The sequence below is a fragment of the Prunus avium genome, chromosome 2, assembly GCF_965620075.1.
Source record: "Prunus avium chromosome 2, drPruAviu1.hap1.1, whole genome shotgun sequence".
NCBI classification, from domain to species: Eukaryota; Viridiplantae; Streptophyta; class Magnoliopsida; order Rosales; family Rosaceae; genus Prunus; species Prunus avium.
The window spans coordinates 27,600,408-27,664,051 of record NC_142285.1 but is presented as its reverse complement, the minus strand read 5'-3'; the positions used below and the strand labels follow the sequence as shown (position 1 = coordinate 27,664,051).

General features: G+C 37.5%; 3 protein-coding genes and 1 pseudogene across 7 annotated transcripts; 2 read left to right on the top strand and 2 right to left on the bottom strand.

Annotated features, from left to right (window-relative positions):
• Window positions 1-20,422: 20,422 nt before the first annotated feature.
• LOC110771047 (rust resistance kinase Lr10-like) lies at window positions 20,423-22,877 on the bottom strand (annotated as a pseudogene). Its single transcript, XR_015834145.1, has 3 exons — window positions 21,970-22,877; window positions 21,804-21,839; window positions 20,423-21,714 (listed from the first exon to the last, which is right to left on the bottom strand). The product of XR_015834145.1 is annotated as a rust resistance kinase Lr10-like (transcript).
• A 172-nt stretch (window positions 22,878-23,049) lies between these two features.
• Window positions 23,050-27,009, top strand: LOC110771056 (LEAF RUST 10 DISEASE-RESISTANCE LOCUS RECEPTOR-LIKE PROTEIN KINASE-like 2.4). The gene is made up of 3 exons (XM_088249697.1): window positions 23,050-24,180; window positions 25,182-25,337; window positions 25,806-27,009. The coding sequence occupies exons 1-3, from the start codon at window positions 23,337-23,339 to the stop codon at window positions 26,948-26,950; spliced, it is 2,145 nt and encodes a 714-aa protein (XP_088105823.1). The 5' UTR covers window positions 23,050-23,336; the 3' UTR covers window positions 26,951-27,009.
• A 303-nt stretch (window positions 27,010-27,312) lies between these two features.
• On the bottom strand, window positions 27,313-34,834 carry LOC110754813 (uncharacterized). 3 transcript variants are annotated; one of them, XM_088249701.1, is made up of 10 exons: window positions 34,454-34,834; window positions 34,263-34,318; window positions 33,737-33,811; window positions 33,323-33,417; window positions 33,093-33,215; window positions 32,906-33,001; window positions 28,537-28,624; window positions 28,274-28,358; window positions 28,036-28,135; window positions 27,313-27,756 (listed from the first exon to the last, which is right to left on the bottom strand). In XM_088249701.1, exons 5-10 carry the CDS (start codon window positions 33,201-33,203, stop codon window positions 27,673-27,675), a joined length of 564 nt encoding a protein of 187 aa, XP_088105827.1. In that variant the 5' UTR covers window positions 33,204-33,215; window positions 33,323-33,417; window positions 33,737-33,811; window positions 34,263-34,318; window positions 34,454-34,834; the 3' UTR covers window positions 27,313-27,672. The 3 variants fall into 3 exon arrangements, with proteins under 3 accessions (XP_088105827.1, XP_088105828.1, XP_088105829.1); XM_088249702.1 differs by having other exon boundaries at window positions 33,093-33,212; XM_088249703.1 differs by having other exon boundaries at window positions 34,423-34,774.
• Window positions 34,835-38,354: 3,520 nt separating this feature from the next.
• Window positions 38,355-42,651, top strand: LOC110773632 (rust resistance kinase Lr10-like). Of its 2 annotated transcripts, XM_088249699.1 has the most exons (4): window positions 38,701-39,558; window positions 40,528-40,614; window positions 40,711-40,809; window positions 41,034-42,574. In XM_088249699.1, the coding sequence occupies exons 1-4, from the start codon at window positions 38,751-38,753 to the stop codon at window positions 42,176-42,178; spliced, it is 2,139 nt and encodes a 712-aa protein (XP_088105825.1). In that variant the 5' UTR covers window positions 38,701-38,750; the 3' UTR covers window positions 42,179-42,574. The 2 variants fall into 2 exon arrangements, with proteins under 2 accessions (XP_088105824.1, XP_088105825.1); XM_088249698.1 differs by lacking the exon at window positions 40,528-40,614 and having other exon boundaries at window positions 38,355-39,558; window positions 41,034-42,651.
• Window positions 42,652-63,644: the final 20,993 nt, after the last annotated feature.

Here is a 63,644-nt window from a genome sequence, read left to right as displayed (position 1 = left end):
TAGCTAAATCAAACACATTCTCATATAGAACTAGGTCAAATTCTAGATTGATTTCTTCAAGAATATGGTTTCTTTAAGAAATTGATTATTTCATTTTGAATCCAAATTTCTTGTTCTTGTTTGGAGTTGAGCTGTGTGAGCTGGTGCCATGGGATGAACAAGCTGAGGAGGAAGCTGCCATTGCCATGAAGAACTAGCTGCAAGCTTTGCTAAGTTTGGAAAAAAAGATTGTATGGTGGAGGTATACCTCATTTTCTAAATAGATCTAGGTTTCCTTGAGCTTGCTTATGATTTCTTTGTAAGAATCTTCTTTGCTTAGTGGATTGCCTGATCGGATGATGACTCCCAATTTTTCCCAATGGTGGGTTTCTAGGTGAACAATTTTCTGGGTTTGGTGTTCATGTTTTTCTGGTGTTGTGTTTTTGCTGTTAACTAGTCATGATCTGAATGTTGCTATATATTTGATCTTGATGTAGTCACACACACTACTCACCTTAGTTGTTGCTAGCACAGGGGATGCCTTGATTGACGGGTCCTTTTGAGTGCCTAGGATGTCACAAGTGATCTTCTAGGCTTGCAGGTATTGGCTGTTTCATCTGTGTGTGTAATTGTTGCTAGTTTATGACTAATAGTTGACTAGTCATATTGATCTCAAGTTAAGATTTGTGTAGTTTGTAAGTGTTTAAAGTAACAAATTTACCCCTTTTCACCTAAGCACCAATTTCATTCTTCCAATTCTTCTTCGTCCAATACTTTAAGAATGTTTTCTTATGTCATAATTGGCTTGAATGGCTGATCGGTTCATAATTGTATATCATTTTGTACCCTTCTAGCTTATGATTTGGTTATGTTTTTGAGTTAAACTTGTGCTTTTAATCCTTTTTGTGTTTATCTTTCAGCTTTAGGTAACAATGATGGCTTTGGATAGGAAATGATGCAATCCATGCATGTTAAAGCCTGATTTGGATAAAGGGAAGAAGTGCTTAAAGACAAACTCATTTTGGCTACAGCCCCCTGCCAGTCCAGTTCCGTAGGTCATATTGCAAGCTTTTTTTCAGCAACCTACACAGCTCGGATGAGGTATCATTCTTCATGAAAGTTGTTCCAATGGGTGTGTAATATAACATATCCAAAATTCAGCCCCATTGGATAAATATGGAGTCTGTTACCTAGCAAACACAGAGCCATGCTCAGGATGGATTTTATCAGCGCGCAAAATGAGTTAGCAATTTGTTTTGGCCTTAACTTCCTCCTCCGACCTTGGATTGGCCCAAATGATATATGGCTGGAAAGAAGACATTCTGAACTTCAAGTTTGAGTGCTTAAAGTCTTAATTTGCTTAAGGGAAGCCCAATTCGTAAGCCCTTGAAGTTGCTGGTCATGCTGACCTCAGGATGAGCTATTGTTTCTGGTTGGAAGCTTGGTCATGGTGAGCTAGGCATGAGCTATTGAGCTGGTTGGAAGCTTGGTCATGGTGAAATGAAGATGAGCTAGGGCTGCTGGTGGGATTTATTGGTGAAGTGCATCAACCAATTCATATTTTCTAATACAAGTGTTGTATGCATTAGCCATATCAAATTCAGATTTTCACTTCCCCTAGGCCTATAAATAGGGATGTTCTCTAAGCTTGTAAACACACCCCAAGGGGGGGAGCTCTCAAACACTTCTCTAGAGCTCCCTTCCCTTCTCTCCCTCAAATTCTCTTAATTTTGCTTTCTAGTTCTCAATTCTAGCTTTCCTTTTGCTTCTTAGTTGTAGTTTATTTTTCTTTGTAATGTAAATTCTTTTCTTTAGTATTCAAGTTTAATTAGTTTCCAAGTTTCAATTATGGTTTTTGTTCTTATTCATTATGCTTATAAGTTAATATGCTAGTTTGAATGATTGATCACCATTTAGGCTTGCATGTTAGCTATCTTGGTTTGAATTAAGAGTATACACCATGCTTTAATTCGAATTGAACTATGAATAGGAAGAGTATGTATGGACATTCGACAACAGGGATTAGATACATGCTTGGTTGTTTAAATTGTTCTTCTATGCTTAATGGGTTCCTAATGCTTAATTTTAGGTTAGACAACAAATGATCAAATTAGGGAATTAGGAACACAAGGTTAGGACCAAACACCATGGCCTAATCATACATTAGCTAGAATCAATCCGTTAATCTAATTGAACTTGGGAACTTATTTGCTTGAGTTACTTATTTCTTTCTTCCTTGTTTTATGTTCTTTGTTTTTGTTTCTATTTTGTGTAGGGAAACTAAATTGGATCATTCAATCACCAATCCCTGTGGAATCGACCTCGCACTTACATACGCTAAACTACCAACGGTTCGTGCACTTGCGAGTATCACAAGTTGAGGATGCAACTGAATCCATTTTGGTGCAGCTGAAATCCACACAACAAGTTTTTGGCGCCGTTGCCGGGGATCGGTAACATTGTTTGATTCTATTTGGCTTTCCTACTTTATTTTTTTTTCTTAACTGGACAATTTATTGTTTTAAAGTTAATGACGTTAATGGACAAGTTGTGTTTGTAGTCCAACAGAAAAGGACAATTGCCCAACAAGCAAGAGAACTGGGTTGAAGTCCCCTTATCATTTACATGTTCTCAATCATCTTTACTTTGCTTTAACATTGAGGACAATGCTTCATTTAAGTTTGGGGGTGCTGGAAAGTTTTTAGCTTTTGTGTTTGTGTCTGAAAACGTAGGCTTCTTCATTGCTACAATTTTTTTTTCTGCTACTGTTTTGAAAGTTTGGTCCACGCTGTGTTCTTCATTTTTTCATGCTGAATCCAACGACGTAAAGAACGTTAAATTTGACCCAGTGGTTTGAAAGTTACATGTCAAAACAGATTATATGTTGAAATTGAGCAGAATAGCAATTTGAAACCTCATGTTTTTCTTTTATGTTTCTTTTCTTTGAGTCATTTTCAGTTTTCCTTCCCACACCAATGATAAATCTTGAGTCTAACTTCTAATATGGCTCTTAGGAATTTGATAAGCATTGTGTTAGGTCTGAATCTTATTCTTTTGCAAGCTAAGTCTCACATAATTATGCTTGAGCTTTCTATGCACTTTAGCCATGATTATACAACTCTTGCATGTCTTACCCAATTGTATGCATTTTTGCTTGTGTGATTCACTGGAATGTCAAGTTTATAACTAAGATATGATTTAGGCCATCTTTGTTAAGCCTCTTTCTTTTTCCTCCATCAACCCATACAATACATATTCCATTGTAAACCCTTTTGTGCCCAAACACTTAGCCATTTCTTTCTATCACCTTATCATCTATTAAATATCCTACCATCTAGGGGACATGTAGAGTATGATTGTATTTGAGATTGTAATGTATTCAAGGCAATAAATGAGCTATAAAAATCAAAAGAAAAAGAGAAAAGAAGTGTGGCCAATGTAGTCACGACCCTAGGGTGATATAAGGAGAAATCAAGGTGATCTAGGGTAAAGAGCCGCAAAATTGGGCCAAATTTTATACAAAGTGTGTAAATGTCAAAATCAAATTTTGAAGTGATTCAATTGCAAAATCTGGTGTTGTGAGCTTTTCAATTTATGTGCCTTACATTTCAAATGTCAATGATCTTGTTTACATGATATGCTCTACTTTGTTCCTTAGACTTTGTGTTCCAATATCCATTCCTTTTCTAACCATTTCATTACATCCATGAGTAAAGTCCTATTGATTATGGTTTAGCTTGGCAAACTTGTGTTCATTCTTGCAGGAATTCATATCGTTGTTTGAGAAGCATGAGTTGTATCTTCATGGCTATTTCACACACACACCTTGAGCATGATTTTTGTGAGATTGTGGTAGCACTTGAATAATGTTTGGAACTTCCTTAGTGCTTGTTTTGTTCCTTGTTGAGCCATGTCTATGAAGTTTAAAATTTCTGTTCGGTTGGAAGGTTAACGTTTTTGTTTTTGTTTTGTTTTTATTTTTTGTTTTTCTTAAGGACTAACAAATCTATTAAGTTTTCTAACCACTTTGTTTTGTAGAGTCAGTAAAACGTTTGTGGGTATCGTATCTGTTAAACCCTCAGGAGACACAACCCCTCCTACTAGGGATGCCTAGAGGTTTAAAGGCTTGTTGCATACGCTCAATGCAATCGAGTTACCTACGAAAGTGGTATAGTTAACTTCTTATTTTGTTTTATTTTTCTTCGTTTTCCTTTTGTTTTGCTTGAGGACTAGCAAAATCTAGGTTTGGGGGTATTTGATCGGTTCATAATTGTATATCATTTTGTACCCTTCTAGCTTATGATTTGGTTATGTTTTTGAGTTAAACTTGTGCTTTTAATCCTTTTTGTGTTTATCTTTCAGCTTTAGGTAACAATGATGGCTTTGGATAGGAAATGATGCAATCCATGCATGTTAAAGCCTGATTTGGATAAAGGGAAGAAGTGCTTAAAGACAAACTCATTTTGGCTACAGCCCCCTGCCAGTCCAGTTCCGTAGGTCATATTGCAAGCTTTGTTTCAGCAACCTACACAGCTCGGATGAGGCAGCATTCTTCATGAAAGTTGTTCCAATGGGTGTGTACTATAACATATCCAAAATTCAGCCCCATTGGATAAATATGGAGTCTGTTACCTAGCAAACACAGAGCCATGCTCAGGATGGATTTTATCAGCGCGCAAAATGAGTTAGCAATTTGTTTTGGCCTTAACTTCCTCCTCCGACCTTGGATTGGCCCAAATGATATATGGCTGGAAAGAAGACATTCTGAACTTCAAGTTTGAGTGCTTAAAGTCTTAATTTGCTTAAGGGAAGCCCAATTCGTAAGCCCTTGAAGTTGCTGGTCATGCTGACCTCAGGATGAGCTATTGTTTCTGGTTGGAAGCTTGGTCATGGTGAGCTAGGCATGAGCTATTGAGCTGGTTGGAAGCTTGGTCATGGTGAAATGAAGATGAGCTAGGGCTGCTGGTGGGATTTATTGGTGAAGTGCATCAACCAATTCATATTTTCTAATACAAGTGTTGTATGCATTAGCCATATCAAATTCAGATTTTCACTTCCCCTAGGCCTATAAATAGGGATGTTCTCTAAGCTTGTAAACACACCCCAAGGGGGGGAGCTCTCAAACACTTCTCTAGAGCTCCCTTCCCTTCTCTCCCTCAAATTCTCTTAATTTTGCTTTCTAGTTCTCAATTCTAGCTTTCCTTTTGCTTCTTAGTTGTAGTTTATTTTTCTTTGTAATGTAAATTCTTTTCTTTAGTATTCAAGGTTAATTAGTTTCCAAGTTTCAATTATGGTTTTTGTTCTTATTCATTATGCTTATAAGTTAATATGCTAGTTTGAATGATTGATCACCATTTAGGCTTGCATGTTAGCTATCTTGGTTTGAATTAAGAGTATACACCATGCTTTAATTCGAATTGAACTATGAATAGGAAGAGTATGTATGGACATTCGACAACAGGGATTAGATACATGCTTGGTTGTTTAAATTGTTCTTCTATGCTTAATGGGTTCCTAATGCTTAATTTTAGGTTAGACAACAAATGATCAAATTAGGGAATTAGGAACATAAGGTTAGGACCAAACACCATGGCCTAATCATACATTAGCTAGAATCAATCCGTTAATCTAATTGAACTTGGGAACTTATTTGATTGAGTTACTTATTTCTTTCTTCCTTGTTTTATGTTCTTTGTTTTTGTTTCTATTTTGTGTAGGGAAACTAAATTGGATCATTCAATCACCAATCCCTGTGGAATCGACCTCGCACTTACATACGCTAAACTACCAACGGTTCGTGCACTTGCGAGTATCACAAGTTGAGGATGCAACTGAATCCATTTTGGTGCAGCTGAAATCCACACAACAATGGCTCCATAATAAGTTCATTTGATTTGGGGGAGTCCTGCAAAATAACACAAATGGTTGCCTTCAACATTTGTAGATGACCTGCAACATGTGGAATGGTTGAGGGAAACTGTACGGCCAATAAGGGTAAAATCGAATGTCGTTCAAAAGGTATAGTGCATGATAAGTCCATAATTTCATACATTTGCATGCCTTCTTTACTTAGTGATTTTGCTTAATTTCTCTTTATTTTGAGTAACTTACCTCTGTTTGTGTGTTTTGTAGGTTAAGATAGCAAGAGATCACATTTGATGCAATCCATGCATGTTAAGGGCTGATTGGGATAAGAGGAATATGAGCTTAAAGACAGACCCAATTTGGGCCACACTCCTTGTCAATCCGATTTCGTAGGTTGTCTTGCAGGCCTCATTTCAGCGACCTACACAGCTTTGATGAAGAGACATCCTTGATAGAAGTTGTTCCAATTGGTGTCTATTATAACCTATCCAAATTTCAGCCCAATTAGATAAATCTGGAGCCCTTAGCACGTGAAACACTCAACCAAGTTCACAGGAAACACATTTCATTTCATCCATTACTCTCATACACACATTCAGATTCACCACAAGAGATAAGAGAGCTAGTTGCAAAAGAGGAAGAGCTTGGAGCTGTCCTGGGAACTACCTTGCTGCCACCAGCTAGTTCTTCTCTTCTCTTTATTCTATCTATGTATTTCTTATTTTTTGTATTCATAGTTATGTCTAACTAATCCATTTAGTTAGGGCTTAGGATGAATCCCTAGTCATGAATATTCAATGTTATGGATAGTTTCATAGTTAATTGAATTCCTTGCTTTTATTATCAAGTTGTTAATCTCCAGTTCTTTATGTGCGTGATGTATGTTTTCTTGGAGTAGCTAACTAGGATTTTATGCATCTACCACAGGTTGGGAAGGGGTTTAGATTCACCAATTCTACTCTCATTTCACAAGCAACACATGAATGGCCTAAAAATCATTCAAGGGGTTAATAACCATAGGTTGACTAGGACAGATACCATGTTCTAGGACCTACGTGATTATTGATCGGTGCATAAATTACATATCATTTTGTACCCTTTTAACTTATGATTTGGTTATGTTTTTGAGTTAAACTTGTGCTTTTAATCCTTTTTGTGTTTATCTTTCAGTTAATTGAGCTTTAGGTAATAATGATGGCTTTAGAGAGCATAATTCATGCAAATTCAAGCATGTTAAGGCCTAATTTGGATGAATGGATGAAGAGCTTAAAGACAAACTCATTTTGGCTACAGCCCCCTGCCAGTCCAATTCCGTAGGTCATATTGCAAGCATTGTTTCAACAACCTACATAGCTCGAATGAGGCCACATTCTTCATGAAAGTTGTTCCAATTGGTGTGTACTATAACATATCCAATATTCAGCCCCATTGGATAAATCTGGAGTCCGTTACCTAGCAAACACAGAACCATGCTCAGGATGGATCTTATCAGCGCGGAAAATGAGTTAGCAATTTGTTTCGGCCTTAACTTCCTCCTCCGACCTTGGATTGGCCCAAATAACATATGGCTGGAAAGAAGACATTCTGAACTTGAATTTTGAGTGCTTAAAGTCCTAATTTGATTAAGAGAAGCCCAAGTTGTAAGCCCTTGAAGTTGCTGGTCATGCTGACCTCAGCATGTGCTGGTTGGATGCTTGGTCATGGTGAGCTAGGTATGAGCTATCATTTCTGGTTGGAAGCTTGGTCATGGTGACATGAAGATGAGCTAGGGCTGCTGGTGGGATCTATTGGTGAAGTGCATCAACCAATTCAAGATTTTCTAATACAAGTGCATCACCCAATTTAGATTTTCTAATACAAGTGCATCAACCATTTCAGATTTTATAAAACAAGTGTTGTATGCATTAGCCATACTTAATTCAGATTTTCAGCTTCCTTAGGCCTATATATAGTGAGGTTTCCCAAGCTTGTAAACACACCCCAAGGGGGGGAGCTCTCAAACACTTCTCTAGAGCTCCCTTCCCTTCTCTCCCTCAAATTCTCTTAGTTTTCCTTTCTAGTTCTCAATTCTAGCTTTCTTTAATGTTTTCTTAGTTGTAATTTATTTTTCTTGTAATGTACATTCTTTCTTAAGTATTCAAGTTTAATTAGTTTCCAAGTTTCAATTATGGTTTTTGTTCTTATTCATTATGCTTATAAGTTAATATGCTAGTTTGAATGATTGATCACCATTTAGGCTTGCATGTTAGCTATCTTGGTTTGAATTAAGAGTATACACCATGCTTTAATTCGAATTGAACTATGAATAGGAAGAGTATGTATGGACATTCGACAACAGGGATTAGATACATGCTTGGTTGTTTAAAATGTTCTTCTATGCTTAATGGGTTCCTAATGCTTAATTTTAGGTTAGACAACAAATGATCAAATTAGGGAATTAGGAACACAAGGTTATGACCACACACCATGGCTTAATCATACTTTAGCTAGAATCAATCCGTTAATCTAATTGAACTTGGGAACTTATTTGCTTGAGTTACTTATTTCTTTCTTCCTTGTTTTATGTTCTTTGTTTTCATTTCTGTTTTGTGTAGGGAAACTAAATTGGATCATTCAATCACCAATCCCTGTGGAATCGACCTCGCACTTACATACGCTAAACTACCAACGGTTCGTGCACTTGCGAGTATCACAAGTTGAGGATGCAACTGAATCTATTTTGGTGCAGCTGTATCAACGCAACAATTATCATATTCTCAAGGAGCTTAATGACTCTTGTATGCTTTATTCTAAGTAGATACTATGCTTAGGTTGCATATTAGAGATCACGTGTTGTGTAGAAACCATGCACAATTACATGCCTTAGGAGAATCATGCATCCTGCACCTAGATACCATAGGCTTGAATGCGATAATCTATTGTTGATGAAGCTTGAGTCAATTTCTATGCATTCATAACTTGGATAAGAAGACTAGTGGTAGATTCCAAGGCTCTAACACCTCTCAATCATTGTTTCACAACTTGTTGGTTGTTGCCATTGTTTTGTTCCAGTACTTTCATTCCACTTTGTGTATTCATTTCAACAACAAACCCCCCCCCCCCCAAATTTCGAGTGCGTGTGTGGTGCTAGAATTCTGTCCTAGACCTTGAGTAATTAGCAAAGGTCATTGTTAAATTTGACCTTGCCCTTAGTTAGTTACTTTGTTCCTTTGTTTTCTGTTTTTCCAGCATTCTAAGTAGTTTAACTTGTAACCATGTTACCATTCTCCGTGGGATCGATCTCGTATTTACATAAGCTAAACTATAAATGGTTCGTGCACTTGCGAGAATTAAAGTTGCTATGTTTAATAACTCATTTTAGTTGTTAATAATAGGCTCAACAGTGCATATGTTAATGATTTCTCTGTTCATACCAAAATTAACACAGGTTAATTCCTAGAGTTAAAAGGCCAGTCTCTTGGTTAATTGACTGTGGCCCAAATCGTCAAGAGTTTACCCAGCATTTGAAAAAAGCCCAATTAGCGACTAGCACGGTCCAAAGCCCTTTGGACAAGTTGCAAACATTGACTAGCATATGGTCGGACACAAGTAGCACTTCGGACACATGTGGCCCAAGCTACAATGCATGGCTTCGGACACCAGTGTCCGACACTACAGTAACACTTCATACATAAGAGATGTCCGATGCTACGATTCCATTTCGGACAGAAAATGTATGAACTATAGTAAAAGCCAATTAAGGTGTATTAATAACCAATTTAAGTGGTTTTTAATCACAGTCCATTTAACAAATAGCATGACCTAATTGGACAATAATTTAAGCTTTGGGTCGGAAACAATTCAAACCGCTTTGTTTATACATGTGGTGCACACTGATTTCTAGCAAAGCAATAAAAAAGTATGCTTTGGCAAGGAATATTTAGTCCCTAAAATGCAAAGAACGGTAAAAAAAACTCAGAGTTGGCCTGTTGTGGTGCCTCATGCAGCCACTGATCAACTGAAACGCATGCGCGCATTATCTTGTAAATTATTTATGGTTTGAAGCAGCAATGCCCATCAAGTCATCCTTTTTTTCTGAAGACTTTGAAGCCTATAAATAGAGGAAGAAAGCTCAGTATCAAGAATCCAACAAGGAATCAATCAAACCTATTTTGAACAGCCTTCAAAATATGCTTACTCTCGACAATCTCGAAGTAACCCAAACTCAAACTCTTGCAAAGCGTCTCCCTGCAGACCAAAGCCAAGTCTTGAATCGAATCCTCTCCGTTTCTTTGAGTTCCCAATTGACAACTCTTGATTTAAATTCTATTCTTTTCCCAAACACATACTCTGTCCAGTTCCCAGTTGACAACTTTTGATTGGAATTATTACTATTGTTTGTAATCTATATGCTCTGCCAGCATTGCTTGGTATGATTTGATAGTTGGTCTCGATTTCTAGCTCACTTATATGAAAACTTTTATCTGTGGTTCGGACAAGTTCTGACTGCAGATATTCTGACAAACTCTCATCGAACATACCTTCTGCACTATCTCAAGTAGATTGCAGTTATGTCCGATAGAATTTTTTTCTGTCCGATAAGGCTCTTGTAGTTTTGTTGAAACTAGCTTTATTTTTATTTGTATTTATTATCAAGTATCTGTTGGATATATGATTGCTTCCTAGTATTATGTCATCCATCGGACACTTCTCATGCAAGGCTCGTTATTGTACTCTTTGTTCGATGACAGTCTAAAATTATCATCCATCTTGCGTTTTATTCCACAACAGGTGAAAAATTAAAGTCCTCTTCACTGAGGCATAGAAAAGAACCTATCGAAAGCCAGATTCCCCTCTTTAGAGCACAATGACTTTGATTAGAAGATAAGAAAACAAGGGCGCAACACTTTTGGGCTTGGATCACTCTCGTTTCGTTTCCTTCACCAACAAGCCATGTATGGCCTACTAGAGGCCAGAGGCATCGCAGTGTTCAAAACTTGACGAACATTCTCTTATTCAATAATTATTAATGCTAAAGTCACTAAAATTTTTTTCTCTAGATATACCATTCAAAAGGTATAGTGCATATGTTTCCTCCATCACCACCCATCATGCTTATTACCACTTATTTATTCATTTGACTTTATAATATGCAGTTGTTAAATGCCTTGGGAAAATGCATGTGAACTCATTTCCCATGAATTTCTTTCTAGAACGAAACACAGCCTTAGTATCAATAGACTTTTGCTGCCATGTTCTCTGTAGTTTATGTGGAGATTGATATATTACAGCTATCCCCTAGATATATTATTTGTCTTTTCACTGCAAATAATTTGGTGATCATAAGGATACTATAACACGTTGATTTCTTTCTAATATACGTGTGTGTGTATATATATAGGGGGTGGATCCTTGGCAACATATTTGTGTTGAATTTAATATTTAATTTCAAATAAGTTTCTAAATTAATTCCTATATCCATTACAACCATTTGGAGATCTTTCCAAATTCAACGTGTGTCATTACCCCCCATAACACATTAACCTATAAATAGGGGTAGTTTTGGAATTTGAAAAATACAATAAATCAGATTTTAAGTTATATTAGGTAACTTGCTTAGTTGGATCTTAATCATTGGGTATTATTTGAAAAAATTGGGTATTTATAGAAAAATAAAGGGAAGGGTTGTAGGTGATTTAAAATGAATTTTATGGGTCTAAGCTCAATTTACTATTTTTTTTTTTAAACCTGATTCTTCTCTCTCTCTCTCTCGCACAAAGAAACCCCCCCTTAAACACCTGCCACCGTTTTGACCCACCACCACCACATCTTGCCACCCTAAGCGACAGGGCCGGTACCAAAAGAACCAGCACACCGTCTTCTTCCCACCTCACCCCATCCTCGCCGCTCCAGCCGCCGGAAAACGTAGAAAAACCGCCGGTTTTTAACCAAAACTTTCGTCGTCATTTCTAACTATTCCGGTCACCAAATTTGTCGATCCAGGTATACTTTCTCATCCTTTCAACATGATCTAGCTGATGGTTGGGTTGGTTAGGATTGATTTTGAAGTTTTGAAACACGTTTTACAACTCAAAGTTTCAACCTGTTTTCGGCTCGAGTTTCCGACAAGTTACGACCACTTTTTGGTCGTGACCCAAGAACAAAAGTTGCTCCACTAGTTGTCCTGACGACATAGGTAAACATATTGTTGGGTGTTTCAAGAATTTTCTGGTTGCCGGAATTTTCTCAAGACACCCACTCTCTGCCGATGCGAGTGGTGGCATGTGGGCTATGTTTGGGTGGCTCATTTGGTTATCGTTTGACCATCGATCGGATTTAAGCATATTAGGCGTTATCCGGGTTCGATATGTTCGGACTGTTGGATCGACTCCATTGTCAAATATGTTTATCTAGGTATCTCTGGGATCATGTAGGAATTCGCGGATCGTGAATCGGAGTCTCTGATGCTCCGATTCAATGACTTAAAGTTTGCGTAAAACGGTGACCGTCCGATCATGGGATCATGAGAGATCTGACCATTCGATTCAGACCAAACTTACAGGACGTGTTTAATAAACTTCATTGAACCCGTAGGAATTTTCAAATTGGAAGTCGGAGGTCCTAGGCCCCGTGGACCCTGTTGACCAAGTTTAATAGGTTTTGACCACTCGGTTGACCGAGCATCTTCCGAGGTTTTTCCACCATTCGAAATATGTAATTGGACCTTAGGAACTCCTCGATTGTCATGTGCACATTTGAATCTTGGGAAAACTAGGAATTTAAATTAAAGTTCTCATTCGAAGTATTTTATTTTAATCTAGCCCTCGTATTCTTAAATAGGTACTCCGGCCCAGCATACGCAACAGGCGGGACCCTCTCAGGGTCAAGCATCGTGGGATTATCTGGGAGTGGACTTTGTTTTAAATAATATTCATTATTTTTCAAGATAGGAAAATATGCATATTGAGTTCTTTGAATTATTGAGTTTAGTATATATTTAATTGTTGAATATAATATTTTCATGAAATTATTGGAAGTATATTTGGATTTTGCGAATTTGGATTGTATGGAATTGATATATGTCATTCTTGAGAATTTCCATCTATATTTAGATATGTGTTGGGTACATGGGTTTGTTGGAAAGAGTTTATGAAATGTGGATTGGGTTGTGGTTTAAGTTAATTTTGAGTGCTAGTAGCACTACCCTGTGTACCTCCCCAGATTTGGAATTCTTGGTTTGGATATTTAGAATTATGGGATACTTGAATATGTCGGAACCCGGGCACCCTTGACAGGGTGTTTCGTAGACCCTTAGCAAGGTTAGTCTGTGCACGTAGGACTTGTCACAGACGCACGAGTGTTGAGGATACTGTTGTGCGTGCTGGTGAGCCTAGTCCCCCGGTTGGATGGCTCGTTCCCTAGCCACATGGTCAATTGAAGATTATTCCATGTGGTCTACTCAAACAGTCCCCCGGTTGGATTGTTTCCCCGGTACAAGTTTGGTAGTGGTCATACTTATATATATATAGATATATATTATATTATATTATATTATATTATATTACATATTATTTATATACCTATTTATTCATTCTTATTTGTCGGTGAGGGTCCGTCCTTGCTCGTCGTGCCAATGGGCACGCGTTTCGAGAGAGTAGTTTGGGGAAAATGGGAAAGGTTTTGAATGGGATGGGTGTTAGTACACCATTTCGAGAATACGGATTTCACTTTGGTTTTGGCTTAGCTATATATATATATATATATATCTATTTCAGTTTTGAATGCATGCCGTTTTCAGCATCAATTTCTAAACGGTGGGGTTATTAAATGTTGTTTTCAAAGATAACAAATTTTGTTTTTGTCTTTCTTTTTGTCCACTCACAATTTTATGTTTTGTGCCCCTAAGCAATAGATAGACTTGAACCGAGCAGCCGAGCCGAGATCTTTACTTCCGAGCCCCGAGCTTCCGTAAGACTCTCTTTTACTCTTTTTTTTTTTTGTTGAATTATATATTTTTCTTGTAAACTGAAATTCCTTAGATTGCTTTGTTACCGCCCATATTAGGGTTGGATGTAAGGTCGGAGGCCATTTGTGCAAATTGCATGAATTTACATTGTGCATGTTGTTGTTGGGATTATAAAATTGTGTTTGAACAGGTTGAAAATTTTGGAAAATGTCCATTTTTCAAGGGAGACTCGACCGAAATTTTGGCAGAAAGTCTCGTTCCTCTTTTCCTTAATTTGGAAAAAGAGGCTGTAATGTTAGTAAGTGGGTCCGGCATCAAATTGTTGTTGGATAATCTACAGGATTCGTCGTAAATTCTGAGGCATTCGGGGTGAGTCTTGTCAATAACACTCAAGTGCTAACCAATTATTGAGTTAATACAACGATAACTATATGTTTCGCTAAAACTATGAACTTTCACATCAACTTTTTTTTCTTTTTTTTAAACCAATGCTTCACATAAACTAGGAGAGTAATCATTGGTCAACTTCCCTATTTGAAAGAAATGAAACTTGTGCCAATTGATTGATGCATACTATATAGAAGTGGAAAAAAATCCCAAAAAAAAAAAAAACATTGAAACGGAAGTGCAAGAAGCAAACGAAACCGTCACTAAAAAGTAAACATAATAGTTACCACTAATCTAACCCATTTACCACAGATAACTAAATTCGCAAAAATTTAAAGCAACTTACTGTAAGAGGGATGCGGAGCGCTTGGAGCCCTGAAATCCCAACTAATTTCTTCTCAGTTCTTCCAAAATTGCAGCACCTGTATTTCTCTCAGCTCTCATCTATGGAGTTATAGGATTTAGGTTAAACAATGGTTGAGGGTGACTTTTGGGGATTTTTGTTCTAACTCGAGCTTCGCAACGCGTGCCCAAATTGGGCGCAATTTAGTTTTTGTGGAATTGTCAAAACCTAAAATACCCTTCAACTGTCGTACGCTGAATGCCCAATCCGCTGATGAGGTGGGTCACACGGGTGCCACGTCAGCATTTAACGATTGACTATGTGGTCAACTTAACGGAAGAATGAAATTGGATGATGATGAAAACATAAGGGTGTAAATTGATAAAATTAATACCTTGGGGTCCATATTGAGAACCACCCCAAACCTGCAGAGTGTCTGTTGTCGTTACCCGAGTCTCGCTTGAGTTCCCAAATTACCCTTGAATTATGGTTCTAGATTTTCTTCCAACATGTCACAAGCACTAGGAGCCCAAAGTCCAAAGTCCAAAGCCCAAAGCCCATTTGGGCGTGCTTCAAAGAAAGAGACCACGACACTTACGGCTATGGCCATGATGAGATGAGAGAAAAGGGAAGGGGAGGGGAGTAGTGAAGGGGAGAAAGAGAAGCGTGAGAAGAAACCAATTTAGTCCTGAATAATTTAGTCAAATGTGCATCATGTGACCAATTTTGAGAGCAAATGTACTAAAATTGACTTCAAGAGCTAATCAATTAAATAAATAAAAAAAGTGAGCATCTAAAAAATTTGGGTAACCACAAGCCCTCAGCTAACCCCTTAGGGGTCGTTTGGTACGGCGGACTGTCATGGACTGGACTAAATCCTGGGACTGTCTTGGATTAGCTCGGATTGGACTAAGCTGGATTAAGTACTGACCTACGTTTGGTGCTGCGTCGGACTAAGAAGCTGGATTGTAAAAATAGTGAAGACCTATGTTTGGTGCTGTGTCAGACTAAAAAATAATTCTTGTAATATTTAAATTTAATTTGAAATTTTGACCTAAAAATAAATAAATGCTACAAAGAAACACAATTCAAAGATTTAAAACAATAAAACAAATAAAATTATGATTGTTTATGAAGAATAAAATTTTGATTTTTTTTTTTTGGCTTCTCAAGATTTATCTTAGTTGCTCCTTAGCCTTGCCCCAAGACTACTACAAATCTTCTATTTTTTGTTGGTCGAAACATTACTAAGGAGCTAAACTCACTCTATATAATTCTACGTCTTTCATGGAAGACCAAGTAAAAAATAATTTAAAATATATATATATGTGTGTATAATTTTTGTATATTTGACTTTTGACTTTAAACTGAAAAATATAATTTAACAAGGTAATAATTGCTTGCGATAAAGAAAGCAGCACATCATGAATTATTAAACTTGTTTCAATATAAAAGGAATATCAAGCATTTGTCAATTATTATAGTTTGATTTTCCAGCACATCATGAATTATTAAACTTGTTTCAATATAAAAAGAATATCAAGCATTTGTCAATTATTATAGTTTGATTTTCCAAATACAAATGTGGTCAAATGCAATATCAAAATAATTCTTGTAATATTTAAATTTAATTACGGATTTTGACCTAATAAATAAATAAATGTTAAAAATCCCAATTAAAAATTTAAAACAATAATAAAAAGAAAACAAATAAAATCCTAATATTTTTTAAAGAGAGGAGTCGGACTAGCGTGTTCTATTTAGGAACGTGCTATTTAGTGAACCACTTTTCGGGCTCACTATATTAGACGGGCGAGTGAGGCCTTTTTTTCACTATTGGACTATATAGTCTCATTTAAGTTAGTCCCGTCTGTTACCAAACATGGGTTTCGAGTGCTATTTAACCTAGTCCAGTCCAGTCCAGTCCAGTGAAGCGTACCAAACATACCCTTAGTGTGTTACAGCATTTCTTCATTCAAAAGTACAACAAGGTGTTTTCTACGATATTGTGCTCGAGTTAAAATAATAATAATAATTAATATTTTGTTTTTAAAATGTAAAGTTGAAAATTTTGGCCAAAAAAAAAAAGTTAAGTTAAAAAGGACTTATATGTTTCACCGAAAAAAGGACTTATATGTGAAAAGCCCAAACATTTAATTGAGGGAGAGAAGTGAGATTCAAGTATTATTGATCTATTTTTCTAACTATTGTCCACATGTGGTAGGCGAAAATTTTCAAAATCAACATCAGAAAGAAAAATTTGTTGCCTTTGAAATTTTTCGCACAGGTAGACAACACTTCAAGAAGTAGAGAATAATACTTGGATCTCTTCCAACTTTGAAAAGAGAAATATCATTAGAATCTTCTTTAAATTATATTTGTACTTTTATTATTAAGGTGTCCAAGTTCTATCATTTACAATTTCTATAAAAAAAAAAATTTAAACTTCCTCATCCAAACACACTGTAAAGAAATTTCAACGCCAAAATTAGTAAAATTTCCAAGAAATTTATCTGTATTTCTTAAAGACTTGTGCCAATTTGATGCATACTATATAGAAATGGAAAAAAATCCCAAGAAAACTACAAATTGAAAAGGAAGTGCAAGAAGCAAACAAACCATCACACCATCACACCTTATATATATATAATAACTAAAAAGTAAACAGATTGGAATCAAAATGAGCACCAAGTCAATATGAAAATGATTGACACAAAGAAATCCGTTTGAAAACTATTTCAATTTTAGTTTTAAATTTTTATTTTTTGTGCTTGCATATAAAGTAAAACGAGAGAAAAATGGAACTGAGAATGAGAATAAAGATGAAATTGGAGTGTAGATGAACTTTATCATATAAATCTTTGATTGTCAATTTACTGTGTTCACTGTCCATGGTACACGAAAACACCCTTCATTGTCTCATTCAATTATCATAATAACATTGTGCACTAATTTTTTATTTGTAAGACATAAGAAATAATTGGAAATCCTGCTGAGGACTTTTGACCCCTCAAGGTCTTTGGTCTTGCACAATGCCAAGATAAAGAAAACGGATTGGTTGGCAATACAGTCTATTCGCAGATGATTAAAATATTCATATATAAAAAATTGATATATTTAGTCTATTATTGGAGTACTTCTCGCGGATTGGTTGGCAAAACTATTTATATATTTTAGCCATTATTCACAGTTATAATAGTTTTATAATAAAATTTACCAAATAGTTTTGACATTGCTTTTTGTACTAACAACATTTTAAAAATATTATTTAACAAATATGGAGCTGTTTTACTCTACAGCTAATTATTTTCAAAGCATATCAGAAATAACTTTTTTTTAAGTAACAACAATTCCAAATTGGCCCTTAATCCAATGACCTTTATTAAATAGGACCTCACATTACCTTATTTTTAGATCCTTAAGTGAGCGGGACTGTTTCATTATTATATACGACTTATATTTTATTAATTTTTCATCTAAATTCTTTTGAAAAATTGGGTGATAAAATGGAAAATGCATTCACACCTTCATCACTGATTGAAAACGAGTCTAAAGATAATGTGGTCCAGTCTAATTTAAGCAGTTGATACTGTGTCACATTGTTGTTTACTCACATTGTTGTTTAATCAGAAAGCACATGTTGGTCAAGTGTGAATGTAGAAAAAACAGAACAATATAAGTTAGGAAGAAAAAATCTTAAATATATGTTGACTGCAGACCCAGGTCTTTGTCTTGGTCTTCTTTCTACTTATTTAATATTTAATAATATTTAATCGTTGATATATTCATTATATATAATTCGCCGCCTAACAAAACTCGCCACTTAAACTTCATTAGCTACGCATGATAGGAAAATAGAAATTAATTTATAATTTTCAATATTTGAGGGTCCACAGTACAGATTTTTTCAATATTTTCTCAACAGTTACAAAATTTTAATATAAATTTAATATGAAATGCTGAAGTTTGGGGAGAGTTACAGCAACTTCGAGGCAAAGTGTGACCAGGTGCTGAAGTAAATGCCCTTTTGCCTTTCTAACTTTGACAAACAAAAATCATTCATTACATTTGATGAGTACGACAGATTAGTCTCCAGCATGGTATCCGACAATGGGACGTGTAATCCCTGCAGCATTGACAAAGTGGGAAAGCAAAGTTGATTGGCAGCATTATGTGCATATGGCTTTTAGCTTTGGTCTACACGGGTGGGTAAGGGGTGGGTAAGAAACAATAATTAGAGTTTTATTGTTGACAATGAAAGGGTTGGTTTGGAACGTGGAACTGTATTGATTAATTTTTGTCAGATAGTATTAATATATTCAGAGAGTATTGATTATTTATTTATAATATTATAAGATATTTGGTGTTGTTCTGGATAAATGCCAAGAAAAAGAAAAAGGATTGGTGGGCAAAACAGTCTATTCGTTGATGATTAAAATATTCATATATAAAAAATTGATATATTTAGGGCTAGTTTGTCATTGTTGTGCTGTGAAAATAATCTCTGTCAGATTTGCTGTGAGAGAAATCAGTTTGGCGTTTGGTAAACTTTTTGTTAAAAGTGTTGTTGGTACGGATTTCCATATAATCAAAAAATGATTGCCGCATAATCATTAAACCCAACGCCTCTTCGAAACTGATTTCTGCATAATCAGAAAATAAAAGCACCTTATTAGTTGCTTTCCCTAATAGCTTTCTCTCACAACAATTTTTAAAATAAGTGATTTTCTCATAGTTTACCAAACGGGTTGGGCTTCCCAAAATTTTAAAAAATTACTTATCACCCCAAATAAGCAATACCAAACAGGCACTTTCTATCTATACATTTGAGTCATTATTCACAATTATACAGTTTTATATTAAAATTTATCAAACGGTTTTACCAAACATGGAGCTGTTTTACTTTACAACTAATTATTTTCAAAGTACAACAGTAGCAACTTTTTTAAAAAGTAACAACAATTCCAAACTGGCTGGTAATCTAATAGCCTTTATTAAATAGGACCTCACATAACCTTATTTTTAGGTCCTTAAGTGAGCGGGACTGTTTTATTAAATACGACTTATATTTTATTAAATTTTCATCTAAATTCTTTTGAAAAATTGGGTGATATTCATCACTGATTGAAAACGAGTCTAAAGATAATGTGGTCTAGTCTAATTTAAGCAGCACGTTGTTGTTGACTTATGTCAATCAGAGAGCACATGCTGGTCAAGTGTGAATGTAGAAAAAGAAGAAGTTGGGAAGAAAAAAACGTTAAATATATGTTGAGTGCAGATCCAGGTCTTGGTCTTCTTTCTACTTATTTAATATTCAATAATATTTAATCTACTTTGTAAAAATGGATCGAATGATATGATGGTTTCTTTCTTTTTGTCTTTCTTTAAACAAAAAGCGTTCCTCGACTTTTCATTACAAGACCGTAAGTCACCTTTTGAAAATATTGATTTAAAGTAGTCTTTTTCTTCGAATTTCAACTACCAATTATGAAGCAAAACTTGTTGGAAATGGGTATGTTGAGAATTGTGAACTGAGTGGGGAACTGACTCAATATAAATTCGTCGTCCTGCCTTCGATGAATAAAGCATCGATGGAACTGAATTAAAAGCCATTACATTTGAAAATAACAAGATGAACTGAAAATAGTTTAGAAAACCAGCTCGACTCACTAATATAGAGCAAATAGTGACATTGTTATGGAAAATGTAAAGTCCTTGAATGAATTATGGTTGAGGAATGTCCTTCTCTAACCGAATGATTGCAGCAAAACTTAACTGGAAATGATACATCAACTGGAAATCTTACTAACGTGGGGAAATGATTGCAAAACGATCTACAATGTAATCTAGAATCTGTGCGGCCTAAATAAGGCTTGAAATCTCTAAGGAAACTCTCTGGGAAATATCAAAAATCTATGAAATCTGGATTGATATTTGTTTAGAAATTCAAACTCAAACACTTAACACATATTACAATTTGGCTCATGACAAATTCAAACCCAAACACTTAGCATATACTACGATATTCAACACCATATGTTATTTAATATTACAGTGCATGATCTCATATCAAATCATGGTAACTGGTAGAACTCTTGAGGTACGCAAATGTCCAGATGCCTTGCAGACAGTATGGTTGTATTCACTCAATTCGAAGTAGAGCAGAAAGGATTGGGTGGTATGGTTAGATTGTCACCTTCTCTTTCTAACATTTGAACTACAACTTTCATTGGAGGACGATCTATTGGGTGCCATTGGACGCACCATAGACCCACGATGGCAAGTTTCTTTGCAATTTCAGCATCTCCTTCATCCTCAATATGGATCCTTAGGTCGTCCCCTTGTTCTAAAAGGTTATAAATCCATTCCGGGAAGTAGACTTGGCTGGTGGAGTCCTCCATGACCTTAAAGTTTTTTCTGCCACCAACCATTTCCAGCAACATCATCCCGAAACTATAGACATCTGACTTGTAGGACACGCTACCGAAGTTCCTAGAGAACACTTCGGGTGCAATGTAGCCCATGGTCCCCCTGACGGTTGTCATGGATATTGCGCTTTGATCCCTTGCGCATAACTTGGCTAGACCAAAATCGGAAACTTTCGGAGTGAAATTCTGGTCTAGCAAAATGTTGTGGGGTTTGATGTCGAAATGGAGGATTCGGTGGTCACACCCTTGGTGAAGATACTCAATTCCTTTGGCAATACCTAAAGCAATATCTTGCAACTTATCCCAACCAAGGAAAGAATTTTTATTATCTGCTGATGATAAAAAGTTTTGTAATGAGCCATTTGGTAAGAATTCATACACAAGAGCTCATATAAACCCATCAGCACAAAAGCCAACCAAGCGAACCACATTGACATGGTGCACGCGACCCATTGTTCCCATTTCATTTGTAAAATCTTCTCCATTATTTTCATTTGAATTGTTGAGGATTTTCACAGCAACAAGCAATTCAGAGGAAAGCTTCCCTTTAAAAACTGTTCCATAGGCCCCTTGCCCCAACTTGTCCTTGAATTGATTTGTTATCCTCTTAATATCAGCATAGGAATATCTGCTTGGCTTCTGAGCTATGTAATCTTCCAAAAATCTTTCAATTCTCAACTGATTTGTTTTCTCTGTTTTGTTGGAGCTATAGGCATGGTAGATGACGAGAGCCCCCACTGCGATAAGAGCCACAGAAACTGTGCAAACTGCAGATAGAGATGACAAAAATTAACCTAATTATATTTGATTCAGATTTATACATCAACACAAGTATTTTAATTTATGGACAACTCACCTGATATCTTTATGCGTGTCCCTCTACGGCTACTACCTGTAAAAGTTGTTACTTAAGCTAATAAGTACTTTTGCTATGAAATCGATAAAATTTTGAGTCCTGACTGAAAATAAATAATATTTGCTTGCAAAGTACTGCAACAAAGCCAAGTTTAGTTAAATGATACCTTCAGGGAAATGTAAACATTCGCTTTCTGCAGTCTTATTAACATCTGCAAGACTATATTCACTAATCTTTGATCTACATGCCTTGCCCATCTCTTTGCAATGTCGACATGATGGTTTGGACCAATGCAACTTCATTGGAAAGGATGATATGTCTGGACTTGATGTATAGTCATGCAGCTTGGTACAAGACTCTAGGGGCAGTCTATCAACAGAACATTGAGTGTTGACAGCATATATACCGTTTTCAGGATTGTCAAGGTCGGAAGGGCTCAATTGCATCATACAAAAGCTTGTGTATGCATCCCTTTCCCTAGGATATGAACAACTAAATAGGGTATAATTATAGTTATTGTGTCCAGGCACAAATTGTAAGGGAGAAGAAGATAAACTGAAGTAAAAAATATTTCCTAATGGGTAAGATATTTCAATCTCCTGAGATGTGTACTTAATCTTTTCAACGAAGAGCTTGTTAGATGAAGATGGCATCTCGAGCAGAGTCTGGTTGTCGTTAGTGCATGACAGATCAAAGCCATGGTAACCGCAATGGATTGACTGCTTACCTTTAAGTCGAAATGGGAATCGGATGGCGGGGCCGTCCGGTTTACATCTTGCTTCTCTGCAAATTTCAAGGCCTACTCCGCCATGGACTGCATCGACATCTACTACTATGAGCAACCAGCATAAGAAATTGATCAGAAGCATTATTCTAACAAAAAAAATGGATTGCAGCATTCCGGTCTCTTGCTAAGTTATTAATTGATTGTATACGACAGATATATGGATAAGATTTAAGCATTAATATCGTCTACTCAGATATATAGCATGATTGGTTTTATGATGGATGAGTCTCCAGCATAGTAGCCGACAATGGGAAGTGTAATCCCTGCAGCATTGACGAAGTGGGAAAGCAAAGTTGATTGGCAGAAAAAGTGGGAAAGCAAAGTTGATTGGCAGACAAAGTGGGAAAGCAAAGTTGATTGGCAGCACTTTCATTATGTGCATGTGGCTTTTGTCCTTCGGAGAAACGCAGAGTTTTATTGTTGAGCTGTTTAAGAGAACTAGAGCAAGGCAAACCGAGAGAAAAGAAGAGAAGTGAGGCAGAGAGCAGAGAAGAAAAGGAGCCGCTGCTGTGGGAGAATAAATAAAATTCCAGTTGTTTTCTTCTTCATTTCCTGCTGCACAAGAGCGTTGTTCTAGAGACACTATTCTTATTTGCCTCTCCTTTATTCTATCTTGTATTTGTGAGTGTGAACTTGCCTTCAAATGGCCATTTCTGAAGTCACTCCTTTCTTATTTGCCATAGGCATCTAAGTTGTCTAATTAATATGCCCTCTTCCTTAATTTCGACAAATTCCTATTGGATTGAATGCCTCTTCCCTTCCTCCTAATATTCTCTCTCACTATGTCTAGAGGAAGTCTCCTATTTGCTGCACACATAGCCCTTCTCCTTCTCCTTCTTCCTCCTTCCTTCTGTTTCCAAACATCCACCCTGGAAGATAGTGCCCTTTTTTGTGGCAATATTAACATAAGTTCTCCATTCTATTTAAATGGAGACCTTCAAAACTGTGGCAACAACACTTTTGAGCTATATTGTGAGGAAAATGTTACAGTAATATGCTTGTATTCGGGAAAGTATTACGTAAAGGCGATCAATTACAGTGACTGGACAATCCGAGTTGTGGATGCTGGTGTTCAGAAGAAAGACAACTACTTCTCCAACCCACTTTACTCTTTAACCTCCTACAACCTTAGTGCTCATGGGGATCCTTTTTCATCTATTTTTTATAATAGCGACAAAGATATTCTAGAACTCCGACTGTATAGTCTAGCGATACGTGAAGTGTCTATAATTTTTATCAGCTGTGCAAATCCAATGCATTCTCCTCGCCTTGTTGATACAGCTCCATGCATCAACAATTCTGCCAATTCTTCTTTGTCCAGTGCTTTAAGAATGTTTTCTTATGTCATGATTGGCAACATAAGTTCATTCGATTTGGGGGAGTCCTGCAAAATAACACAAATGGTTGTGGCGTCACCTTCAACATCTGTAGATGACCTGCACCAGTACTTGTCCTGTGAAGCTATATATAATGAAATTGCGCATGGCTTTGAGCTCTCATGGTTTAACGGTGCATGTAACTTATGTAGAAGGGATAAGGAGAACTGCACGCTCGACAACGTGGATAAGGAGAACTGCCCTTCAACGAAAGGTACTAAAGTGCATCTGTTAATGATTTCACTTATTCAATAATGCTAGCTAGAGTCAACATATTTGTTCTCTCTCCTCCAGATGATGTCAATAATATGCAGCGCTGTTAAATATCTTCTTCACCACCCACCAAGCCTTATTTATTCATTTGACTACTGTTTTTTTTTTTTTTTTTTTTTTTGTTGTTGAGAAAAGAGTGATAGCATTATTGATTGATAGAGGGAATAAGTAACAGTACCAAAAAATCGGACCATGTCGTTGGGGATTAGGCGAGTTTATCTACACATACAGGCTTGGTCGTATGACTAGCTGAGTAGTCTTACCAGCTCAACCGCAAAGCGGGGGCAGGAACCTAACCACTGATAGAGTACCCCATGTCCCTCTAAGATCATGCCCGTAGAAAAATTACATGTTACATTCCTCAAATAAGAGATCACTAATAAAATCTGGAGGTTCCTCGAACCAAGTAACGGTAGAACCCACCCATTTAACTTTAATTCTTCATATTTGGTTAATTTCCTTAGTTGTCAATTTCTCCCTTGATGGTATTTTTGACTTTTATAGGTTACCATTCTTAGTTTCATCTTGTATATCGAGCTTTGCCCTTTTATATAGACACAGAATCATGACCGAATTATTTCACATTAACATGGTATCAGAGCATGCTCTCTATCCTCGGTTAATCCCGTGAGAAAGATAAGAATGTGATGGATATGAAACTTTACACATTGACAAGATTTTGTTGTCAAATAACATTTCACGCTGTTCTCATGTGTGGAAAGGACATGTAGGCTTTTGCTTCCATCTGTGTACACATTCATATATTACAGCCATCTACTATAGATATATTATGTTAGAGATACTTATGTATCAACTAAGTACGGGAGGCTAGTTTATGGTGTTTTCACTACAAATAATTTGGTAGTCAAAAGGAGACTATGACACATTTCTAATATATACTTATGTATGAAAATATGAATCTTATTTTCTTTTGCAATGCAGAACATTTGTACAAGGTGATCTTACGCTCTATACCATTTATAGTAGCCAAGTTTTTCACGTCAGTATACTATTTGTATGTCTTTGCGCTCACCAACAGGTGCAACAGGGATATGTCCCTTGAGTGGCTTCCATTAACCTGTGTAATCTCTTACCTAGGTAATGTGAACTACTTGAAATCAGTTACTGTGTAGCATTTTTCAGTTTTAGCTATTGATAACTGAAGAATAAAAGCATTTTGTTTTTTTTTTATCTTTTCAATATTTGGTTTTTAAGTTAAAGAGATAGAGAGACAAAATGAGAGAGAAAGGAGGAGAGGGAGAAAATGGAATGAAATGTTGCACAAAAAGAAAACTAATTAAAAGCAGTTTCAAATACCTTTTCTTTTCAAGTTTTTGTTTCTTACATTCTCCTTCATTTTTCCATTCCCCATCTCTTCTTTCTCCAATATTTCTCCCATATATTTGTTTCTCCATCTTTGCTAAAAAAGTAACAACTAGAAACTAAACACGAAAAGGTTACCAGAAGAAAAGGCCCTTGATTAATGAAAAATGTTGTACTAAGGAAAATAGTATTGTAGCAATCAATTAATGTCTCTATTGAGTCCACTTTTTGTGAACTGCGCAGGAATATTGCACACAGTCATGTATGTGTTTGGCTTTCCCTGTGCAACTGCATTAATAATATACAAATGGAAAAGGAGGCACTTGTCAATGCATGACAATATAGAAGACTTTTTGCAGAACAATAAGCTCATGCCAATAAGGTACTCTTACTCAAACATAAAAAAGATGGCCAAAGGTTTCAAGGAAAAATTGGGTGAAGGAGGCTATGGCTCTGTATACAAGGCAAAGCTTCGTAGCGGTCGCCTTGTAGCCATCAAGATGTTGGGTAAGTCCAAAGCTAATGGGCAAGACTTCATCAATGAAGTTGCTACTATTGGAAGGATTCACCATGTTAACGTGGTGCAACTCATTGGCTTTTGTGTTGAGGGTTCAAAGCGTGCTCTCGTATATGACTTCATGCCTAATGGATCTCTTGATAAATACTTATTTTCTCAACAAGGAGGTATCTCTTTGAATTGTGAGAAAATGTTTGAAATCGCACTTGGAGTGGCTCGTGGTATTGAATATCTGCACAGAGGATGTGAAATGCAAATTCTGCACTTTGACATCAAACCTCATAACATTCTTCTTGACGAGAATTTTCTTCCCAAGGTGTCTGATTTTGGATTAGCAAGGCTATGCCCACTCGATAATAGCATTGTATCTTTGACGGCAGCAAGAGGAACTATCGGATACATAGCACCAGAGTTATTCTATAAAAACATTGGGGGTATTTCATACAAAGCTGATGTCTATAGTTTCGGAATGCTGTTGATGGAAATGGCTGGCAGAAGAAAGAATTTAAATGCAACCATAGAGAAGTCAAGCCAAATATACTTTCCAACATGGGTTTTTGACCAATTGAATGATGGAAAGGACATAAAAATTGAAGATGCCACAGAGGAGGAAGAGAAAATCATAAAGAAGATGATCATTGTGGCATTGTGGTGCATACAAATGAAGCCTAGTGACCGTCCTCCTATGAATAAAGCAGTTGAGATGCTTGAAGGAGAAATTGAGAGCCTTGAAATGCCTCCAAAGCCTTTCTTGTATCCACAACAAATGCCAGAAGTGGTTCTTGGGGACAATTCAAGTACCACAAGTGCATCAACAGTTACAAATTCTACAGAAATCGTTTTGATTGCTGATGCGAATCAAACAATGTAATATATAGCAATCTTGATGTGCAAGGGAGATTATGTAATGAATAAGCACAATTAGACTTCTGTTTGCTACCTTTGTTTACTACATTTGGAAGGAAATAAATTGCAGGATTTTCAGAAACGCTTCTTGCCCCTTTGCTGCAACACTCAAATTGTATGATTTTCAGTAATTGCAGAATTCTATTAGGTAGGCTGTGCTCTCTAGCGTTTAAAACCTCACTTGCTAACTCCTATCTTGTTGCAGATTGGAAGATCTCTATGAGCTAATTGCTATTAGGGTTTGTTGTATTGTTAGCTTGGGATTGTCTTCTATTGGTAGGATTTGCCCTCCTTTTTGTTAATACATTCATTTAATTACAAAAAGAATAAATAAAAAAACAAGTCCATTTATTCTACACTAAGAAAACACTTTGAAGCTAGAATTACATTTAGATATGTGCAAGTAGCAGTTTCCCTAAGAATATTGCAAATGGGGCAGCAGGTCAAAACCACTAACCCCCAAGGCTCAAGCTAAGCTGATTCACAATGGAATCATACAAATATTGTCTTACCCCCTACACCACTAAAGTTTGTCCACCTTCCCATCAAGCTAATTTGAACTACAATAGTTTATATATAATCTAAAATGAAAAAGTTACAAGCTCAAATCAAACTGTATTCATGCCTTCAAACACATTCATGAGAAACATGATAGAAGTAGATCTCCTTTGCTGAAGGTCTGTCAGCTTAAGGATCTTCAGGTTCTTCATCCTTATCTTCTGCATCCACCCACCACGAAACAGGGCCCAAACCATCAAAATCAATTGATCCCTGCAAAATAGGAAACTTAATTGGAGGTTCACAGAATTCATTAGAAATCTACTTGCCAAAAGAGAACCCTCATTTAATTTGAACAAAGATGTAACAAAAGAATTGGTGTTACTCTACATAAAGGAATTAGCACAGATTTTAAAGGGAACGAAGTTTCACAAAGCAGCATTTTTGCAATAGTTCATTGCCTTTGGAGAATTTTAGAGAACTAGTGATCAAGTGATGCTACAGCTAGATGCAACCACCAGTCGTATGATAAGATTTAAAGCATAAACTTACTGTAACCACCATAGGGGCAAATGGTTTTGAGTCGTCTATCCCATCAATAACAAGTTCTTCATCTGAATCAGGAAACTTCCATATCCACACGACTCTATCCCTGTAATCCTCAGCAAATATTATAAACTACAAATTAAAGGGTGTTTAAAAATATATCAATATACAAGAATTCATGCAGGATTATAAATATAACGCTCTATTTGTACTTATATCAACCAGACATGGAAGGGATGGTCACCTCTTTCCTGGGTCAGGCACCGAATGGGATGGAACAGGCAAAAGATGAACAGGTACATAAATATCATCGAAAAATTCAAGGGACACTGCCATTTAAAGATTCAAAATCAGACTAAGGGTAAGACATAGATATGCTTCCTTATCAAAGAGGAGTCCATCAAAGCATAGAGTGAGAATTGCTTGCACCAAAGAGAAACTAAGAAGGAAAAACTAAATGAGACGTAGAATTAAGCTACACTCAGTTCATCTCAGTAGAATACATACGACGTAAACCATTTGCAGTAGATTCTTTAAGTTTTGCAACAATTATCTCCCCCACAAATGGACGAAACATAATCAGTGTGAACTCCACCTGCCAATTGTTGAAAAAGGGGAAAAATAAAACAAGAAACTTTAGAAAGGAAGAAGAAGAACATTGCATAGTGCATACTCAAATGAAGGGAGTATTCTGACATTAATTTCTCTGGTAATCATCTCTGCAAATCAGACATTAATTTAGGCTGAAAATCTTAATTAGTCTAAATGCCTAACAGTTACCCATTTAAGTGTAAAAAACAAATACTCAGCTTATACCAGTGATACTCACTCTCAAGGTAATTAGGCACTTCAATTTCATAGAGAAGAAGACACGCCCTAGTTGTCAGTTTTGTCACCCACAGGGAATGAAGTAAATCAAGCTGAGAACCGAGAAGAAATCCAAGTGAAAAGATTTAAAGGAACCTATGTCATAGTAATGGGAAAGAGAGAAGAAGCTGTCCATTTCTTTCTTTGTTCCTTTTTTCTAGGGTAAGGGTAGCAGTGGGGTTAGATCTCAAGAGCTTGTTGCTCTGATTCCATGTTTCAGAAAAACAAAACAAACAAAATTAGGATATAGAGAAGAAGATCATTGTATATTACATATTATCATATCAAATGAAGGTAGAGTACATTAATTTATGTACATTAATTTATGTAGGATCCAGGAAATAAATTCTCCGCTAATCTGCAGCTCCCATTTAAGCTAACAATCAGACATTAAGTAATCAATTTAACAAGTAATAAATGGCTAGCTAGCAGGCAGGCACTGACTAAGAAGTAAAGAATTTAAGTGATGAATTCTAATTACACATAAGAGATATCAATCTTCTGCAGCCAGTGCACGAAGAACAATGATATGCTTCCTCGTTTCGAAATCATTTTAAGTCGAAAACTCTGACTCAAACAACCAAACAAAACTCGTTTGTGTTTTCATACAACAAATAATCACATAACTCAAAGTCAGTCAAAAAATCAAAATCCAGTAGTTCAAAGCATTCCTTACAGAGAAGTATTTTATCAAATATGAAAAAATTGATTAAAACCAATCAAATCCTGATAAGAGATAAAGTAAAAAATGCCAATCTTTCAATCAAGACCTGTACAAAACAACTAGACCACAATGGAAGACGAATCATCAAAATAGATGCAATCACCAAATTTAATAATTATAAGTTAGAAAATCCACAATGGGCTCCCTAAACCACCTCCTTACACAAATTTTTGAGAGCAATTGGAAAAATACAACTCCAACCATACTTCCTATCCACCTCCTAAAATAGAGAGATCTCTAGGAGCTCCTAAATCTGAGAAGAGAGAAAGGACTCCTAGTGGCTCCTTATAATTTAATGCTCAATTACTTTAATAGTATTTTAACCATTTATTTAATGCCAACTATTTTTTGTTGTTGCTTTTGTATCTATACTTTATCCAAAAATTGAATTAAAATTTATTAAAAGCATTTATGACTCTTTAAATTAGAGAGTATGGTTGGAGTTTGAAATTTTATAGAGAACTAAAATAGTTTTATAGTGTTTTTAGCTAAATTTTAACTAAAAAATAGAGAGCATGATTGTGGATGCTCTTACAGACTGACACTTAATGCCAATGCATTGAAAACTAAACAAGTATGCTCTAAAAGCCATACAATTTGTTAATAATATGTTAACTCGCAATTGTACGGGGCAATTAGTAGTATAGCAAGACAAGTACGAGGTCGTACCCACGAAGACTGAGAAGTTCAAATTAGTTATGTACTTTAGATTACCAAATTCAAGAAGTTAGGAAGTTAAATCTAAAACAGAATTTAAAGCAAGAGTGAGTTTGAAAACAAATGCAGCAAGATTAAAATGAACTTTGAAGTGAGAATGCTTGTGATTATAGAAAGAAATGAACAAACTGAAATTGCAACGGAAAGCAAGTAAACAAAAGTAACAAAGGGTGGTTTTGAAAGTTAAAACACAGGTTTGGAGACTAGGGCATTCGATTCACCATAACAATTCAATTCTGGGTTATAAAGATTCAAGTAACAAGTCTAATTCAGATTCAAAGATTGATTCTAGCTAAAGTATGATTAGGCCATGGTGTTTGGTCCTAACCTTGTGTTCCTAATTCCCTAATTTGATCATTTGTTGTCTAACCTAAAATTAAGCATTAGGAACCCATTAAGCATAGAAGAACATTTTAAACAACCAAGTATGTATCTAATCCCTGTTGTCGAATGTCCATACATACTCTTCCTATTCATAGTTCAATTCGAATTAAAGCATGGTGTATACTCTTAATTCAAACCAAGATAGTTAACAAACAAGTTCTAATGGTGATCAATCATTCAAACAAGCATGTTAACTTATAAGCATAATGAATAAGAACATGAATCATGAATCAAACTTGAAACTCCAAACTTATAAACCCAGAATATTCATGTTAGGTTACATCGAAGCCCTAGTTATGGATTTAGCTACTCATAATGGAAAAGAGACTTGAACAGAAATGAGAAAACATAATGAATGCAATAAGAGTAGAAAAACCCTTTTTCTGAAGTTCTTGTGGTGTCCAAGGCTTCTCCAAGTGCTTCTCCACTTCTAATGCTTCTCCAAGAGCTTCCCCACTTCTAGAAAGATGTATGAAGGATATAGAGGTGATTTGGGATGAGTTTGAGTGAGTGGTGATGGCTAAGGAAGATGAAATTCGTAGGGAAATGAAAGAGAAGTTTGCTGGAGTTGTTTTGGTGATTGTTGGAGTGTTTGGGATTGTGAGAGTGTTTGAGGATGGTTGGAGTGAATTGTGGGGGTTGTGAATCTCAGGATTTGTTGTGTCTTGAATGTGGAATGGATGTGGTATTTATAGGGAGAGGGGAGTGATAAATCTGAATTCAATATGGCTAATGCATACAACACTTGCATTATAAAAGATGAATTGGTTGATGCACTTCACTAATGCATACAACACTTGCATTATAAAATCTGAATTGGTTGATGCACTTCAGCAATAAATCCCACCAGCAGCCCTAGCTCATCTTCATGTCACCATGACCAAGCTTCCAACCAGCTACAATAGCTCATGCCTAGCTCACCATGACCAAGCTTCCAACCAGCTCATCCTGAGGTCAGCATGACCAGCAACTTCAAGGGCTTACAACTTGGGCTAGGCTGAATCAAATGAAGACTTTAAGATGTCCATTGTGAAGTTCAGAATGTGTATGATCCAACCACACAAGTATTGGCCCAATCCAAGCTCGGAGGAGGAAGTTAAGGCCGAAACAAATTGCTAACTCAGTTTGCTCGCTGACAAAATCCATCCTGAGCATGGTTCTGTGTTTGCTAGGTGAAGGACTCCAGATTTATCCAATGGGACTGAATTTTGGATATGTTATAGTACACACCCATTGGAACAACTTTGATGAAGAATGTTGCCTCATCCGAGCTATGTAGGTTGCTGAAACAAAGCTTGCAATATGACCTACGGAACTGGACTGGCAGGGGGCTGTAGCCAAAATGAGTTTGTCTTTAAGCTCTTCTTCTCTTCATCCAAATTAGGCCTTAACATTCATGAATTGCATGAATTATGCTCTCTTGCTCTTTTGGCCTACAAAACACACAAAGGGAGGCAAATAACTCAAAATTATAAGAAACTAAGCAAAAGAAGTAAGTAAATTGGGCATGTATATGTATGAAATTATGAGCTTAACACCATTCTCCCTCAAAACTATTTGAGTGAAACATGTTACAAATGGAAATCCACAACTTTATTATAATCCAAAGCAGCTCCAACAAAATTTATTCCACTACATACCTAAAAGCACGATTATAGTTCTTATTAGAAAACTAAACCAATCATTAACCCCTACTGCGACCCAACACCCTCTCCGAAACCATTAAATCTTTACCACCCATCAGCTAAAACACCAAAGTTTCCCAATTTTATTCGAAAACCAAAAACAAAAAACCAACAAAAGAAATCCACAAACAAGCGAAATTACCTGACCAAAACAAGCCTACTTAAGCACACCATTATCACCAATCAACAAACAAAATTTGGATATAGAGAAGATCACTGTCTATTGCATATTAAGCTAAAGGCCTAATAATCTGTATCAACGATACCAGGTATTTAGATTGGCAGTTCTCATACACCGCACAGTTTAACCGGAAATAAATTGAGGTATCTTACAATTGAAAATTGGAAATAATATGAATAAGAAAAATAAAACGAATTGAAGCAAGCAAGCTGATTCCACTTATACGAACTAAAACAACCTAAATTTGAACAAAACATAATTTACCCAAAGCACTTTATAGTCATAAAATTGAGAAGAGTAAGGTAAACAAATATATACCCTAAAAGTTGGATGACCATCATTAGGTAAGATAAAGCCATCTTTAATGGATTGTATAGCATGCACAGAAATGCAAAGTCCCAAGTTGGCGATAACCTACAAGGAACAACATCCTAGTGAATCAAAGTAAAAACATTGTGAATAAGAAACAAAGGGCAAAATTCAAAATATGTATCAGGCCACAAACCTTATCTAAGAAAAGCTTCTCAAGCTCTCCCCTAACTGCATCTTCTAGATGAAGGCTAAGCAGATGAGGAGGCAGCCGCAGAGTGTGCTCAATTCGGCTGAGGTAGAACATTTGGGTTGTCTTCTAAATTATATTCCAAAATCAAGCATGCTCAGATTAAAGTCGCAGATTTTGGGCAAAGAATGCAATGTTAAATATCAACAAATTCAAGCATAATTGAAAAAAATTACCAGCCTTAGTTTCCAACAATAGCAACTCTCTCTCTCTCTCTCTTCTGTGCCGTGGACGGAGGTGCACTTGCTCTCTATGTTCGATGTCCTGCTCTCTGGTTAGCGTTAACATATAAAACAAAAACAATAAGCCAAAATACAGCAGCAACCAAAATACAAATATTGCATGCTTCAATAACAAAAAAACAATAAGCATTAACATATAAAAAACAAATTAATTGAAACAGCAACCAAAAAATGAAACAATAAGCATTAACATTGAAACAAATTAATTTTCAGACGGTTTTCTGTAAACTACAAATAAAACAAACAGCAACCAAAAATAAAAAAATGAAACAGCAACCAAAAATACAAAATAAAACAGCAACTGAAAATAACAAATAAAAAAAGCAACAAAAAATATAGAAAAATTACCAGAAATAAACACAGCCAGCAAGCCAATCCTTTCCTTAGCCTTCAAAATCAATTCCAGCCAGAATTTTTGATTCCCTAAATTACCAGAAATAAACAGAGTCAGACAAATAAATAGTAAAAATACAACAGAGTCAAATCCCTAAATTTTTGAATTAGGGTTTCCACAATAACAATCAACAAGTGAGAACTAATAGAATGGTGACAATCAACAAGCATTGGCATAGAAAGTCTCAGTAGATCATGCAACGTGGTGGTATCACAAATAGAAAAAATAAATCATACCAAACATGCTAATGATGAATTCCATACCAAAAATAACAAATAAAACAGCAACAATTTTCAATGGTAATGCAGCTCTTATTCAAACAGCAAACAAAAATAAATATAGCAACCGAAACAGCAACCAATCATACAAATTAAATTATTACTCAATATCTGCCAAATCACGTTATTGAATGATGCAATTCTTTCCAAAAATAACAAAAATACAGCAAAAATAGCAAATAAAACAGCAACAATTCCATACCAGAAATAAACACAACCAGCAAGCCAATCTGGAAAAACTTTGCCTTCAAATCAATTCTGTCCAGAAAAAATATATATACAAAGTCAGAATATATAAATAGAATTAACAGAAATCAACAAAAATCCCTAAATTTTGAATTAGGGTTTCAAAATATTAATACCTCAAACCAACAAAAATCGAGAGAGGGAGACCTTTGATGACTAAGAGAGAGCGGGTGAGAGAGAGCGATAGTGGCTGAGAGAGTGACTGAGAGGAAGAACGGACAGAGGCAGAGACCAGAGACTGAGAGAGGCAGAGGCGAGCGAGAGCGGTTGAGAGAGAGACTGAGTGACTTAGAGAGAGCGGGTGAGAGAGAGAGAGTGATTGAGAGATCGTGATTCGTGTGAAATCTGGAGAGAGTCTGAGAGAGTGAGAGAGGCAGAGGCGGGAGAGAAAGAGTGACTGAGAGGAACAACGAAGAAGAAAGAAAGAGGCGGGAACCAAAAGAAAACGCTGCTGAGGACTTTTGACCCCTCAAGGTCTTTGTTCTTGCACAATGCCAAGGAAAAGAAAACGGATTGGTTGGCAGAACAGTCTATTCGCGGATGATTAAAATATTCATATATAAAAATTTGATATATTTAGTTGCTTTTTGTGGATTGGTTGGCAAAATTATCTATATATTTGAGACATTATTCACAACTAACCTCTCCGCACGGAGAAATTATAGAATAGTACGGATATACCACGTCAGCATGTGATACTCCCATTCAAATATTGCCATGTGTCTATTTCAAAACAGAAATTAAATATTTATTTACAGCTGGACTTATATTATGAAATAAAATTTAAAACTCTTGAAGAACAGAAAAAGAAAAGAAAAAATATTCCCAACCGCCGCCCCTCCCCTAAAACCCCACTGCGTTCCATGGATGCCATCCCTCTCTCTTCCTCTTCCTCCCCGTCTCTTTTCCTCTTCACCATTGCCACCAGCGTCCAAACCCTCATCTTCCTTAATTCCCCTTTCTCTGAAATTGATCATGACAACCTTTGCCATCATCATACTATTTCCAAACCCAGATCCAATACTGTAACTCCTTGGTAACAATTACTTCAATCAATACAATACAACAATTCTCTCAAAGGGTCTCTCTGTTTTGCATTCACTCTAACATTTCCCAACCATTAACACAAACACCAACCCTTCCACTATTCCATTTCATCATCATCATCATCATCATCATCATCATAATCATCAATACTAGTTTTCTCTACCTCTCTTTAAACTCCATTACCTACAATTACTATAAGGGTTGAGAAGGAAAAGCAAAGGGAAAAAGGAAGAGGAAGAGGAAGAGGAAGAGGAAGGGAGATGGGTGACAGTCATGGCAGGTAGTGTGGAGATGGGTGGCGGTCATGGCATGTTTTTGGGATTAGAGGTGTTGGGTTCGGCGCGGGGGGTGGGGGGTTGTTGTTGGGAATTCTCTTTTTCTTAAGTTTTTCAATTTTCTAATTTTATTTCATAAGATAAAAATTAAGAAATAAATCCAGCTGTAAAAAAAGTTTAATTTCTATTTCAAAATGGACACATGGCAATATTTGAATGGGAGTATCACATGCTGACGTGGTACATCCGTACTATTCTATAATTTGCTTGAAATCTCTCAGGAAACTCTCTGGGAAATCTCCAAAATCTATGAAATCTGGATTGATATTTGTTTAGAAATTCAAATTCAAACACTTAGCATATACTACGATATTCAACACCATATGTTATTTAATATTACAGTGCATCATTGATGGGCATATTTTATATTATGTATTTAACCCTATTATTAATATATTTTGGTTAATATTTTGGAAGAATTTTGATACTTCGAATTATATTTCCAATATAGGGTTTTCGACTTCCTCCGGAGCAAAACATAATCAAATGGACGAATTTTGGAGTAATTCCAGTTGGAGGACGTTCGTGAGTCACTTAGCTTGATCATATCAAAATTTCAGATTTTTCTACCAAGTGGTTATTCTCTGGCAATAAAATAAAGGAGCAATGCGCGGTGCTGGAATACTGACGGTTTGGGCCTTTATTGCGTTTTGGAGCCCAAGATGACCTCAGATGGGTTCGTGGCCTTCTGAAGATATGTTTAGAATGTTTTTATCTTTAAAACGAGCTATCTTGGGCCTGATTTGGAGGAGATTTGAGCCTAAAACGTGGCTGGGCAGATTGTTGGCAGATTCTCCTAGTCCAATTTGGACTTTATTTCCTAGTATTATTTTATTTTAACCTAGTTTCCTTGTGGAGATTGGGCAGCTGGGTTTTAGGAAGTATATAAGTTATGTTTCACATAATTTTAGGACATCTCTCTTTTGGCTTTTGGAACGCAACTTTTGCTAGGGTTTTTGAAGAACTTCTACTTCAAGGTGTTTTTTATTTCTTATTCATGGGAATGATATTTTCTTGGGTTTTAATTATGATTATGCGTAACTAACTCTCTTTGCTAGGGTGAAGCCTTGAACCTTAGGGGGGTGTATTCAATTGAGATTTTAAAAGACTATTTAGGGATAAAAAAGTCTTGCGGATTTAAGCAGAATATAATTACTTTTAGGATTTTTTTAATGGATTTATACAATCAAGATTTTTTACTTATGATTTTAAAGATTTCTATTACAAGATTTATAAGATTTGAAAGGACCACATAAATTTCTTCTGGGATCGACATAATATTTATTTAGAAAAAATAAACCCTTAAAAATGAATATGTGATTTTTATTTAATTGCTTATGATTGATTGCATGCATACTTTGAATTGTTAATCACTGTTTTAAACTATCTAATTGTCTTAATGCTTGATCACTATTAGGATCTTTAGAAAAGGAATTTGATGCAATTTTGGTCGGAAGGTTCCCGGGAATTGACGCTTGCTTCTTGTGGTTAATAATTGTAATTTCACTTAAGATGAACACCACGTCTTAAGGGTTGCATGTTTTTTCAAAGGGTTTTCACAAAACTTAATGAGTCTTTTATGTTCATATTTGATCCGAACGTCCGGACGGGTTGCATGTTAGATATACGTTCTGTGTTGGAGGTTCCCAGTAGAATATAAATTAGAAAAACCTAACCTTCAAAGTGGCGTGTGTAGATCATAAGTAATTGGTAAAAATTCATAGGATTGCTAGGTGACGGTGAAACCCTAGTGCTTTTATAAATTGGTTTTTAAAACTTGTTTTTCTTCAATTTCCCAACTTTCCGATTTCTTTTATTGTTAAGTTAATCTTTTCAAATTCATAAATTTCAAATCTTTGATAAAATCTATTTTAACCATTAACTAAGAGTTAGTTTAATTACAAATTAGTCAAACAATCTTTGGGGACAACGACCTTGCATGAGCATTTATACTACAATTACCTTGTATTCTTGCAAGTATTTTCAGTGATTTTAACCCTCTTTGCGCAGGTACTAAAAATCCTATCAATGATCTCATATCAAATCATGGTGACTGGTAGAACTCTTGATGTACGCAAATGTCCAGATGCCTTGCAGACAGTATAGTTGTATTCATTCAATTCGAAGTAGAGCAAAAAGGATTAGGTGGTATGGTTAGATTGCCATGGTAACCGCAATGGATTGACTGCTTACCTTTAAGTCAAAATGGGAATATGATGGCTGGGCCGTCCGGTTTACATCTTGCTTCGCTGCGAATTTCAAGGCCTACTCCGCCATGGACTGCATCGACATCTACTACTATGAGCAACCAGCATAAGAAATTGATCAGAAGCATTATTATAACAAAAAAATGGCTTGCAGCATTCCGGTCTCTTGCTAAGTTATTAATTGATTGTGTACGACAGATATGGATAAGATTTAAGCATTAATATCGTCTACACATATATATAGCATGATTGGTTTTATGATGGATGAGTCTCCAGCATAGTAGCCGACAATGGGAAGTGTAATCCCTGCAGCATTGACAAATTGGGAAAGCAAAGTTGATTGGCAGAAAAAGTGGGAAAGCAAAATTGATTGGCAGAAAAAGTGGGAAATCAAAGTTGATAGGCAGACAAAATTGATTGGCAGCACTTTCGTTATGTGCATGTGGCTTTTGTCCTTTGAAGAAACGCAGAGTTTTATGGTTGAGCTGTTTAAGAGAACTAGAGGAAGGCAAACCGAGAGAAAAGAAGAGAAGTGAGGCAGAGAGCAGAGAAGAAAGGGAGATGCTGCTGTAGGAGAAGAAATAAAATTCCAGTTGTTTTCTTCTTCATTTCGTGCTGCACAAGAGCTTTATTGTTCTAGAGACACTATTCTTATTTGCCTCTCTTTTATTCTCTCTAGTATTTCTGAGTGTGAATTTGCCTTCAGGGGCTCCAAATGGTCATTTCTGAAGTCACTCCTTTCTAATTTGCCATAGCCACATACATAACTTAATTATTCTTTGTCCTCTTCCATAATTTTGATAAATTTCAATTGGATTGGAAGTCTCTTACTTCATCCTAATATTCTCTCTCACTATGTCTAGAGGAAGTCTCCTATTTGCTGCACACATAGTAGTTCTCGTTCTCCTTGTTCCTCCTTCCTTCTGTTTCCAAACATCCACCCTGGAAGATAGTACCCTTTCTTGTGGCAATATATACATAAGGTCTCCATTCTGTTTAAAGGAAGACCTTCTAAACTGTGGCGACAACACTTTTGAGCTATATTGTGAGGAAAATGTTACAGTAATACGCTTGTATTCGGGAAAGTATTACGTAAAGGCGATCAATTACAGTGACTGGACAATCCGAGTTGTCGATGCTGGTGTTCACAAGAAAGACAACTACTTCTCCAACCCACGTTACTCTTTAACCTCCTTCAACCTTAGTGATAGAAATCCTTTCGTCTATGGTCGATATACTGACACATCTATTCAAGAACTGCATAGTCTAGCGATACGTGAAGTGCCTATAATTTTTATCAGCTGTGCAAATCCAATGCATTCTCCTCGCCTTGTTGATACAGCTCCGTGCATCAACAATTCTGCCAATTCTTCTTTGTCCAGTACTTTAAGAATGTTTTCTTATGTCATGATTGGCTTGAATGGCTCCATAAGTCCATTCGATTTGGGGGAGTCCTGCAAAATAACAAAAATGGTTGTGGTGTCACCTTCAACATCTACAGATCTGCACCAGAACTTGTCCTGTGAAGGTATATATAATGAAATAGCTCGCGGCTTTGAGCTCTCATGGTTTAACGGTGCATGTTACTTAAAATGTGGAATGGATAAGGAGAACTGCACGCTCGACAACATGAGTAAAACCAAGTGCCCTTCAATAACCAAAGGTACTATAGTGCATCTGTTAATGATTTCGCTTATTCAATAATGCTAGCTAGAGTCAACATATTTGTTCTCTCTCCTCCAGATGATGTCAGTAATATGCAGCGCTGTTAAATATCTTCTTCACCACCCACCAAGCCTTATTTATTCATTTGACCACTGTTTTTTTTTTTTTGTGGAGAAAAGAGGGATAGTATTATTGATTGATAGAGGGAATGAGTAACAGTACCAAAAAAATAAGACCATGTCGTCGGACTAATTGAGTAGTCTTACCCGTTCAACCGCAAAGCGGGGGCAGGAACCAAACCACTAATAGAGTATCCCATGTAGAAAAATTACATGTTACATTTCTCAAATAGGAGGTCACTAATAAAGTCTGGAGGTTCCTCAAACAAAGTAATGGTAGAACATTCCTCAAATAAGAGGTCACTAATAAAGTCTGGAGGTTCCTTGAACAAAGTAATGGTAGAACCCACCCATTTAACTTTAATTCTTCATATTTGGTTAATTTCCTTAGTTGTCAATTTCTCCCTTGATTGTATTTTTGAGTTTTATAGGTTACCATTCTTAGTTTCATTGTCTTGTATATCGAGCTTTGCCATTTTAAATAAACACAGAATCATGACCGAATTATTCCGCATTAACATGGTATCAGAGCATGCTCTCTATCCTTGGTTAATCCCGTGAGAAAGATAAGAATGTGATGGATATGAAACTTTACACATTGACAAGATTTTGTTGTCAAATAACATTTCATGCTGTTTTGATGTGTAGAGATTGCAGTCATCTACTATAGATATATTATGTTAGAGATACTGATCAAAGGAATAGGAAGAGAGTTTTTATCAACTAAGTACGGGAGGCTAGTTTATGGTGTTTTCACTACAAATAATTTGGCGGTCAAAAGGAGACTATGACATATTGATTTCTAATATATACAAAATATGAAGATCTAATTTTCTTTTGCAATGCAGAACATTTGCACAAGAAGATCTTACAGTTCATACGCTCTATACCAGGCAAAGTATGGGAGATCTTACAGTTCATATACTATGCAACAGGCAAAGTAGCTGACTCTCTAATCCAACTTACATATAATTCAAAGTATACTTAATTGAATTATGAATTTATGATCGAGTTTTTCACTTGTGTCGCAGAATGGGTATCCCAGTTATATGTATTTGCGCTCACCAACAAGTGCTACAGTGATGTCCCCCTTTATCTGCTTCCATTAAGCTGTGTAATCTCTTACCTAGGTAATGTGAACTGCTTGAAATCAGTTACTGTGTAGCATTTTGCAGTTTTAGCTATTGGTAACTGAAGAATAAAAGCATTTTGGTTTTTTTATTTTCAATATTTGGTTTTTAAGTTAAAGAGATAGAGAGACAAAATGAGAAAGAAAGGAGGAGAGAGACAATCTTTGGTTTTTATTTTATTTTCAAGATTTGGTTTTTAAGTCCACTTTTTGTGAACTGCGCAGGAATATTGCACACAGTCATATGCGTGTTTGGCTTTCCCTGTGCAACTGCATTAATAATATACAAATGGAAAAGGAGGCACTTGTCAATGCATGACAATATAGAGGACTTTTTGCAGAACAATAAGCTTGTACCAGTAAGGTACTCTTACTCAAACATAAAAAAGATGGCCAAAGGCTTCAAGGAAAAATTGGGTGAAGGAGGCTATGGCTCTGTATACAAGGCAAAGCTTCGTAGCGGTCACCTTGTTGCCATCAAGATGTTGGGTAAGTCCAAAGCTAATGGGCAAGACTTCATCAATGAAGTTGCAACCATTGGAAGGATTCACCATGTTAACGTGGTGCAACTAATTGGCTTTTGTGTTGAGGGTTCAAAGCGTGCTCTCGTATACGATTTCATGCCTAATGGATCTCTTGATAAATACTTATTTTCTCAACAGGGAGTTATCTCTTTGAATTGTGAGAAAATGTTTGAAATTGCGCTTGGAGTGGCTCGTGGTATTGAATATCTGCACAGAGGATGTGAAATGCAAATTCTGCACTTTGACATCAAACCTCATAACATTCTTCTTGACGAGAATTTTCTTCCCAAGGTGTCTGATTTTGGATTAGCAAGGCTATGCCCGCTCGATAATAGCATTGTATCTTTAACAGCAGCAAGAGGAACTCTCGGATACATAGCACCAGAGTTATTCTATAAAAATATTGGAGGTATTTCATACAAAGCTGATGTCTATAGTTTTGGAATGCTGTTGATGGAAATGGCTGGCAAAAGAAAGAATTTAAATGCAACCATAGAGAAGTCAAGCCAAATATACTTTCCAACATGGGTTTTTGACCAATTGAGTGAAGGAAAGGACATAAAAGTTGGAGACGCCACAGAGGAGGAAGAGAAGATCATAAAGAAGATGATCATTGTGGCATTGTGGTGCATACAAATGAAGCCTAGTGACCGTCCTTCTATGAATAAAGTAGTTGAGATGCTTGAAGGAGAAATTGAGAGCCTTGAAATGCCTCCAAAGCCTTTTTTGTATCCACAACAAATGCCAGAAGTGGTTCCTGGGGACAATTCAAGTACCACAAGTGCATCAACAGTTACAAATTCTACAGAAATTGTTTTGATTGCTGATGCGAATCAAACAATGTAATATATAGCAATCTTGATGTGCAAGGGAGATTACGTAATGAATAAGCACAATTAGACATTTGGAAGGAAATAAATTGTAGGATTTTCAAACGCTTCTTGCCCCCTTGTTGTAACACTCAAATTGTAGGATTTTCAGTAATTGCAAAATTCTATTAGGTATGATGTGCTCTATAGAGTGTTTAAAACCTCCTAACTCCTATCTTGTTGCAGATTGGAAGATCCCTATGAGCTAATTGCTATTAGGGTTTGTTGTATTGTTAGCTTGGGATTGTCTTCAATTGGTAGGACTACCCCTGTAGGTATTTGCACTAAGGGATTTGCCCTCCTTTTTGTTAATACGTTCATTTAATTACAAAAAGAATAAATTAAAAAAACAAGTCCATTTATTCTATCAAGTGCTTTCACAATTCTACACTCAAAGAAAACACTTTGAAGCTAGAATTACATTTAGATATGTGCAAGTAGCAGCTTCCCCAAGATATTGCAAATGGGGCAGCTGATTCACAATGGAATTCATACAAATATTTTCTTACCCCCTACACCACTAAAGTTTGTCCACCTTCCCATCAAGCTAATTCGAACTACAATAGTATATGTATAATCTAAAATGAAAAAGTTACAAGCTCAAATCACATTGTATTCATGCCTTCAAACACATTCATGAGAAACATGATAGAAGTAGCTCCCCTTTGCTGAAGGTCTGTCAGCTTAAGGATCTTCAAGTTCTTCATCCTTATCTTCTGCCCAAACATTCAAAATCAATTGATCCCTGCAAAATAGGAAACTTAATTGGAGGCTCACAGAATTCATTAGAAATCTACTTGCTAAAAGAGAACCCTCATTTAATTTGAACAAAGATGTAACAAAATAATTAATGTTATTCTACATAATAGAATTAGCACAGATTTTAAAGGAAACAGAAATTTCACAAAGCAGCATTTGTGCAATAGTTCAATCACCTGAGTTGTGTTCTTAATCTTTCGGTGGGAACTCATATTGGTAAGATATTTCAATCTCCTGAGATGTGTACTTAATCTTTTCAACGAAGAGGATGACGATGGCATCTCAAGCAGAGTCTCATTTTGTTAGTGCATGACAGATCAAAGCCATGATAACCGCAATGGATTGACTGCTTACCTTTAAGTCAAAATGGGAATCGGATGCACCGCATGCACTGCATCTGCATCTACTCTGCCATGCACTGCATCTGCATCTACTACTATGAGCAACCGGCATAAGAAGTTGACCAGAAGCATTATTTCTGATGAAAAAACAGCTTGCAACATTTTGGTCTCTTGCTAAGTTATTATCTATTGTATATAAGAAAGATATATACGGATAGATTTTGCATTATACCGTTTGCGTGCACACACACACATTTATATATGGATTTTTAGCCGTTTTGACGCCTGAACTATAAGGCAATTAGAACTTACCCCCCTGAATTATTTCATCTGCCAATTTAGTCCTTCTATTTGTTTAAAATAGTCAATATGGGACCTGTCGTTAGATTTCTGGATATTTCATCCATATTTCCGTCTAAATGGACACATGAGTTGCATGTGCTTTGATGGTAATGTGGATGTCCTCAGAAAACTAACGACAGGTCCCATATGGGCTTATTTTAAACGAATACAAAGACTAATTCGGCAGACGAATTAATTCAAGAGGGGTAAGTTTGAATTGCCTCTTATAGTTTAGGGTGCAAAACAGCACTTACCCTTTATATATATATGATTGTATTTGACCTGTGGACTGGTTCAATTGCATTACCAAAACTTTTCTTTTTCTAATCTACGAGAGATAAAAAATTTGAACTTGAGACCTCTTTCAACATTGAAAATATATAAATATCAGTAAGCTGACAACTAGTTGGTAAAATGCCTTCACTATTTTCATTAAGGATTAATGCTGAATTTTTTTTGTCTTTTGGGTTGCTTTTGGTTGACTAATCAGCTTATCCAAATGGCCATGTCTAATTAATATGTCCTCTTCCTTAATTTCGATAAATTCCTATTGGATTGAATGCCTCTTCCCTTCCTCCTAATATTCTCTCTCACCATGTCTAGAGGAAGTCTCCTATTTGTTGCACACATAGCCCTTCTTCTTCTTGTTCCTCCTATGTTATGTTTCCAAACATCCACCGTTGAAGATAGTACCCTTTCTTGTGCCAATATAAACGTAAAGTCTCCATTTCACTTAAAAGAAGGCCCTCAAAATTGTAGCCGCAACGCTTTTGAGCTATATTGTGAGAAAAATGTTACAATAATATGCTTGTATCGGTTAAAATATTACGTAAAGGCGATCAATTACAGTGACTGGACAATCCAAGTTGTGGATGCTGGTGTTCAGAAGAAAGAAAACTACTTCTCCAACCCACTTTACACTTTAACCTCCTACAACTATACTGATGATGGAGATCCTTTTTTCCCTGGTCGTTATTATAGTTACAAATATATTCAAGAACATAGTCTAGCGATACGTGAAGTGCCTATAATTTTTATCAGTTGAGCAAATCCAATGCATTCTCCTCGCTTTGTTGATACAGCTCCATGCCTCAACAAGAGCATGTTGAGTTGTATTCTAGCTAGTATTCTTTTAGCTTTCCTTGCCAACTTTGTAATAGGACATGTAATGTATTTCCCAAGCTCAAGGTTATTAGACTAGGTTAAATTGTTATCTAGTTGTTCTCCAGTGGCTTTGATCATCAATGGCTCAACATAATCAAGGGATGCCAAAGGTAAATTTTGCATTGCATTCATTTGATTGCATTATGTTATGACTAGTCATCTTTCATGTGTTTGACTAGTCATCTTTTGTGCTTAATGAGTTCTGCCAGCTCATTTCGTTTTCCAGCTGGGTCCTAACAAATTTTGTCTTATTCTTTAATATTCTTCTACTACCATCCATCTGTTTCAGACCTAGGAATTTTGGGTAAATGGTCCCTTCATTCCTTTTGGAGCCGTCACTTTAGGAAAGGTGTTTTTAAGAGGTTGTGAGTTTCTCCTCCTTTGCTCTCATTTCCCTTGGAGTGATTTCTCCATCTTTTCATAAATGAGTTTTTCAAATTGATTTTGAAAACTGCTTTGAAAGATGAAATCTGCATCTAGCTAAATCAAACAAATTCTCATATAGATCTAGGTCAGATTCTAGATTGATTTCTTAAAGAATATGGTTTCTTTAAGAAATTGATTATTTCATTTTGAATCCAAATTTCTTGTTCTTGTTTGGAGTTGAGCTGTGTGAGTTGGTGTCGTCGGATGAACGAGCTGAGGAGGAAGCTGTCATTGCCATGAAGAACTAGCTATAAGCTTTGCTAAGTTTGGAAAAGAAGATTGCATGGAGGCGGTATACCTCATTTTCTAAATAGATCTAGGTTTCCTTAACCTCGCTTGTGATTTCTCTGTAAGAGTCTTCTTTGCTTAGTGGATTGCCTGGTCGGATGATGACTCCCAATTTTTCCCAATGATGGGTTTATGGGTGAACAATTTTCTGGGTTTGTTGTTCATGTTTTTCTGGTGTTGTGTTCTTGTTGTTGACTAGTCATCATTTGGATGTTGCTATATATATTTGATCTTGATGTATTCACACACACTACTCACCTTAGTTGTTGCTAGCACAGGGGATGCCCTGATTGACGGGTCCTTTTGAGTGCCTAGGTTGTCACGAGTGATCTTCTAGGCTCAGGTATTGGCTGTTTCATCTGCGTGTGTGATTGTTGCTAGTTTATGACTAATAGTTGACTAGTCATATTGATCTCAGGTTAAGATTTGTGTAGTTGGTAAGTGTTTAAAGTAGCATTTAATTACCCCTTTTCACCTAAGTACTAATTTCATTTTTCCAATTCTTCTTTGTCCACTGCTTTAAGATTGTTTTCTTATGTCATGATTGGCTTGAATGGCTCCATAATGCGATTTGGGGGAGTCCTGCAAAATAACAAAAATGGTTGTGGCTTCACCTTCAGCATCTGTAGATGACTTGCAACATGTGGAATCGTTGAGGCAAACTGTACGACCAACGAGGGTAAAATCGAATGCCGTTCAAAAGGTATAGTGCATATGTTAATGATTTCTCTGTTCATACCAAAATTAACATAAGTTAATTCCTAGAGTTATAAGGCCAGTCTCTTGGTTAATTGACTGTGGCCCAAACCATCAAGAGTTTGCCCATCATCTGCAAAAGCCCAATTAGCGACTAGCACGGCCCAAAGCCCTTCGGACAAGTTGCAAACATTGACCAACACGTGGTCAACCAACGTTTCGGACACAAGCAGCACTTCGGAAACAAGTGTCCGAAGCTACAGTGCATGGCTTCAGACACTCAGACACTAGTGTCCGACACTACAATAACACTTCCGACATAAGAGATGTCTGATGCTACAGTTCCATTTCGGACAGAAAATGTCTGAACTACAATAAAATCCAATTAAGGTGTTTTAATAACCAATCTAAGTGGTTTTTAATCACAGTCCATTTAACAAACAACACGAACTAATTGGACAACAATTTGAGCTTTGTGTTGGAAACAATTCAAACTGTTTTGTTTATATAGGTGGTACGCACTGATTTCCAGCAAAGCAATAAAAAAAAAAGTCTGATTTGGCAGAGAATATTCAGTCCCTGAAAGGCAAAGAATGGTAAAAACCTCAAAGCTGGCCCATTGTGGCACCTCCTGCATAATAGTCCCAAAGTTCGAGACTGAAGAACACCTCCACTGATCAACTTGAAAGGCATTCGTGCATTATCTTGTAAATTCTTTATGGTTTGAAGCAGCAATGCCCATCAAGTCATCCTTTTTTTTGAAGACCTTGAAGCCTATAAATATAGGAAGAAAGCTCAATATCAAGGATCGAACAGGGAATCAATCAAACCTATATTTTGAACAGTCTTCAAAATACGTTTACTCTCGACAATCTTGAAGTAACCCAAACTCAAACTCTTGCAAAGCATCTCCCTGCAGACCAAAGCCAATTCTTGAATCAAATCCTCTCTGTTTCTTTGAGTTCCCAATTGACAACTCCTGATTGGAATTTTATTCTTTTCCTAAACACATACTCTGTCCAGTTCCCAGTTGACAACTCTTGATTGGAATTGCATTGCTATTGTTTGTAATCTATATGCTTTGCCAGCATCGCTTGGTATGATTTGATGGTTGGTCTCGATTTCCAGCTCACTTAAATCAAAACTCCTATCTGTGGTTCGGACAAGTTCTGCTTGCAAATATTCTGACAAACTCTCATCGGACATACTTTCTGCACTGTCTCAAGTAGATTGCAGTTATGTCCGATAGAATTTGTTTCTATCCGATAAGGCTCTTTTAGTTTTGTTGGAACTAGCTTTATTTTTATTTGTATTTATTATCAAGTATCAGTTGGATATATAATTGCTTTCTAGTATTATGTCATCCATCAGACACTTCTCATGCAAGGCTCGCTGTTGTACTCTTTGTCCGATGATAGTCTAAAATCATCATCCATCTTGCTTTTTATTCCATAACATGTGAAATATTAAAGTCCTCTTCACTGAGGCATAGAAAAGAACCTATCTAAAGCCAGATTCCCCTCTTTAGAGAACAATGGCTTTGATTAGAAGATAACAAAACAAGGGTGCAACACTTTAACAAGCTTAATCTTCACCTCACTCCCTCTTTCTACTAGAAGAGTATCACTAGTAGTGACACGCCTATTGCAAATCACCAGAGAGCATCTTTCGCCCACTTTAGGGCCTAGATCTCTCTTGTTTCACTTCCTTCACCAACAAGCCACCGCTAGCTGCCAACGCATAGGCTACTAGCGGCCAGGGGCATTGCAGTGTTCAAAACCTGACGAACATTCTCTTATTCAATATTAATGTTAGAGTCACTAAATTTGTTCTCTCTAGATATATTCTCTCTAGATATACCGTTCGAAAGGTATAGTGCACATGTTTTCTCCATCACCACCCATCATGCTCATTACCACTTATTTATTCATTTGAATTTATAATATGCAGTTGTTAAATGCCCTGGGAAAAGACATGGGAACTCATTTCCCATGAATTTCTTTATGGAACGAAACACAGCCTTAGTATCAATAGACTTTTGACATGTTCTCTGTTGTATGTGTGGAGATTGATATATTACAGTTATCCCCTAGATATATTATTTGTGTTTTCACTGCAAATAATTTGGTGATAAGAAGGATACTATAACACATTGATTTCTTTATAATATACGTGTGTGTATATATATATATATGGTTGAGATTAAACCTGACATGGCAAACCAAAATTTTTTTCTTTAATTAATATTTATACATTGGGATTAAAATTCTAATACCATATTAATTAAGAATTCATTCTTTCTGATCTCGAATTCAATCAAAGAGCTGAGAACTTGAGAACTTGAGAACTTGAGAGATCAATATAGGCAGATAGAAAATGAATTAAAGATAATCTGGCAGTGTGAATTGGGTTAAGGCAAGGCCAGCTTGAAAGGTTGTAAAAGCAGAGGAAGCATAGCCGACAAGAAAGAGTCACACAATCTATGGAGCAAGCAATAAATTTTGAGTTTCCTACCAGAAGCATAGCATTTTAAGTCTCTCGTATAATCTATTAAGATATTATCAATTGTTGAAAAGCTTACCTCTCCTCAATGTTGCCATCCTCTGTCATAGTGTTGAGAGAAAGCACAGCTTCAATCAGCATAACTTCAAGATCATCTATGTAGAGAGAGAGAGAGAGAGAGAGAGAGAGAGAGAGAGAGAGAGAGAGAGAGTACGTAGATTAGATTACCAAGAAAAAAAGGATATTACCAAGAAGAGAGATTACGTTTCCAAGAAAAAAAGGAGAGAGAAAATAAAATTAATGATATTGTTTATTATTATTATTATTTTTTTGAGAATCAGATCATAACAATTGCATTAAGAAACAACCATAACATCATTAGCAAGAATGGAAGACAACCATTCAGGTCCATCCTCCATCCAAACTATAAGGTCCGAAATAGAGAATGCAAAATGTGCAAGGCTATGAGCCACACAATTACAAGTATGAGGTCGGAACTGACCAAGACAACTATGAAATGAATTTGCCAAAACCTGAATTTCATTTACTAAGACTCCTTCGTAGCCCAAATCTGCATCACGTTGGAAAGCCATCTGTATTGCTGCTTGTGCGTCAGATTCTAATTGTATATGTTGCAGTCCCAAGTCCATAGCAAGTTGTAGGCCGAATCTGATTGCAAATACTGTGTTCAGCTCGTTGAATGAGGCTTGTAAATCCCTCTGCACAAATTAAAAATAGATATGGGGTTAGAAGGAAGACTTGTCTGATACCTCGATGTGGGACGATATGTCCAAGAGGATTCCCTTGCCATAGGACCGAGAAGGAGACTGTAGTAATGCAGTCCATGATACGAGTTACCCAACTTTCCGCGAAACCTAACTGTTGCATCATAGCCTCCAGAAAACACCATTCCACTCTATCGTAGGCTTTTGCCATATCCAATTTTAGAGCCATTTTAACACCGTTCTTCAAATGATGGACCACCTCAAAAGCGGACATGACATTATCAATAATATGTCTACTTGGGACAAAAGCACTATGTGACTCAGAAATTACCTTCGGTAGAACCATCTTCAATCGATTTGCAAAAGACTTAGCAATCATCTTATAAAGGACTGTGCACAAATTGATGGGCCGAAAATCCTTGACTCGAGTAGGTTGGGCTATCTTCGGGATCAAAGCGATTAAAGTGTGATTAAAATCACGCACACTACCTTCCCCATTTAGAATGCGTAGGCATGCATCACTGACTGAATCACCCACTATATGCCAGTAGCGTTGGTAAAATAACGTAGGCATTCCGTCAATTCCAGGGGCCTTGGTTGGGTACATCTGGCCAAGGACTTGCTCCAACTCCAAATGATTAAAAGGACGTAGAAGGATTTCATTCATATTCGTTGTAACACAAGGAGTTATAGCTGCCAGAACCCGTTCCATATCTTGACCACCTGTCTGAGTGAATAGACTATTAAAATAGGTGCAGAACATGGACCCAATGTTATCACTATCTGACTGCCACACATTACTATCATCGAAAAGCCCTCGAATGATATTATTTCATCCCCTGGATGTAGCCTTCTCATGGAAGAATCTAGTATTTCGATCGCCTTTCTTAAGCCAAGTGATGCGACAACGCTGTTGCCACATCGTCTCCTCTGCCTCGAGTAAGTCGTTTATTTTTCTCTCAACTTCTCGCCTGCTAGACACCCACACTTGTTCATGTTGGAAAAAAAAATGGCTCACCTAAAGGATACAAACTTTTTGGCGCTCAAAGGATGATTTTGAATCTGCCTAAAAGCGACCGGTCGCTGGACATTTGCGACCGGTCGTTTTTGAAGCAGATTCGAAGTCTGGAGCTAAACCAAGGAGCGACCGGTCGCTTGACATTTGCGACCGGTCGCTTAGAAGCAGATTCAAAGTCTGGAGGGAAAACTTCTGGCGACCGGTCGCCCATTCCTGACGACCGGTCGCTCCAGTCGTGCTGTGATGTTTTGCTTACGTATTTTCAACTGTCTTTTCAATGGCTATCGCTTTCCACAAGTTTGCAGGTGCTTAATGGATCACTTCTGAGGTAAAAGAGGGTTGACTACCTGCTGGATAGTTGGGAGAGCACTCATGGCTAATTGGTTATCCTATTTTGATTAATCTCCTCTCCATTTTCTGGTTTAATGGAGGTGGCTAAGTGGGATTGTATTACCTACCTTATCTGACCCTTAGTCTAAGTGGTGACTAAAAGGAAAGAACGTGGAGGACAATCAGATATCCTATCTCTTGTCCATTGGCCTGTGTAGGTAATGGGATGAAGTAAGATAACACAAGGGAGAAAGCATGTTGAACATATGTAGTGGCAAAAGCTGGAAACAGGAAGAAGTTTTTTCAGTGAGAGTTTCAGAAAAGCCAAGGGTGAGAGCAAGAGAGTTCTCTAAGTGTATCAAGGTGTTGAGCAAGGGTGTGAGAGAAACAGATTGTGAGGGTAGTGTTCTAAGGGGGTTTCCTTTGTAAACCAAAGTTGTAACCTATCTTCATTAGTGAAATTTCTCAAGGTGATCACCAAAGAGGATGTAGGCAATTTGCTGAACCTCTATAAACACTTGTGTCATTTGTGCTTGGTTAATTTCTGTGTGTGTGTGTAAGACTCATCCATCATTGAGTTCTTTGTCTAAAGTCCATCAACAACAAGATCTTAAAAGGGCAGTGAGTTAGTCATTTTAATTCACAACAAGTGGTATCAGAGCTGTGTTTGGCAGCTGGAGCTAGTTCTTCTCTTAGAGTGCTAGTGTGTTGAAGATGGCAAGTGACATGGAAGCTGAGAGTGGTAGCAGTTCACAGCATCTGAAGCCACCACAGGCAGCAAGCATGAAGGTGGAGTTAAAGCCTTTCACAGGGAAGGAGAACTTCACTCTTTGGCAACGAAGGATGAAGTCAGCTCTTACACAACAACAACTTCATGTTGTGTTGGTTGGCAAGGAGAAGAAGCCAGCAAGCATGACCGATGATGAGTGGGGAGTTCTTGACGAGTTAGCCAGAGGAGCTATCGAAAACTATCTCTCCGATGAGGTGCTCATCAACGTGATAAAGGATACAGCGAAGCAAACATGGGAGAAGCTCGAAGAGATGTTTGCAGGGAAATCGTTGTCCAACAAACTCTTCCTCAAGGAAGAACTCCTGAATCTTAAGATGGAGGAGGGAGGAAATCTAATGGAACATCTAAGTAGTTTCAATAGATGTGTTGCTGACTTGCAGAGAATGGATGTGAATTATAGTCCGGAGGATAAGGCTCTCATGTTGTTGACATCCTTACCTTCGTCCTATAAACACTTCCGAACCACTCTTATGTTCGGAAAAGTTACTCTTGATTTTGAGCCTGTGGTGCAAGACATCATGACACACCATAGGATGACTCAACGTTCGGGAGAAAACTCTCAAGGTGAAGGTCTAGTTGCAAAGACCAGAGAGAGAGGTCGTTCAAAGAGGCGTGAAGGCAAGAAAGGCAATAGAGGAAGGTCCAAATCCAAGGCGAAAGATGGTTGTTTCGAGTGTGGGTCAAAGGAGCATTGGAAAAAGAATTGCCCCATATGGAAGGAGAAAAAGAACAAAGGGAAGAATGCAGCAAACACAGCGGAGGATGTCACGGAAAGTGATGGTGAGCTTTTGTGTGTTAATAGCAATGTTAAAACAAATGCATTGGCTAATTCTTCAAGGTGTTCCTCTTCCGATTGGATTTTGGATTCCGGATGCTCATATCATATGTGCTCAAACAAGGAGTGGTTTGACACGTATGAGAAAGAAGATAGCAGTGAAGTGATGATGGGGGATGGCTCAATGTGTAGAGTCAAAGGAACCGGTACAATCAAGGTGAAGATGCATGATGGGGCTGTTAGGACGCTTGGAATGGTAAGGCACATTCCAAAGTTGCGTAAGAATCTCATTTCCCTTGGAACTCTTGATAAGAATGGTTATTCATTCAAAGCAAATGGAGGGAAACTCATAGTCTCAAAAGGTTCACTTGTGATTATGAAAGGAGAGATTCAACCTAATTGTCTATATAGGTTGTGTGGTACAACAATCATAGGTGGAGCAGCTGTATCTACAAGCAAGGACTCGGAAGATGAAACTCAGCTTTGGCATTTGAGGCTAGGGCACATGAGTGAGAGGGGCATGCAGGAACTACACAACAGAAAATTGTTGAAAGGTGTTCAAAGTTGCAAGCTTGAGTTCTGCAGATTTTGTACCATGGGAAAGCAATCAAAAATAGCTTTCAAGCAGCGAAACAAAGAGGAAGAAAGCACGGGTGTGCTAGATTATATTCACACGGATGTATGGGGGCCATCACCGGTTAAATCGAAGGGTGGAGCTCGCTATTTTGTGACTTTCTTGGATGATTTTTCCAGGAAGGTTTGGGTCTACTTCATGAAGGAGAAATCTGAGGTCTTCACCAAATTCAAAGAGTGGAAGGCGGAAGTAGAGAACCTAACCGGAAGAAAGATCAAGATCCTAAAGAGTGACAATGGTGGTGAATATAAGGACATCAAGTTCCTTGAGTTTTGCAAAAGTGAAGGCATTAAGAGGCACTTTACCGTGAAGAAGACACCCCAACAAAATGGAGCTGCGGAGAGGATGAACCGAACTCTCATGGAGCGTGAGAGATGTATGAGAATTCATGCAGGGTTGCCCGAATCTTTTTGGGCAGAAACGGTTAACCACGCTGCCTATTTGGTTAACCGATCGCCTTCAAGAAATCTTGAGTTCAAGTGTGCAGAGGAGGTATGGTCTAAAAGGTCAATCGATTATTCGAATCTTAAGGTGTTTGGGTGCAGTGCATATGCACTTATTCCTAGTGATGAAAGATCCAAGTTGAAGCCAAAGTCTCTTGAATGTATTTTCATCGGATTTGAGAGTGGTGTGAAGGGCTACAAGCTGTGGGATCCAGTGAACCACAAGAAGATACTCAGCAGAAATGTTGTGTTTGATGAGAAGACCATACCTATGAACAAAGTCAAGAATTCAGAGGCAAAGGAGGATGTTGTTGAGAAAGAAACAACCATTGAAGTTCCACTCAAGAAGGTGTCAAGAAAGACTTCACGGAAACAGCCAACTGAAGACGTTCAGGAGGAGGTGGAGTCTGACATTGAAGAGGAAGAAGCTGGGTAGCTTCAACAACACACTCAAGAAGAAGAAGAGGCTCAAGAACAGGTGGAGCCATCATCTATAGCTCGGTCCAGGCCCAAGAGAACCATCAAACCACCTCAAAGGTTTGGATGGGAGACGGATGCAGTTCACTATGCCCTAAATGCTAGTGAAGAAGAACCAACCACGTTCCAAGAAGCTGTTGAGAACAAGGAACGGGAAAGTTGGATGGAAGCTATGATGCAAGAGATGGAATCTCTACACCAAAACTCAGTTTGGGAGTTAGTTCCTAAACCCAAAGGTCGCAAGGTTATTGGCTGCAAATGGGTGTTTAGGAAGAAAGAAGAAATGCATGAGAAAGGTGCCACCTTATTCAAAGCTCGGTTGGTGGCAAAAGGATTCTTGCAAAAGGAGGGAGTTGATTATGATGAAATCTTCTCTCCGGTGGTGAAACATACTTCTATACGACTACTACTCTCCATAGTAGCACAAGAGGACATGGAGGTGGAGCAAATGGATGTGAAGACTGCTTTCCTTCATGGTGAATTGGAGGAAGACATCTACATGAGCCAACCTCAAGGGTTCATTGAAGCAGGGAAGGAAAATCTGGTTTGCAGGTTGAAGAAGGCTTTGTATGGGCTGAAGCAATCTCCAAGGCAGTGGAACAAGTGCTTTGATTCTTACATGATGAAGATTGGATATAGAAGATGTGAATCTGATTGTTGTGTTTACTCTCATGCATTCAAGGATGGTAACTTCATCCTTTTGCTTCTTTATGTTGATGACATGCTAATTGCATGTAAGGACATGTCAAAAATCCAGAATTTGAAGACATTGCTTGGAAGGGAGTTTGACATGAAGGATCTTGGTGCTGCACAAAAGATCCTAGGAATGGAGATAAGGAGAGACAGAAAGGAAGGCAAGTTGTGGCTGTCACAAAGCAAGTACATTTCCAAGGTACTTGAAAGGTTCAATATGATGGATTGCAAGCCGGTGTCTACTCCTTTGGCGGAGCATTTTAAATTAAGTGCAAAAGAATGTCCTTCTACGAATGTGGAGAAGGAGGAAATGAGTAAAGTTCCATATGCAAGCTTGGTAGGGTGTCTCATGTATGCAATGGTGTGCACACGCCCCGACTTAGCCCAAGCCGTTAGTGTGGTGTCAAGGTATATGGCGAATCCTGGAAGGCAACATTGGACAGCAGCAAAATGGATTCTCAGGTACTTGAAGGGCACCAAAAGGCTTGGGATATTGTTTGAAAGACAACAAGGAAATGCATGTGTGTCGGGATATGTAGATTCTGATTATGCAGGAGATTTAGACAAGAGGAGATCCACCACAGGATATGTCTTCACTTGTGGTGGAGGACCGATTAGTTGGAGAGCAGTGTTACAATCGGTTAGTGCCTTGTCTACTACGGAAGCGGAGTATATGGCGTTAACGGAAGCTTCAAAAGAAGCGGTATGGCTGAAGAGATTGGCAAAGGAATTCGGGATAGCTCAAGACTTGGTGGTGATTCTAAGTGACAGTCAAAGTGCTATTTGCTTAGTGAAGAATCAAGTGTTCCATGGGAGGTCCAAACACATTGATGTGAGATACCACCGGATAAGGGATTGGGTGAATGATGGAGACATCACAATAATGAAGGTTCATACAAATGAGAACGCTTCAGATTGCCTAACAAAGCCAGTCACAGCAGCAAAGTTCAAGCATTGTTTGAGCTTACTCAATCTTGTTACATGCTAAAGATTGAGGTGGAGTTCTTGAGAGTTATCAGGGCGATTCTCAAGACATTACAGATGTCCTGGAAGGCAATGATGTCCACAAGGAGTATTAGGCTCGCCATGGTGGAGATTGTTGGAAAAAAAAATGGCTCACCTAAAGGATACAAACTTTTTGGCGCTCAAAGGATGATTTTGAATCTGCCTAAAAGCGACCGGTCGCTGGACATTTGCGACCGGTCGTTTTTGAAGCAGATTCGAAGTCTGGAGCTAAACCAAGGAGCGACCGGTCGCTAGTTCTTTGCGACCGGTCGCAGGAACACGAGCGACCGGTCGCTTGACATTTGCGACCGGTCGCTTAGAAGCAGATTCAAAGTCTGGAGGGAAAACTTCTGGCGACCGGTCGCCCATTCCTGACGACCGGTCGCTCCAGTCGTGCTGTGATGTTTTGCTTACGTATTTTCAACTGTCTTTTCAATGGCTATCGCTTTCCACAAGTTTGCAGGTGCTTAATGGATCACTTCTGAGGTAAAAGAGGGTTGACTACCTGCTGGATAGTTGGGAGAGCACTCATGGCTAATTGGTTATCCTATTTTGATTAATCTCCTCTCCATTTTCTGGTTTAATGGAGGTGGCTAAGTGGGATTGTATTACCTACCTTATCTGACCCTTAGTCTAAGTGGTGACTAAAAGGAAAGAACGTGGAGGACAATCAGATATCCTATCTCTTGTCCATTGGCCTGTGTAGGTAATGGGATGAAGTAAGATAACACAAGGGAGAAAGCATGTTGAACATATGTAGTGGCAAAAGCTGGAAACAGGAAGAAGTTTTTTCAGTGAGAGTTTCAGAAAAGCCAAGGGTGAGAGCAAGAGAGTTCTCTAAGTGTATCAAGGTGTTGAGCAAGGGTGTGAGAGAAACAGATTGTGAGGGTAGTGTTCTAAGGGGGTTTCCTTTGTAAACCAAAGTTGTAACCTATCTTCATTAGTGAAATTTCTCAAGGTGATCACCAAAGAGGATGTAGGCAATTTGCTGAACCTCTATAAACACTTGTGTCATTTGTGCTTGGTTAATTTCTGTGTGTGTGTGTAAGACTCATCCATCATTGAGTTCTTTGTCTAAAGTCCATCAACAACAAGATCTTAAAAGGGCAGTGAGTTAGTCATTTTAATTCACAACAGTTCATACTTCCCATTCTGCAGTTTGCGCAATTCAGCATGGGCAATTCGCAGATTCTTTTGAATATTACCAAAGTGTTGACGATTCCATGAGGTCAAAGAGTCAGCACAATGAGCAACACAAGCTATGACAGTACTACCAGACCCCCTTGTATCCTCTCATGCCTCCTTAACCACCTCTTCACAACTAGCCTCTTGGACCCACATTTGTTCAAATTGGAATCTTCGCATGTTCCTCCTTCCTTGTTGCTGAGTCAAAGTAGTGGAGACGTTAAGAAGGATAGGTTTGTGGTCAACAAATCAGGAAATCGATTAAGTAGATCTGCATTAGCCAAACCTCTATCGAAACGAACCTCTGTTGTGTTATTTTCGTTTCTTCTCCCTGCCCATGTAAAGGGGTAGCCATGAAATGGAAGGGAGATTAACGAGCAATCACGTATTGCATTCTTGAAAAGTGTCATTTGTCCAATTGGTCTCTCCCTACAACCCCTTTGCTCTTCCGCTGATAGAACTTCATTGAAATCACCTAATACCAACCACGATCCGTCAACTCCGTGGTGCAGTCTTCGCAGCAACTCCCAAGAATGTTTTCTATTGTGGACTTCAGGATGCCCATAAAAACCTGTGACATGGAAAAACATCACCATTTGGCGAATAAACAATAACATCAATATGCCCTATTGAAGATGATAATAAAGTCATACTCCATCCATATTTGCACAACATCATCAGGCCTCCACCCATCCCAACACGTTTCACTGTGAAAGCCATATTCATCCCAAGCCTGTATTTCACCCTCTCCATTTGTGTTTTTGGCATACGGGTTTCCATAAGAAAAACCACGTCAGGAGTCTTCTCCCTCAAAAGGAGTTTGAGAGCACGGAATGTTCTAGGGTTTCCAAGCCCTCGAACATTCCAACTTAAAACGATCATTGCTCATGGTGGGCCAGCTCCGTTGATCCCACCATGGTACTGACTTTCGTCATGTTTTCTGGAACATCAATTCTTCCTTTTTTGCTTCCACTCATTGTATTCATCTCAACCTCGTGTGTTTTACGCTTGGTCCCCAGTATCACATTGGTTGTTTCCGTAGGAACTCCATGCTCAGCACCCCTTGCTTTCTTTTTCCATTTACCTCCACGCACTAAATTTTTGAGAGGAACAATATCCATATTCATGGATGTTGTTAATATTATGTTAACTCGCAATTGTACGGGGCAATTAGTAGTATAGCAAGACAAGTACGAGGTCGTACCCACGAAGACTGAGAAGTTAAAACTAGTTATGTACTTAGATTACCAAATTCAAGAAAGTAGGAGGTTATGTCTAAAACAGAATTTAGAACAAGAGTGGTTGTGATTGTTGAACAAAAGAAGCAAAATGAAATTGCAAACAAAAACAAGTAAACAAATGTAACAAAGAGTGGTTTTAAGAGTTGAAAAACAGATTTTGAGACTAGGGCATTCGAATCACCATAACAATTCAATTCTGGGTTATAAAGATTCAAGTAACAAGTCTAATTCAGATTCAAAGATTGATTCTAGCTAAAGTATGATTAGGCCATGGTGTTTGGTCCTAACCTTGTGTTCCTAATTCCCTAATTTGATCATTTGTTGTCTAACCTAAAATTAAGCATTAGGAACCCATTAAGCATAGAAGAACATTTTAAACAACCAAGTATGTATCTAATCCCTGTTGTCGAATGTCCATACATACTCTTCCTATTCATAGTTCAATTCGAATTAAAGCATGGTGTATACTCTTAATTCAAACCAAGATAGTTAACAAACAAGTTCTAATGGTGATCAATCATTCAAACAAGCATGTTAACTTATAAGCATAATGAATAAGAACATGAATCATGAATCAAACTTGAAACTCCAAACTTATAAACCCAGAATATTCATGTTAGGTTACATCGAAGCCCTAGTTATGGATTTAGCTACTCATAATGGAAAAGAGACTTGAACAGAAATGAGAAAACATAATGAATGCAATAAGAGTAGAAAAACCCTTTTTCTGAAGTTCTTGTGGTGTCCAAGGCTTCTCCAAGTGCTTCTCCACTTCTAATGCTTCTCCAAGAGCTTCCCCACTTCTAGAAAGATGTATGAAGGATATGGAGGTGATTTGGGATGAGTTTGAGTGAGTGGTGATGGCTAAGGAAGATGAAATTCGTAGGGAAATGGAAGAGAAGTTTGCTGGAGTTGTTTTGGTGATTGTTGGAGTGTTTGGGATTGTGAGAGTGTTTGAGGATGGTTGGAGTGAATTGTGGGGTTGTGAATCCCAAGATTTGTTGTGTCTTGAATGTGGAATGGATGTGGTATTTATAGGGAGAGGGGAGTGATAAATCTGAATTCAATATGGCTAATGCATTCAACACTTGCATTATACAATCTAAATTGGTTAATGCACTTCACTAATGCATACAACACTTGCATTATAAAATCTGAATTGGTTGATGCACTTCACCAATAAATCCCACCAGCAGCCCTAGCTCATCTTCATGTCACCATGACCAAGCTTCCAACAAGCTCAATAGCTCATGCCTAGCTCACCATGACCAAGCTTCCAACCAGAAACAATAGCTCATCCTGAGGTCAGCATGATCAGCAACTTCAAGGGCTTACGAATTGGGCTTCCCTTAAGCAAATTAAGACTTTAAGCACTCAAACTTGAAGTTCAGAATGTCTTCTTTCCAGCCATATATCATTTGGGCCAATCCAAGGTCGGAGGAGGAAGTTAAGGCCAAAACAAATTGCTAACTCATTTTGCGCGCTGATAAAATCCATCATGAGCATGGCTCTGTGTTTGCTAGGTAACAGACTCCATATTTATCCAATGGGGCTGAATTGTGGATATGTTATAGTACACACCCATTGGAACAACTTTCATGAAGAATTCTGCCTCATCCGAGCTGTGTAGATTGCTGAAACAAAGCTTGCAATATGACCCACGAAACTGGACTGGCAAGAGGCTGTAGGAAAAATGAGTTTGTCTTTAAGCTCTTCTTCCATTCATCCAAATTAGGCCTTAACATGCTTGAATTGCATGAATTATGCTCTCTTGCTCTATTGGCCTACAAAACACACAAAGGGAGGGAAATAACTTAGAATTATAGGAACTAAGCAAAAGAAGTAAGTAAATTGGGCATGTATATGTATGAAATTATGAGCTTAACAATGGACAGCTCATACCCTCCATCATGTGGATCATTGGTTTCCACTTCAAGATCTTGGATCAATATTGGGTCTTCCTTATAATTGATGCATGTGTCAAAAAAATTTCCTCCACCTTCAAGGAAGGCCAAAGCCTGCCCAGACCCAACTTCCTTTGCCACAACAATATTTTCCCCCTCATTTAACGCTCATTGAATGCCTTCCCCTGATTGTCCCAAAGGTGCTTTGAACTATGTCGTAGTCAAGGTGATATTAGACGTTACTTTGGGGAGCTGTTTATTGGGCTCATTATGAGAGCAAGTCCACCCATAAAGGCAAAGGCAAGGCTAAGGCAAGGCAAGGGCTGCCACTATTCACGTGAATAGTGGCAGCCTTGCCTTAGTTGGCTCCACCCTTGGAAGGCTAGGGCAAGGGCAAATACTATTCATTATACTTTTTTTTTTTTTTTTTTTTATACTTTAAACCATTAATTATAACCTTTTTAGATAATATTTTTGGTTGTCATGTGTCACTATTTATTATAAAATTCTCACCTGAAATTTGAGATAACATTTTCGGATAAAATTTTCGGATAAGATTTTCGGATAAAATTTTTGGTTGCCACGTGTTCATTTTTATTATAAAATTCACATCTCACCATACAATTGAAATACCTACTCACTCATCATACAATTGAAATACTCCCGGTCTTCATAGTCCGACATAATCGAGTACAATGACGAATCAATCATTGGCGGAGGCGGTTCCGCCGGATCACGACGTGGGGGAGTATTTTCCTTCAGAGGACGTAATAGTGCCATTATTTCCGACACGGAACGCACCACTGGAACCGATTGCGGGCATTGCTCACTTGAGGAGCCATGTGTAATGGTTTTCCTCTTTTTTGTTTTGCCTTGAATAATCTATTTAAAAAAATGAAATTAGAAATGCAAGAAAGAAAGAAAGAAATATATATATATATATATATATATATATATATATATATATATAAATTTTACCTCGTCGCCAAGATTTTGACCTCTTCGAAAGTTTGTCCACGAGCCTCCAGCTTCGATGGAAGAGGCCATTTATATTTTTCCACAAATGGAATTTTGTAATAGAAAAATGTGAGTGGAAAGTAAAAAATATTGGAAGGAGAAGAGTTGGTATGAAAATTTGGTGTGGAAGGTGAATAAAATTGATAGGTATTTATAGGGAAAAAATCTAGAATTTTTTGATATTTTTTAAATTTTTTTATGAATTTATTTCGAATTTTTTGCAATTTTTTTGGTAGAAAAAACGAGGATCGTCGGATTTCTGCAAAAAACTGGATCGGAGAGCTGGGGGATCGCCACGTGGCTTCTGCCCGTTGGGGCTGGCAGGCGCTGACGTCAGCGAGCGCAAATCAATTTTTTTTACTGTTGGCGCGTGAAATTCACGCGCCAACGGTAAAAAAAATTTGATTTGCGCCTGCTGACGTCAGCGTGACGTCAGCGCCTTCAGGCTTCAGCCCAGGCAAGATCTGCCCGTGGGCTTGCCCAGGTACGTAGGACCCACCACTTGCCCGGGCTTCTTTTCTTCCGCTGGAGCTGCAATGGGCTAGCCCGAGGGGCCTTTTGCCCGGTTTTGGTGCATGGCTGGAGGGGCTCTGAGGAAAACCATTGAGATCATTGGCTTTTACTCCAGCCATAATAGGTGTAACAAAAGTATCCCCCAAAACGTTGTAACTGCTGCCCATCTTTTCCTTCCCCTTCAATTTATTGTGATTAGCCAACGTATCAATTGCCACGCCAGCCCTATTGTTTTGTGGGCTAAGTGGCTTATTGTTGCGTAAATACAGCTGCACCAAAATGGATTCAGTTGCATCCTCAACTTGTGATACTCGCAAGTGCACGAGCCGTTCGGTAGTATAGCGTATGTAAGTGCGAGGTCGATCCCACGAGGATTGGTGATTGAATGATCCAATTTAGTTTCCCTACACAAAATAGAAACAAAAAACAAAGAACATAAAACAAGGAAGAAAGAAATAAGTAACTCAAGCAAATAAGTTCCCAAGTTCAATTTAGATTAATGGATTGATTCTAGCTAAAGTATGATTAAGCCATGGTGTGTGGTCATAACCTTGTGTTCCTAATTCCCTAATTTGATCATTTGTTGTCTAACCTAAAATTAAGCATTAGGAACCCATTAAGCATAGAAGAACAATTTAAACAACCAAGCATGTATCTAATCCCTGTTGTCGAATGTCCATACATACTCTTCCTATTCATAGTTCAATTCGAATTAAAGCATGGTGTATACTCTTAATTCAAACCAAGATAGCTAACATGCAAGCCTAAATGGTGATCAATCATTCAAACTAGCATATTAACTTATAAGCATAATGAATAAGAACAAAAACCATAATTGAAACTTGGAAACTAATTAAACTTGAATACTTAAGAAAGAATGTACATTACAAGAAAAATAAATTACAACTAAGAAAACATTAAAGAAAGCTAGAATTGAGAGCTAGAAAGCAAGACTAAGAGAATTTGAGGGAGAGAAGGGAAGGGAGCTCTAGAGAAGTGTTTGAGAGCTCCCCCCCTTGGGGTGTGTTTACAAGCTTGGGAAACCTCACTATATATAGGCCTAAGGAAGCTGAAAATCTGAATTAAGTATGGCTAATGCATACAACACTTGTTTTATAAAATCTGAAATGGTTGATGCACTTCACTAATGCATACAACACTTCCATTATAAAATCTGAAATGGTTGATGCACTTCACTAATAAATCCCACCAGCAGCCCTAGCTCATCTTCATGTCACCATGACCAAGCTTCCAACCAGAAATAATAGCTCATCCTGAGGTCAGCATGACCAGCAACTTCAAGGGCTTACGAATTGGGCTTCCCTTAAGCAAATTAAGACTTTAAGCACTCAAACTTGAAGTTCAGAATGTCTTCTTTCCAGCCATATATCATTTGGGCCAATCCAAGGTCGGAGGAGGAAGTTAAGGCCAAAACAAATTGCTAACTCATTTTGCGCGCTGATAAAATCCATCCTGAGCATGGCTCTGTGTTTGCTAGGTAACAGACTCCATATTTATCCAATGGGGCTGAATTTTGGATATGTTATATTACACACCCATTGGAACAACTTTCATGAAGAATGTGGCCTCATCCGAGCTATTTAGGTTGCTGAAACAAAGCTTGCAATATGACCTACGAAACTGGGCTGGCAGGGGACTGTAGCCAAAATTGAGTTTGTCTTTAAGCTCTTCATCCATTCATCCAAATTAGGCCCTAACATGCATGGATTGCATCATTTACTATCCAAAGCCCTCATTATTACCTAAAGCTCAATGAACTGAAAGATAAACACAAAAAGGATTAAAAGCACAAGTTTAACTCAAAAACATAACCAAATCATAAGCTAGAAGGGTACAAAATGATATGTAAATATGCACCGATCACTTATCCCTACCATGAAGTCTGCTAGCGCATAGTCGTCCGCCGCCTTGAGCAATTTCCCATGCCTCCAATCTTTTACGTTGCTGCAACTCCTCATCTTCTTTGTGTTTACTTAGCTTTGCAGTAACAGACTTTGTCATCGTGGCTTCTTTTCCTGAATAATAATCATGTACTCCTTCATCCTCGATTGAGCCTCCTCTCTGTGCGACTTTTTGAAGTGAACTTTTGGGGTTTCCTCCAGACTCCATACCCCAATTACGTGCTCGCTTGGGACTTGTTGCCCTAGGTTTCAC

Coding starts and splice junctions, on each gene's coding strand:
- LOC110771056 (XM_088249697.1), top strand. CDS start 23,337: ATGCCTCTTCCCTTCCTCCTAATATTCTCTCTCACTATGTCTAGAGGA. Junction 24,181..25,181: donor GAACTGCCCTTCAACGAAAG/GTACTAAAGTGC, acceptor TTTGCAATGCAG/AACATTTGTACAAGGTGATC. Junction 25,338..25,805: donor CTGTGTAATCTCTTACCTAG/GTAATGTGAACT, acceptor TGAACTGCGCAG/GAATATTGCACACAGTCATG.
- LOC110754813 (XM_088249701.1), bottom strand. CDS start 33,203: ATGTTCTACCTCAGCCGAATTGAGCACACTCTGCGGCTGCCTCCTCAT. Junction 33,002..33,092: donor AGAAGCTTTTCTTAGATAAG/GTTTGTGGCCTG, acceptor TGTTCCTTGTAG/GTTATCGCCAACTTGGGACT. Junction 28,136..28,273: donor GTGCCTGACCCAGGAAAGAG/GTGACCATCCCT, acceptor TGAGGATTACAG/GGATAGAGTCGTGTGGATAT.
- LOC110773632 (XM_088249699.1), top strand. CDS start 38,751: ATGTCTAGAGGAAGTCTCCTATTTGCTGCACACATAGTAGTTCTCGTT. Junction 40,615..40,710: donor GTTCATATACTATGCAACAG/GCAAAGTAGCTG, acceptor CTTGTGTCGCAG/AATGGGTATCCCAGTTATAT. Junction 40,810..41,033: donor CTGTGTAATCTCTTACCTAG/GTAATGTGAACT, acceptor TGAACTGCGCAG/GAATATTGCACACAGTCATA.